The 71,084-nt window shown below is 45.4% G+C and overlaps 5 protein-coding genes across 6 annotated transcripts; 1 reads left to right on the top strand and 4 right to left on the bottom strand.

The window, feature by feature from the left end:
* The first annotated feature begins 416 nt into the window (after positions 1-416).
* LOC123076717 (subtilisin-like protease SBT3.9) lies at positions 417-3,777 on the top strand. Its single transcript, XM_044498831.1, has 9 exons — positions 417-545; positions 632-821; positions 901-1,059; positions 1,383-1,999; positions 2,113-2,186; positions 2,277-2,540; positions 2,644-2,761; positions 2,872-3,043; positions 3,148-3,777. The coding sequence occupies exons 1-9, from the start codon at positions 429-431 to the stop codon at positions 3,693-3,695; spliced, it is 2,259 nt and encodes a 752-aa protein (XP_044354766.1). The 5' UTR covers positions 417-428; the 3' UTR covers positions 3,696-3,777.
* A 14,614-nt stretch (positions 3,778-18,391) lies between these two features.
* Positions 18,392-20,982, bottom strand: LOC123073530 (uncharacterized). 2 transcript variants are annotated; one of them, XM_044496626.1, is made up of 5 exons: positions 20,749-20,982; positions 19,761-20,439; positions 19,501-19,677; positions 19,305-19,396; positions 18,392-19,219 (listed from the first exon to the last, which is right to left on the bottom strand). In XM_044496626.1, the coding sequence occupies exons 2-5, from the start codon at positions 20,412-20,414 to the stop codon at positions 18,496-18,498; spliced, it is 1,647 nt and encodes a 548-aa protein (XP_044352561.1). In that variant the 5' UTR covers positions 20,415-20,439; positions 20,749-20,982; the 3' UTR covers positions 18,392-18,495. The 2 variants fall into 2 exon arrangements, with proteins under 2 accessions (XP_044352561.1, XP_044352560.1); XM_044496625.1 differs by having other exon boundaries at positions 19,761-20,436.
* An 8,076-nt stretch (positions 20,983-29,058) lies between these two features.
* LOC123073529 (transcription factor bHLH168) lies at positions 29,059-31,121 on the bottom strand. Its single transcript, XM_044496624.1, has 2 exons — positions 30,780-31,121; positions 29,059-29,781 (listed from the first exon to the last, which is right to left on the bottom strand). Exons 1-2 carry the CDS (start codon positions 31,011-31,013, stop codon positions 29,338-29,340), a joined length of 678 nt encoding a protein of 225 aa, XP_044352559.1. The 5' UTR covers positions 31,014-31,121; the 3' UTR covers positions 29,059-29,337.
* Positions 31,122-31,479: 358 nt separating this feature from the next.
* On the bottom strand, positions 31,480-43,029 carry LOC123081076 (transcription factor bHLH168). Its single transcript, XM_044504046.1, has 4 exons — positions 42,865-43,029; positions 41,761-42,150; positions 41,053-41,112; positions 31,480-31,701 (listed from the first exon to the last, which is right to left on the bottom strand). The coding sequence occupies exons 1-4, from the start codon at positions 43,027-43,029 to the stop codon at positions 31,480-31,482; spliced, it is 837 nt and encodes a 278-aa protein (XP_044359981.1).
* A 17,670-nt stretch (positions 43,030-60,699) lies between these two features.
* Positions 60,700-63,856, bottom strand: LOC123081075 (transcription factor bHLH168-like). The gene is made up of 3 exons (XM_044504045.1): positions 63,716-63,856; positions 61,384-61,776; positions 60,700-60,765 (listed from the first exon to the last, which is right to left on the bottom strand). Exons 1-3 carry the CDS (start codon positions 63,854-63,856, stop codon positions 60,700-60,702), a joined length of 600 nt encoding a protein of 199 aa, XP_044359980.1.
* Between the last annotated feature and the right edge of the window lie 7,228 nt (positions 63,857-71,084).

The raw sequence follows: 71,084 nt of genomic DNA, 5'->3' as shown, positions 1-71,084 counted from the left end.
TATCAGTGAAAAACAATTGTAGAGGCAGTCGTTCAACAGGATTTTGTGCGTGTGTGTGTGAGAGAGAGAGAGAGAGAGATGACTTAATCAATGCTTTAGCGTTAACCACCACATGCCAATTAGTAAAAGAGATGACTTAATCAATGCTTACCTTACCTCTGGGTTATTGACTTGGCTACACATGTCTGGATCAATGGTAGGTCAGGGGTGCTTTCGCTTTGGTTTCAGAAAACTCATGTAAAAGATTAGGTGGCGGTTTATAATTCTTCAATGGAAATTGTTGAGAAGGCTCGTTTGCTTCGGAAAAGGGAATAAAAGAGGTGATGGTTGGAACAGAGGACTAGTTCTAACGCGCAGCATGTATCCACTATAAATTCGTACTCGAGTACCCATCACATTGCACATTACATCTCAGAACCAAGCGAGCAATGGCAAAGGGGTTCTTCTCTTCTTCCTCCTCGCGCGCTCATCGCCGTGTAGCTTGGGTGCTGCTTTGCCTTTGCATGCTCCTATGCACAGTGCACGGAGGATCATCATCTCGCAAGGTATGTAATTAATCAAGCAAGCAAGTTTCCGTGGTTCAATTAGTTAACCCACCTTTGCATGCACTCATGTGTCTATTCATGTTTAGGTCTACATAGTTTACCTAGGCGACGTGAAGCATGGGCACCCCGACCACGTTGTGGCTTCGCACCATGACATTCTCACCACTCTTCTCGGAAGCAAGGAAGAATCTTTGGCATCTGTGGTGTACAACTACAAGCATGGCTTCTCAGGCTTCGCCGCCATGCTTACACCGGAGCAAGCAGAGCAACTTGCAGGTTGGGACTCGTCGTCCAGTGAACATCTCGATCAGTTTTGCCTTGCATGACAATTTCTGATATGATGTGATGCGTGCAGAGTTTCCGGAGGTAATCAGCGTCGAACCAAGCAGAAGGCACAAGGCAAGCACCACGCGGAGCTGGGACTTTCTTGGGCTCAACTACCAGATGTCTGGCAGTGCGCTTCCCCACGGGACCAACTACGGAGAGGATGTGATCATCGGGGTGATTGACACCGGTTAGTATTTATCTATTTATCAGTTACCACTTAATTACCACCACCTGGTCTCATATCAATATATGCCATGCATATGTTTAATTTAATCTGGATAATTATTTACAGGCCGGCCGGGAGATAAGTATTTTTAATTAACATTGGAAAATTTTCTGATCATACATAAGAATTCACGTTCAGTGCAAAATTGTTAAGAATTTTTTTTTTTGATATGATGGCCATCGATTGGTAGTTGACTAAGAGCAAATTATTTTCATGTCAGACCGAGCCAATCACTCCCATCTTAATTTGGCACCTTGTTTTTCTTACACAAACCGACTAATCAGGGATCTGGCCGGAGTCGCGAAGCTTTAGCGATGAAGGGTACCCACCGATACCATCAAGGTGGAAAGGGATGTGCCAACTCGGGCCGGACTGGGACAAGAACAACTGCAGCCGCAAGATCATCGGCGCACGGTTCTACGACACTGGAGTTTCTGAGGAGGCCCTCAAGACGGACTCGCTCTCGCCTCGTGACTATAGCGGCCACGGCACGCATTGTGCATCCACCGCGGCGGGCTCGGCCGTGCAGGCGGCCAGCTTCAATGGCCTCGCCAAGGGGGTAGCACGGGGAGGCGCACCACACGCTCGCATAGCGGTCTACAAGACCTTATGGGGCGTTGACGGCTTCGGCGATACGTCGGCCTTTCTTGCTGCCATCGATGATGCAATCCACGATGGTGTGGACGTGTTATCGTTGTCCGTCGGATTCCCGGACGAGAACTCGTTCGGCGCCCTGCATGCGGTTCAGAAGGGGATCACCGTGGTGTACGCGGGCGGGAACGACGGACCTAGGCCTCAGACCCTTGAGAACACTTCGCCGTGGGTCATCACCGTGGCAGCGAGCAAGGTTGATCGGTCATTTCCGACGGCGATCACACTAGGAAACAACCAGCATATACTGGTAAGTATACGTGTATGACTGAGGAAATCTCCGAAAAATCACAAGCTCAAATGTTCCGGTGTGTCTATATTCCTATTCCTGAGCAAACTCTGCCTGGCTATTTCATTTTGTAGGGTCAGTCCCTCAACTACCACGTGGTGAACTCATCGTCCGGGAGCAGCCGTTTCACAGGCCTTGTGTCAGACGAGTAAGTAAACCAAGTTACCTGTTAGTTCTTTATTAATATCTACTTATAGGGCAATTCTGACGCAGATTTCATTTTTCTTTGTGTATGTAGATGTACCATAGCATCTCTTAATGCCACTGCCAAGGATGTGAAAGGGAAAATCCTTCTCTGTTCTCCCTTGCCAGATGATCCATTGGCGATCGCCCCAGGGATCGTTTTCAACAACGCGTTACAATATGTCCGGAATGGCGGGGGATCCGGACTTATTTTCGCTCAATATACAACAGACCTTTTAGGTGTTTGCCAAGGCATAGCCTGCGTCATCGTGGACCTTGACACTGGTAAGAAGATCAAAAAATACATCCTTGGCACAAGGTACGTACCGTAGGCGCACCCAATTTCATTACATTTAATTTGTTGCAGTTGCATTGAGTCTATCCCTTCTGATTAATAGACATTTTCATTTGTAACTAAGCAGCTCTCCCATGGCAAAGATCGAACTGGCACACACCGTTATCGGGAAAGAGATATCCGCACCAAAAGTGGCCTCGTTCTCCTCTAGAGGTCCATCACCTGATTACCCCGAAATTATCAAGGTACATACAGTACAAATGTGGCAAGAGTGGACTAGCGAGCCATTACCAAACCTATCATCAGCACATCCTTGTATCAGCTTTTGTCTCACACTGTCTTCCTTCTTCAATAGCCTGACATAGCTGCACCGGGAGCCAACATCTTGGCAGCAGTGGGAAATTCCTACGTATTTATGTCTGGAACGTCAATGGCAACCCCACACGTTGCTGGCATCGTCGCACTGTTGAAAGCTCAGCACCCAGATTGGTCTCCTGCGGCGATTAAATCAGCCATCATAACCTCCGGTAAGCGAACTGCAGCTAGCCATTGCCCTGAGATCATCTGATTCCTAGTTCACCAGTTCATGACTTTTTTACCTTTGTTTTGCTGTTTCTGCCTGGTGATGAAGCCCATGTAACCGACGAGCGTGGCATGCCGATACTGGCAGAAGGGGTGCCTCGAAAAATCGCTGACCCATTCGACTACGGCGGTGGGAACATCAATCCTGGCGGCGCGGCCGATCCCGGTCTGGTCTATGACATCGATCCCCGCGACTACAATAAATTCTTCGGGTGCACCATCATCAGGAGGGCAAACGTGAGTTGTGATGCGACAACGTTACCGGCATATCACCTGAACCTGCCCTCTATCGCGATCCCTGAGCTGAGGCATCCAATCACCGTGTGGAGGACAGTGACAAACGTCGGCGAGGTCAACTCCGTGTACCACGCACAAGTCCAGAGCCCAGCTGGAGTCAAGATGGAGATTGAGCCGCCGGTGCTCGTTTTCAACGCCATGAACAAAGTTCAGACGTTTAAGGTGAAGTTGTCGCCTATGTGGAAGCTGCAAGGGGACTACACCTTCGGCAGCATTACGTGGCATAAGGAACAGAAGGCTGTGAGGATTCCTGTTGCAACCCGAATTACAATTCAGGACTTCTATGCGGATGTTGCATAAATAACTCGAGGTGCAACATAAGTACAGGAAATTATGCTCTTGATTTGCACTATAATGAATAACAACAGTAAATGGATATAAATTCTTTATAATGGCTGTCCCGGGGCTACTTTTGATACTCACTTAGCCTAGAAAGACATTTATCTTGTCGGAAGGCATTACTTATGATACTTAGCCACCATCCGCACAGATGACTAAGGCCGGTCATAGTGGGAGTAACTTAGCTAGTAACATAGCGCAGCCCGAGATAAGTCTGCTTATGTGGCATGCAGTTAATGAGAAGAGAGGTGTTCTAAGTAATATAATACGTTACCGTCACATAGCACTTCCTAAGATAAAATTAGTGTACGAACTAATAAATACAACCACTTATTACACTATCTCTATGTTACTCCCAATTATGAAAGTAGTAACATAGACTAGTGTCATATGCATGAGCATGACACTTGTTAACCGGATAGAGTGTTGACAAGAACGATTAACCATGCATATGATTACTAGTCAGAAGATTATAACATTTAACTCTTTAATTATCCTTAATTTTCAAGGGTATCTGGTTTGTTTAATACTAGATTCGAGATCTTTTTCACAAAAACTCATTTTAAATTTTCTTGATCGAAAGACATCTGCTGGCTTGGCTTACTCCCAAACTAGCTTCTACTTGATGGAATGTGTTTGGATTAATTCCACGCATTTATATGATATGTATTACTTACATGTGCCTTATAATGTCACTCGATTCTCTCATGCGTCGAATTCTCTCACACTTTGTTGTGGTAGTACATGGCACAATCGGGGCCAACAATTCCTTGATATTGGAGGTAGATCTGATGTGTAGATCGCGTGTCTGAGACTATAGTCGATGTGGCCAATACTTTGAAACTTTCAACCATAGAATCAAAATATTCAGAGTTGGTCCCATTTGGTCAAACTGGTTTGATCCAATTGCGGTGGGAGAGTTATGTACATATGATCTAGTCACGTCCAAATGATTGCATTTCCTCGTTGTTGCTCGTAGCCGCCTGTTTCTTAGTTTAGTGTTAACCTCCACATGTGTACATTATTTGTGAAAGCAGCCGCTGTTTATTTAATAGAAGACTTAATGCATGCTCAATTATCCCTGTCTTATAAAACTGGCTCTGGAGTGGTCAGGAGTGGCCCTGGGGGGGGGGCAGACGGGCATGCATCTGTTATAAACTAGATGATACCCCGCGCGTTGCTGTGGAATCGGTTGTAATATATTTTAACGAGATTTTATTGGGTGGAATATAAATATTTAGATAAATAACACATGAACCACTATAAAAAATACATATAATTCATTGTATTTGATTATTTGTAGTTGTAAAATATATATTGAATATAATTAGAATAATAAAATAAAAATCTTTTCCCATGCATGGTTGCATGTGGTGGTGGTCTTTTCCCATGTATGGTTGCTTGTTGAGGTGGACATTATCTCATCCATAATTGTATGGTGATGTAGCATGCTTGCATGTTGAGATAAATAAGTTAGTGGGGATGAATCTCTTAAATATATAGGGTTCATGCTCCGTGCGCTAGCACCATCACATTACACATTACATCTCACATTCAAACAAGCAATGGCAATGGAGTTCCTCTCTTCTTCCTTCTCGTGCCCTCATCACCATGTAGCTTCAGTGCTGCTACTGTTGCTTTGCCTGTGCATGTTGTCATGCAGAGTACATGGAGGATCATCTCTCGGTTTTGCTTTGCACGACCATTTTTGATGCCATTGGCGATCATGTGCAAAGGTCATCAGTGTCCAGCGGAGCAAAAGGCACAGGGCGAACACCACACGGAGCTGGGACATTCTTGGGCTCAACTATCAGATGCCTGGAACTACTGGTAGTGGGTTAGAACCACTGTCTGGGATCGTACGTACGTAGGATGCTGTCATTGGAGTGGTTTTTTTTTTCGGGGGTCATTGGAGCAATTGAGTGAACTGCCTCGCATCTATATATGTCATGCAAAAATATGTCACACGTGTGTTTCAATTGAATTTTGCTACATTTTAGAGGACCGGGAGATAACTGTAATGTCGATACAATGACCCGGTAGGACTAAGTACTAATTATTTCCTAGTCAGACCGAGCCGATTACTCCCATTTAACTTGACACGAGTTGTTTCTTATACAATCCGACTAATCAGTTCACGGTGTATCTGAGCGGGAACAACGTGCCTAGGCTGCAGAGCCTTGAGAACAGTTCACGGTGGGTGAGCGCCCGTGGCAGAGAGCAAGATTGACCAGTCGTCCCTACGGCGATCACATTGGGAAACAAGCGACATATAATGGTATGTAACTATGGAGCTAGTTTTTTTCTAAAGGGTGTTCTTTATTGACTCATAATTTCGTATCGAGTGGATACAAACACAATTGAGTACACACTTTTTGCAATCCACGAAATAGAAATCCGGAGGTTCAAACTCGAGAAAAAAGGATGTTCGATGCAAAACATGTTTTCCAGAATAAAACCCCCTTTGGAGTTCACCGGGCACGAATAATTCATGGGGAAAACCAAAAGAAAGTTCAGAGTCTAAAAACAAGAAAGTTTATAAAAAAGAGCATGCAAAACATAGATAAAAAATTGTATCAGAAAAGTTCAAGTTTTTTTTTCCGGGAAAGTTCAAGTTAGAACACAGTTGATTTCTAATCTTCAGTACTGAAAAAGTTCCTATACGGAAAAGGGTGTCTGGCGAAAAAAGAATTATGGAAGGCATATGCTAAATCCGAGAAAGTTAGCAGATGAACAATAAATAATTATAATAAAATAAAAAGTTCACTTCAAAAAGATAAACACCGAAAGTTTAGATGCAATTACACCGTAAGTTCATATGTGTATTTTTATACCAGAATAAAACCTATAAAAGGTTTGATGTTAACAAATTAAAATGTTCATCCCATGATTGCTTGACTGGAAGTTCCAAAATTAAACAAAATGATGTTATTTTTTGCGTTTTTAAAACTGCTCTTAATCCATGATGAACACGAAAAAAGGTTCACCATGAAAAATTTACTCCTATTCAACAACTTTCCTATAGTATATTACATGCTTCTTTCTGACAAACTATTCAATAGTTCAATTTATGTCGTCCGATAGGAATTTCAATGTATTCAAATATGTTCACCATGATCTATTTTGTAAAACGTTCAACATGACAACAACTTACCAACGGTATATTATTTTCTCAATTCCGACAAAAGGCCACTGAAAAACAAGTGAAGTTCAAACCGTAAAACACCCTTAGTTCAAACCCGCACAGGGCTCAGTTCGAGTGCCCTGCAGATGGTTGCGAATTTGAGAAAACGTTGAACAGAAAAAGGTTTCATATTTTTTTATGCCTTCCAATGGTATATCATTTGGCTCATTCCAAGATAGTTCTTGAAAAATTTGTGCCCGGATTTATTTTTGTATCTGAATTTGATTTGAGTTGTGAGGTATTTAAGAAACTTCTTAAAAAAATTGTGCCCAAACGAATTTTCCAAAGGGTGCGCGAGCAACAACGACAACACATCCACACCATCGCGGATCGCATCGTCAGTGGCAGCGAGCACCGTGGCTGTGTTGCCTTCGATGGTGCCCCAGAGGGACTTGTACACCGCGATGCGAGCCCGTGGTGCACCTCCTCGTGCAACCCCCTTGGTGAGACCATGGAAACTGGCTGCCTCGACACCAAGCCCTCCGCGGTGGACGCACAGTGTGTGCCATGGCCGTTGTGGTCCCGGGGCGAGAGCGAGTCCAACTCCAGATTGATCAAAAATTCCTGCGCTCTAGAATCGTGCACCGATGATCTTGCGGCTGCAGTTGTTGATACCCCAGTCTAGCCCTTGGTATTCGGCCGCACCCTTGGTCTCTCAAGCTTCTTGACTCCGGCCATATCCCTGATGATTAGTAGGTCTATATAAGAAAAAGACCTTTAAAAACCGGAGTGATTGGCTCGATCAACTTGGAGATCATTATTTCTTCATGGATTGTTTGTTCATATTCGATCACTTGTTGTTCTACAGTGTACAAAATCAAAATCAAAATCAAGCAGCGGTGATTAACTAAATAAATACTAACCGGTGTCAACCACCCCGATGATCAAGTCCTCTCCATAGTTGCTTCCTCGGAGTAGACCACTGCCGGTGCCAGGCATCTGGTGGTTGAGGCTCCGCGTGGTGCTCGCAATGTGCCTTTTGCTTGGCTGCAAGCCCTTGGTCATGATATCTGCAAATTGCTGGGAAGTAGGAACGTGTAGAACACGAATATGCCAAGAGCCACCTGTTCCCGAACAAAATGAATATCTAACTCAATATGCTTGGTCTGACGATGATGAACCGGGTTGGCAGAGAGGTAGACCGCCGAGACATTGTCGCAGTAGACCACCGTACCATGGTCGACAGGACATGAGAGCTCCTGAAGCAGCTGGCGACGCCACGAACACTCGGCGACGACGTTGGCCACATCGCGATACTCAGCCTCAGCACTGGAGCGAGAGACCGTAGGCTGCCGGTTGGATGACCACGAGATGAGCGAGGGTCCAAGGAAGACACAGTAGCCCGAGGTGGAGCGATGAGTGTTGGGGCAGCCCGCCCAGTCGGCATCAGAGTAGGCGGTGAGAACGGTGTCGGTGGAGGCGTGAAGTGTGACGCCGAGGTCCATAGTGTCACAAACATAGCGGAGAATCCGCTTGACAGCGGCCCAATGAACGTCCCGAGGAGCATGAATGTGAAGACACACATACTGGATCTCCGGTCGAGTCAAAGTGAGGTACTGAAGAGCCCCAACAATAGACCGGTAAAAGGCAGCATCCGAAGCAGGGGAACCATCTGTGGCAGAGAGCTTGGTCTTCGTATCAACGGGCGTAGCAGCAGGCTTGCAGTTAAGCATGCCAGCGCGATCCAGGAGCTCATGAGCGTACTTCCGTTGGTGAAGGAAGAAGCCATCCGGACGGCGCACCACCTCAACACCGAGGAAGTAGTGCAGCGGACCCAAGTCCTTGATGGCAAACTCCGCGCGAAGACGGGCAGTGAGCTGACTGAGAAGACCAGCCGTACATGCCGTCAAGATGATGTCGTCGATATAAAGGAGCAAGTATGCCTTGTCGGAGCCCTGGTGATAGACGAACAACGATGCGTCTGAGTGGGTAGAGCGAAATCCGAGCTGGTGCAGAAACACCGCGATGCGCTGGTACCAAGCGCGAGGAGTCTGCTTGAGTTCGTACAAGGACCGCGAGAGCAGACACACGTGGTCGGCAAGCGCCGGATCAACAAACCCCGTGGGCTGCTGGCAGAAGACCTGCTCCTCGAGGTGACCATGAAGGAAGGCGTTGGAGACGTCCATCTGGTGCATCGGCCAGGCACGGGAGACCGCAAGGTGGAGAACCGTGCGAATCGTCCCGGGCTTAACGACTGGAGCGAAGGTGTCGGTGAAGTCGATGCCAGCGCATTGCCGGAAACCACGAACAACCCAGCGTGCTTTATAGCGGTCAAGGGTACCATCAGGACGGAGCTTGTGTTTTAAGACCCACTTCCCGATAATCACGTTAGCGTGCCGGGGATGGGGAACAAGCTGCCACGTCCGGTTGCGCAGCAAGGCATCAAACTCCTCTTGCATCGCAGCCATCCAGAGCGGGTCACGAGGAGCGGCTCGAATGAAGGACGGCAACGGCAACAGCGACGGCGTAGAGGTGGATGCCGCGTGGACGTACTCGTCCGAAGCATAGCGCGAGCTCGGGCGAAAAATGCCCGTACGGGCGCGAGTGACCGGACCGACCGCGGGTGGTGAGTTCGTAGCCACCAGGGGGCGTCGAGGCCGCAGCCGAGGACGAGGCTGCGGAAGCCCGGTCCGCGTGCGGGGCTGACCCGCTGGCCGTCGAAGCCGCGGTCGAAGGGGGCACCACAGGAGCCGGTCGCGATGGAGCGGCGGAGGGCGGCTCAGACATCGCGCCGGCAGAAGAGGCCGCGGGGGCCGCCGTGGCGAAGGACGGCGGCGAGGTGGACGCCGAGGCGGCCGCCGAGCCGGAAGACGACGTCAAGGCGGGGCCGACGCTGGACCCGGAGGCAGCCGGAGACGCGTGACGCGCCTCGAAGCCAGGGCGGGCCAAGGGCGGCGCGCGAGCGCCTCGGGCAAGACGCCAATGGTCCCACATCTTCAGCGGTGGGAGGGACAGCCGGAGGAACCCGCTGAAACGGAAACACAAGCTCATCAAAGTAAACATGTCGGGAGGTGAACACTCGATGGGAGACGGGATCGTAGCACCTATGGTCCTTGGAGTTGGAAGGATAGCCGATAAAGATGCATGCAACAGAACCTGGTGCAAGTTTGTGAGGAGAAGTGTCGGCAGTGCTATGATAACAAAGACACCCAAAAATACGCAAACCATCAGAAGAAGGTGGCGTACCAAAGAGAAGATGGTGAGGTGCGTAGTTCCACCGCGGGCGACAGGGCTGAAGATTAAGGAGCAGTGATGAAATAGCAAGTGCGTCTGGCCAGAAGAGAGGCGGCACATTAGCGTGAAACAGGAGCGTGCGAACACAGTCATTCAGAGTGCAAAGGACGCGTTCAGCTCGACCGTTCTGTTGTGAAGTATACGGGTAAGTGAGACGAAAAATTGTGCCATGGTGCGCAGAAAAGTGCAGAAAGCAAGGTTGTCGAACTCTTTTCCATTGTCAGTCTGAAGAGCAAGAATGGAACGTCAAAACTGCGTGCTGACATAGGAGTAAAAATCCGTCAGAATGGAAAGTGCATCCGACTTGCGCCGCAAAGCAAAAGTCCACACATAATGAGAATAATCATCAAGAATAACCAGATAATTCAAACAGCCCGAATTACTAGGAACTGGAGAGGTCCACATATCGCTATGAATCAACTGAAAGGGAAAAGAAGCAATGCTAGTGGAGTTATTAAACGGAAGACGAACGTGTTTGCCGACATGACAGGCATGACAAGTGTGATCCTCGATCTTATTACAACTGAAACTGAAACTCCTAAGAATATGACGAAGAGTGACGGGGTTGGGATAACCCAAACGAGCGTGCCAGAGATTAACGCCAGCGGAGAGAGCGACCGGTGCGGTGGTCGTGGAGGAAGGCGGATGCACCGGATAGAGCTCGTCGGGGCTGTCACATCGGTGAAGTGCCATCCTGGTTCGAGCGTCCTTGACACAAAACCAAGCTCGTCAAATTCAACAGTAACAGGATTTTGACGAGTGAAACAACGAACGGAAATAAGATTCTTACTAAGATGAGGTGACACAAGTATGTTAGACAGAGATAAAGACATGGAATTAGAAGGAAAAGAAGTGTGCCCGGCGTGTGTAATGGGAAGGGTGGAACCGTCGCTGACAATGATGCGGCGGTCGGTAGTGACGGGAGTGAAGGAGGTAGATTATCAGGATGAGCAAACATGTGAGCCGTGGCCCCGGTGTCCATGTACCAATCACCGCCTCCAATGTAGTTGTTCGGCATAGGGGCGGTGTGCAGCGCGGCGAGAAGCACCGGATCCCAAGGCGCCGGTGGCAGCGCCGGCGAAGGTGACAGGGACGCCATCGGGAAGCCGTAACCGCCACTCAGCTACGCGGTGGGTACCCTCCATAGGGCTGCGGAGCCGCGCAGTACGCCTGATGCGCTGGCGGACGCGGCACGGGAAAATTCGGTGCAGGAGCCCGTGGGACCGGCATGGTGTATGCATGTACGACACCGGTCCATAGGTTGTACCCGGCGGCCCACGGAGGAGGCACCTAGAGCTGCTGCTGCTGACGAGGCGCGCCCGCAGCCTGCTGCTGCTGGGCGCCGCGCCGGCCTCCGCGGCGCTTGTCGGCGGGTGGTGCGGGAGGGGCGGGGGCCCCGTACGGGGGCGGCGGGAGGGGCAGCGGCGGCTGCTGCTGCTGCGGTGACGGGTAGGGCGCCGGATGGCGCTGCTGTGGGGGCGCGGCCGGGGCAGCGGGTGGCGGCGGTGGCCCGCCGTGGGTGGTACCGGCGGCGAGGGCGGTGTGGATGGCCCGCGCCTTCACCTGCTTCATCCGCCTCTCCTCCAGCCGGAGGTAAGCAACGAACTTGGCGAAGACGAGCTCAGGGATGAGGGTGAGGTTCGCCGCGGCGTTGCCGAAGTCCTTGTTGAGGCCGGCGGTGAGCGTGCTGGGGAGGAGATCATCGTCAATCTTCGCGCCAATATCACGGAGCTCGTCAGCGAGAGTCTTGAGGCGGCGACAATAGTCGTCGACGAAGGAGTTGTCCTGGTGGCATCCAAAAAACTCTTGCTGCAAAAAAACACGACGTTGAAAACGATTGTCGGTGAAGAGCCCGTTCAGCTTGGTCCACACGGCGTGGGCGTCATCACCGTCTTTCGCGGCCGTTTGAAACAGGTCCGGCGAGATGATGAGGAAGAACCACCGGATGAGCGTGGCGTCGATGGTGGACCAGTCATGGAAGTCAGGGACGAGGCTGGAGTCGACGGAGCCGTCCACATAGTTGACGAGGTGGTACTACCGGAACACGAGGGAGAAGTATGTCTTCCATGCGTAGTAGGAGGCGTCCGTCTGGGAGAGACGAACCGGAGCCCGCTCATAGATGTTGAGGTTGCGGATGTCGTTGACGTCGGGAGGGTTGGCGTCGGCGAATGGGTTGGAGTTGATGGTGGAGCCGGATGAGGTGACAGACGACGGCATGGCGGGGAGGTGGTGGTGCGGCTCGGGCTAGGGTTAGGGTTTTTGGCGGCGGCGGCATGGGAGAGGTGTGGCGGCAGCGTGGGGTGGAGATGCAGCGGCGACTAAGGGAAGCGGCGGCGGCGAGGAGAGAAGACGGCGGCAGCGCTAGGGTGAGGTGGCTGCGGGGTGGCGCGTGACGGCAGAGAGCGGTGGCGGCGAGGGCAGCGGCAAGGAGAGCGTGGCGGCGAGGGAGGAGGTAGTGGTGGCGGCGGCGGCGCGGAGGAGGCGCGCGGCGGCGGCGGCGGCGACGGAGCAGAAACGAGGTTGTAAACCTAAAAAACTGATACCATGTATGTTATGAAAATTGCAGGATGTATTACTCAGGTGTGATCGTACGTATATATGATGTATAACGGTGAACCATGACCTCAATTATATAAAAAAATTAGAAGATGGCCCAATACACAACACATATACTCGCATGTCATGGTGGGAGGCGACGACGCCCGTCGGGGTGCCCATGCTTCACGTCGCCTAGGTAAACTATGTAGAGCTAAACACGCATGCAGCTGGAGGAGGGTTAGCTTGCCACCGTTAGGTAAATGAATCAGTGGAACGTGCATGCATACATTCTTGATTAATTACCTTGCGAGATGATCCTCTGTGTACTCTGCATGACAGCGTGCAGAATCAAAGCTGTAGTAGCACCAGAGCTCCACGGTGATGAGCGCGCGAGGAGGAAGAAGAAGAGAACCCAAGCTCCATTGCCTCTGCCTGCTTGTTTCTGAGAGGCGTGTATGTAATGTGATGGTGTGGGTCTCATCGGTGGTTGTCGGATATGAACATTTACCTAAATACTTAATAGTGCAGCTGCACTAATTGGATGTCGCGAGCGCACGCGGTACAGTATAAGAAACTCACATTACAAAAAGGGTAATTAACATTCTGTGTCATCATTACACTACAAAAAAGGAAAGTATATATTTCTCATCCCGTCGAGTCGATCGCTCCCTACTTTGCACAAATCACTCAAAAAAGAACAAGTATGTGCATTTATGTGGGCTTAATAAAAGTTTAAAAAGCCATAACTTTTGATTCAAGTATCGGAATTCAGATTCGTTTTCATCGTTGGGTTTCTCGCTACGAGTTCTTCAAAACTAGATCTATGTTTCGACAAACTTTCTATTTTGAGCAACTTTAGGTGCTAAAGAGATAACTTTAGTGCTATAGGAAAGCAACTTCTTCTTAGTTTGCCTACTATGATTGCCTATCAACGAGAAGTCATTATAAGGTGCCTCCCATGACTATCATGTTCACTAAATTCACATATCAGTTGTCCCCAAAAGCTTATTAGTGAAGCTGCACTATTTGGAGACGTCGAGCGCACCCTCCCAAGCCATTCAATTTGGCACGAATCGCACGCAGGTGCTTTCCTGTCTGGTGTGACAACCGAAGGTATGGTGAGGCCACTTCCAAACAAAACAAAAAAGAGATAACCACTGCAGTTCATGGAAGCACCGCCCCCATCCCCACCCCCACTCCCACCCCATTTTCTGTCGGTTATCTTCGAAGAGACGGAGGGGGAAAGGGGAGGGGATTCGCTCGTGCGCCACCATGATTCGCCGTGGAGGGAGGCAGCAGGCGACCTCGGTGGCCACACAAATCGCAGCTGGATTTCGGAAAAACTATCACACAACAAAAAACACACAGAAAAAGATACTTGGATCCTTTCTTTATGCACAATACATGAAAAATAAGATAGTTGCCCACAATTAACCATACAGTTGCCTAAAACCATGTATTTCATTGGCTAAACCTCATGAACAAAAACATTACCAAAACCCCGATTTGGCCAATATCTAAAGGTTTTAGAGGTTTTAGATACCTTTCAATTAAGTTTGTGTCATAGTGGCGTGTCAAGAATTTCTTCTCTCCGGGTGGGATCCAATGGTATGATCGTAAACACTTGGCGAATGATCATAGAGGGTGGCGGGGTAGAGCTGGTCATGGGGACATAACTAAAACCATGAATTTTTTTTTATAGTATTAAGTTTATCTGTGAACCCCTAAAAAACGAACATGTGTATGTTTGTTATCCATTTTGCTGGTGTCATAGTTGCCCACAATCAGCTATACAGTTGCTTAGAACCATGTCTCCAGTTGCCCAATCCTCATGAACAGAAACATTACCAAGTCCATAATTTGGCTAATATGTAAAGGTTTTGGATACCTTTCAATTAAGATTGTGTCATAGAGATGCATCAAGAATTTCATCTCCTTGGGGTGGGATACCTTGGTATGATCGTAAATACTTGGCGAATGATCATATAAGGGGAGCGGTGTGGAGCTGGTCATGCGGACATACCCAAAATCATGAAGTGTTTTTAGGGGATTAAGTTTATCTGTGACCCTACAAAAATGAACATGTGTATGTTCTTTATCCTTTTTTCAGGTGTCATAGTTGCCTACAATCAACGATAATGTTGTCTAAAACATGTATCCCCTTGCCCACAATTAAGCATACAGTTGTCTAAAATCATGTATCCAGTTGCCCACAATCAACCATATAGTTGTCTAAAATCATGTATCCAGTTCCCCACAATAAACCATATAGTTGTCTAAAACCATGTGTCCAGTTGTCCAATCATCATGATCAGAAATATTACCAAGACCATAATTTGGATGCAAAGGTTTTTTATACCTTTCAAAGTTTGTGTCTTAGAGATGCGTCAATAATTTATCTCCTCGGGATGGGATCCCTTGGTACGATCAAAAATACTTGGTGATCCGGCTTGATGTCGAAGGGAGCAATGGACGCTGAGGGGCCCTGAGAACGCCCCCTTGTCGTTCAGTTAGGAAGATTTCGGACGTACGGACTTGTTCAAACAAATTAGGTGACCATCATTGGATGGTTAAAGGTGTCTAGAGAGGTCGATCCTGACATTTGGGGTGATTGGATGTCCTTATGGTAGGCAACTTAGAGGTGAAGCTAGTCAATTGGTAGTCATGGTAACCAATTTAGAAGTATACTCTGCTGATAGGTAGTCATATTAGGAGAGAAAAATGAGTTGCTTTCCTATAGCACTGAAGTTGCCTATGTAGCACACAAAGTTGGTTGGGAAAAAAAGTTTGTCGAAATCTACTCATATGGGATCTAATTTTGAAGAACTCATCGCGAGAAACCCAATAGTGAAAACAGATCGAAATTCTGACATCCGAATCAAAAGTTATGACTTTAATTTTTTTGTTGAAACCCTACATAAATGCACGTGGTCTCTCGGCTGAGATAACCTGAGAATGAGAGACTACGTACTTTCCTTTTTTGATAGGCTAGGTTGACATGCCACATCAATTTTTTAATATAATGGGTGTGCTCGAGTAGTCCATCGAATGCCCATGCGCTGCCTAGCCATGGCCCTGTTTGGATACTCTAACACAATTAGAGTTAGAGTTATTTTCTAACCCACTCTAACTCAAATAACCACCTCTCCACCGGGATATGGGTTAGATGGAACTAACCCACTCTAACCCTACCTGTTTGGATACTTTTGGGTTATTTAAGCCCCCAACTAACCCAAACTAGCTCTAACCCCATGATCCAAACATGGCCCATGTCCAATTTTACAGTTGTTGCTATGTGCGTCTGCCTCACCCCTGACCTACCGTCGATGGAGACGTAAGTACGTAGCCAAGTCAATTAACACAGAGATAATCAACCTTTGACTAGGTCATCTCTTCATTAGCCTTCTCTTTCAAACATAACTTTTTTAGATCTCTCTTTCAAACGTAATGTGCACACATGTGGTGATTAACACTAAATTAACACATGTGGCAGCGAGGGTAAAGACGGTGAAAACAATGCAATCATTTGGACGTGCACGAATGGATCATACGTTCGTTCGCCCACCGCGATTGGATTATTAAACCAATTTGACCAAATCCAAATATTCATAATTTTCTCCCGTTCAAAGTTTCAAATTAAGTCACATCACGTCAAAGCACCTTTTATACATCTCTTATGTACATGCATCTATATCAACCGACTCTCACGCGTCTGTTGTTTCAATACCCCTTCGAGACTCGGGTCAACAAAGAGTGAGAACTCGGTGCGTGTGGGAATCCAGTGATATCTAATGAAACCAATGAAGTGTTCAACACATTGATATGTTAATTTAAAAACAGTATAACGCGGCTACCTACGAGCCTCCACATCGTTTTGAGCTTTTCAGCCTTCGGATCGCCCTAACGGAACTTGGGACCTGGTATAAATCTAGAATTTCACTTAACTTAAATCCGAGGGACCAGAAGCTGGTTCGTAGGCCGAGCCAGCCGATAATTGTGCATGAGAGGCGTGATGTTGTGTAGTGCATAGTTACACTGAACCAATGTATGTATATATATTGCAATTTGTCGATTAGAGATATTTATAATCAGTCAAGGAAATCAAAACTTGGTCATGCTCCATAAGCGCCGGATAATATATTAGTTAGTAGTTAGCGAAACAAAGTCAGTGTCCAGTGACGCCTAATGATAGATAGCAACATAAATTTCCTTTTTATAGTGTTTTTAGGTTCGGTTTTATGATGTTTGTTTACCTTTTTTGTTTATTTTCTATTTTTGTGTCTTTTTTACTTTTGGGGCTTTTATTTTATTCTTATTAATTCCCAGAAATTTTAAAAAATTATCACTTTTTTTGAAAAAAAATCATAAATTTTAAAAAAGAAAAATTTCACATTTTATAAAATCAAAGAGCCTATATAAATTATTCGTCATTTAAAAAATGTTAATGGTTTTTGGGAACATATTTGGAATTTCTAAAACATTCAACCATATTTTATAGAAAATAGAATTTTAAAATTATACTGATTTAAACTTTTCTACAACAGAAGGCTTTTTTTTACCACGCTTGAGACACTAAGTCGGTAGGGTCTATCTGCGCTCGCATTATGTGTCGCTCATACTGATTTGTATTACATCTCGCCTCAAGGTTTTAATTGTTTGGTCCGACTTTTAATTGTTTTTCATTCTCTATATTTAATGGTATCTTTGCAGTTTTTACCATTTTCCTCTTTTCTTGCTTTTCTGTGTGTATTCTTTACGGTTTTCGTCGGTTTCAATTTTCAATGGATTTGTCTTTTTTTTTCTTTTCTTTTATATGTGTTTTTGAATGTTTTCATTGGTTTCTCTGTTTTAATTTTTTTTCTCTTTCTACCTTTCTATGTGTCTTTCTATACGGTTCTCCTCTATTTTCCTTTTTTCTTTTATTTTTCTTATTTTTAACTTTTTCATTTTCTTATTTTTGTAGTACACGTCGCAAGTTTTTGTGTACATGTTTAAAACATTATTTTTGTATACATGTTTAAAACATGATACGTGTTTTTTTCGAATAAATGTTTTTTCCTATTTTCACATTACACATTTTTTGTACACATTGAAAACATTGTTTTTATACCAGGTTAAAAAAATTCAGATACATAATAAGATTTTTTTTTAAATATATATTTTTTATATGTACTTTTTTTCATACACGTTGTAAAAAAATTGTACGTCAGGAATTTTTTTTACGCATGGTTAATAGTTTTTAAAATACATGATTTACAGTTTTTTCATATAGATGTTTATGAACATTTTTCTGAATATGTGCTACACATTTGTAAAAAGTCACACATATGTTAAACATTTTTGAATGTCAAGAATATATTTTTAGTGCTATCAACATTTTTTATCGCACTAAACAAAATTACACTGTGTTAACATTTTTCAAATTGGGATTTTTTAGAAATATTTAAAAACATGTATTTAGAATATTTTGGAAATATAAACGAAAAAACGCATGACATCAACATGATCTTTGGAGTTAGTAAATGAGTGATGCTAATAATACTTTTGCTGAAAGAAGGAACGGAAACAAATCAATCAGCTGTTGGTTTCTGAATCCTCCTTTGTCCTTAGCAACACCAAACCGTTTTGATTTCGTCGAATTTTGACTCATTCATAAAACAACAAAACAATGCACAAAAGGAGCAGAGCATGTGTTGCTGTGGAAAGAATAACGAATTTTGATTTGATTGATTCATACTACATACGTACAAAAAACCGAATCAGTGTTCGTTCTTCGGTGCACATGGTGAGCAATTGGTGAGGGCCTCAGGGGTTCTTGGCCTTGATCCTCAGCTTCCTGGCGACGGCGGCCGCCCTCGGGTGCCCGGCCTTCCGGCTGTCGCCGCCGCTCTGCTCCATCTCCACCCAGTTGATCACCCGCAGCACCAGCGACTGCGGGCAGCTCTGCGCCCCCGGCTTGCCACTGCTGCTCGTTTGCTTCTTCTTCAGCCCGGCCTCCAGCGCGGCCTCCAGGAACTCCATGAACCAGCCCCCGGCCTCGGCCTGCATCTGCTTTGCCATCCTCAGCGACGACCCCAGAGGCGAGTGCGCCACAGACACCGCTGCAGGAGCGGACGACCTCTTGCTCTTGTCGTCGCCGTCGCCGACGGCCGTCTTGTCCAGGCACTTCCTGCTGGCGCTGGAGTTCCGGGCGGCGCCGCCGTCCGGCCGCGACGAAGGGTCCTGCAGCGTGCCCGGCGCGAAGGACACCGACTTGGACACGCCCCCGAACCCGAGCAGGCCCCGCCGCCTCGCCGGCGTGGTTGCCCTGTTCTGCGCGATCTCCTGCAGCACGTTCGGCGCCGGCGACGCCTCGGCCTCGGAGGCAAGCACGTCGCTGGTGGCCGCGGCGGCAGCCATGGAGGTGGCCGCCTGGATGGACTCGATGTCGGCCACGGCCTGCGCGGCCTCCTGGTGGAAGCAGAGGAAGCCGTCGAAGCACGCCGCGGGCGCGTCCGGCCTCGCCGCCTTGCTCACCTCGGCGAACATCCTGGCAACAAAACCATCAAACACATTCATTCTGGTGAGCAAAGATGGCAATGAGGAACGAAGAACACCATTTATGGAGGACATACTTGTAGATCCTGACGACGTTCTCGGTCGCCGACGCGTTGCGCAGCGCCTCCAGCGCCGCCTTCTGCGCCTGCTCCCGCTGCTCCATGGCCTCCTGAAATGACAAATTTCGCAGCATCGGTTCAGAGTTCAGTGTTCAGAGTTCAGATAGTACAACTGACAGAGACAAGGCTATCTGAATATCTGACGATCACACACCTTGCCGAGGGAGCTGAGCTTCACCGGCACCGGCACACGAGCGGCCGACGAGGGCCGCCGCTTGGAGGACGTGGCGGTGCTGCCGACGTCGTCGTCGGAGACCGGCGAGGAGGGCTCCTCCTCCCTGGGCCTCCTGCTCATGGTCCGGACGGCCGTGCAGCTCATCGAGCTCTTCTCCTGCACACACAAACAGCTCAGCTTCAGTTAAGTTCAGCTTCAGAAGCCATGGAAAAAATGTTCAGTTCAGAGTTCAGACGTACCGGTTGGAAGGGGTTCTTGGGGATCTTGTTGGGCGGCGGAGGGGGGTCGCCGCGGTCGGCGACGAAGCTCCGGCTGCGGGTGACCAGCCGGGGCATGACGCTGGTGCTCTTCCTGACGGAAGACACCGAGCTGCGCGCCGGCGAGGGGCGCTCCTTGACGGGCGTCCTCTCCTCGAAGCTGAGCGCGATGGGCCTGACGACCTTGGGCGACGACGCGAGGAGCACCCCACTGGCGCCGCCATGGTTCTCGGGGCCCCAGGAGCCCCTGCGCGGCGCGGCGGGCTTCCTGGCGGGCTCGGGGGTGCCGACGACGAGCGGGTGTCGCCCGGGAATCGGCCGGGCGCCGACGACGACGGGGACGGGGGAGCCCGGGTCAAGGCGGTCGACGTGGAGGAACTGGCCGAGGCTGAGCTTGTTGGCGAGGACGAGGTCGGCCTGCGCGGGGGGCAGCGTGGCGTAGATGGAGTGGGAGGAGTCGGAGACCTTGACGTAGAAGCGGCCGTGCTTGGGGAAGAGGTCCACCTCGTCCATCTCCGCCGGCACGATGTCCGTCACCTGCAGCACCGCCGTCCGGTGCTCGCCCACCGGCTTCGCCAAGCCCGTCTTCATCCCGTCCAGGAGCTTCAGCAGCACGCCCGCCGACAGCGTCGCCATGGCCGGCCGCCGACGATCTGATCTGCTGACATGGGAATCGAATCAGTGTACTGGGCGGCGATCGGGGAGCGCATCGCAAGAAAGAAAGAAACGCTCTGTTCTTCGCCTGAATCATGAAACCAACCAAGCTAAATTGGACAGCGGGGCATATGAATTCGAACGAAGCGGATCCGAGGAAACCCCGGCTGATTCGGGGAAAGAGAACCTTGGGCAGTTCAATTCTTGCCTTTTCAAGAAGAGGGCAGATCAGAAATCGATCAATCATGGCGGCATCGAGCGGGACAGACAGGGGATGATGAGGAACCACCAAACAGGGCGATGGTGTGGATAGTACCTGGGAGAGAAGACGGGGGGGATTCTTGATCTCCTCGCCGGTGAGCCGTCCGGCGACGAATTAACAGCCGGAGAGCCTCGGAGGGGAGCTTTGCGCCGACGGCGAGATCCCCGGCCGGCTGCGACGAGAGATGGAGGGGACGGAGAAGCTGGTCGCGGGGGGTGGGGGAGGGAGCTGGAGAGAAAGATTGCAGCTGGTCAGGGGAGGGAGCAACGAACGGTAAAGAAGGGGGGAGGGCGTGCGGCGGCGAGTGGAGAGGGGAGAAGAAGGAGAGGAAAACGAAATTGGAACGTTGCTCAACGGTCGGCTCTGAGCTGGGGGCGAAATGACGGCCCTGCCCCTGCCACCTGTCACGTGACCTGTGCTCTGTTTTTTTTCCTGTAAAAAATGCAACAATTTGCTACTACAGTGCAATTTGGTCCCTTGACTCCACAACAAAAATGCTCTTCTGGATCGTCCAACTTGTCTATATGCTCTTAAATGCGCCGGACATCCGGGTTCAGCTGCTCGACCACGTACAAGATGACGGCGCTGCCCCTCCGTCCCTCTACCCGTCCGCTCGTTCATTGTCAGCATCGGCCGTTACATGGCGTATGCTCATCTTTGTCCTGTTCTTGGTTCACCGTTGTGTGTCGCCTGGATCGTCGGGCTTGTCCATACGTGCTTCGTAAATGCAAGAGCTCTTCGTGTCCCGATGCTCGCCCACGGATGGGATGACGGTGCCGCCCTTCCCTCTCGTAGGCCACACGTTCATTGCTAGCATGACTCGCCACGTGCCGTCTACCCTTTCTTGTTTTGTCTCCCTTTTTACGCCTCCACATTGTGCTTTCTACTTATCTTTCTTTCAATATTGCTAGGCCGAAGAACCATAGTATAAATTATTTATAGATGGTGAATGTTAATTAACAAGTGGAAAAGTTGTTTCAATTATCGTGACGAACAGGTATGGCACATGTGTCGGCGATGCACCTTGCAGCACTCCGTCACTCGACACCTTGCAGCAACTCCTTTCGACCTTGGGGGCATTCCAGTATTTCCTTCTCCGTGATGGATAATTACTTTTGATTTTATTTATTATGGTGTTTTATTATCTACAACCATTCCTTTGCGTTGGTTTCCTTCTTCTTTTTTACATTTTCATTTTTTCTTTGTTTTCTTTTATTATTGAGGGTTTGCATCGAGTTTTTTCTTTCTCTTTTTGTATATAACAGGAACATATCTTTTACACAGTGAACAATTTTGAAATACATGAAACATTTCTAATATACATCTAAAACTTTTTTTGTGTACATGTCAAACATGTCCTACATATGTGATAAATTTTTATTTAAATATATGTTTAGATGCGTCTTTTTGATTTTTCATACACATTACCCATTTTTGTATACGTATATAACATTTTTATATATCCCCTTAAAATATCAAATACATGATACACATTTTTTTTCAAACATATATTTTGATTTAAACTTTTTCATACACATGTGCATTTTTCTTACATACCAGGAACATTTTTTTGTATACACAATACTATTTTTAAATGCATGGTCACCATTGTTTGAAATATTAATTTTATATCTACTTGTTTCCATACACCTTGTACTTTGTTTTATACACCAAGAACATTTGTTTTATACATGTTTAATATTTTTCTAAATCACAATTTTCAAATACAATGTGCACAAAGCGAGGCTGAGGCGCACCCGTGAAGTAGCAGGTATTCCACCCAGCCTATGGGCTTTCTTATTTTGATTTCTTTCCTTTTTTATGGGGATTTCAGGGTTTTTTTCTATGGCAGACTCGCCCTTAGGGCTCTAGAACTGAGTCGGCTAGTAGCGCTCGCTACATGGAAGGCTCCGTTGATTTTTTGGGGAGGAGGGGGGGGGGGGGGGGGGGTTGGGAGGTCCTAATTGGCGCTTCACAGCCACCTGGTCGTGGGCTGGCCCATGTGGCGAGTGCCCGATCGCTACACCGGTTGCCCCACCTGGTCGCCCACACAAGAGTTGTTTGATTGGTTGCTGTTGACCAATTGAGTGGTCAACCGTTGACTTTAGAGAAATGAAAAGAAATAGAAAAACGCAAAAAGAAAAGAAAATGAGAATTCAAAAAAAATTCATGAACTTTTGAAAACCACGCATTAAAGAAAAGAAAAAAGAAATATAAAAAAATAAGGGGAAAGAAAAAGAACAAACCGAACTGAAGAACAAAATAGAAGAAAATAAATGAAGTAGGTGTGCATAAGCAGAAGAGTGGGCTGGTCGGCTGCACTTCCCTTAGAATGGTAAGGTCGGCAGTTCGATCCAATCGCCACCTTTTTTGGAGTTTTAAACGAAAAAAATAACGGAAATGAGCCAGCGCAGAGCGGATCGCGCGGAAGGGGGGGGGGAGGGGGTGCGCCCGTTTGCACTCACTAAAAAAAGGTTCTAGGTCACTCGATTTCCTAGTTCAATTGCTTCGGTCGGTTCCAAGCTTGACCGATCGCTGCTGGTGTTGACTAGGCTCATGTAGACCATTGAGTTTTTAGAAACAAAGTTAAAAAATTCAGAAAAAAACTTAAAAAGAAAAACAATCATAAATTTTAAAATGGTTCATATTTTTGAACAAAAAATCACAAATCTGAAAAGGTTTCAAAAAAAAAAGATCGTCCTGAGCACAAAGCAAGGCATAGGCGCACCCGTGAAGTAATAGGTATTCGACCCAGCCTATGGGCTTTCTTATTTTGGTTTTCTTTCCCTTTTATGGGGATTTCAGGTTTTTTTTTCTATGGGCGAATCTCCCTGAGGGTCCTAGAACTGGGTCAGCTAGTAGCGTTCGCTTCGGGGAACGTCCCGTTGATTCTTCTTGGGGGCTGGGGGGAGAGCTAGGAGGTCCTAATTGGCGCTTCGCATCCATCTGCTTGTGGCCTGGCCCATGTTGCAAGTGCTTGATCACTTCAGCGGTCGCCCGCATGGTTGCTTCCTTGAGCGTTGTTTGACCAGTCGTTGTTAACCAGCCGTTGACTTTAGAAAACAAAGGTAAAATTAAAAAACAAAATAAGTTGCAAAAACTGAAAATTGTTCACGAATCTTTAAAAAAAGTTCATTGAATTGTAAAAAATCCCCTGATTTTGGAAAAAAAAGTTCATCGAATTTTAATAAAAGTCATCCAATTTGCGGAAACTTCATCAAATTTGAAAAAAAAAGGTTATATAATTAAAAAAAATCATCAAATTTGGAAAAAAGTCATCATTTTAGAAAACAAATGTTCAGGAACTTTAAAAAACCACATTAAAGAAAACAAGAAGTTAAATAAAAAAGGATAAGAAAAAAAGAAAAAGAACAAACCGAATTAAAGAACAAAAAAGAAGAGAAAAAGAAGTAGGTATGCATGAGAGGACGAGTGGCCTCATGGTTGCTGCACTTTCCTTCGAACGGTAAGGACTGCACATCGATCCCATCGCCAACCAAACACATTTTTTTGGCGATTTAAACGAAAATAAAGAAACAGACATGGGCCAGCCCAGAGCGAAGCGGGGGTGTGCGTCCGTTTGAAGTTTATACTGGGCGCCTGAAGCGCGGAATAGTAATTGGCGCCTTATGCACCAGTTGGGGCAACTCGAGCACTTGTCAAATACTCCCTCTATCCCATAAGACGTTTTTCTTTCCCTGGTTCACAGGGTTTGGTCCGCTCCTAGCTTGACCGCTCGCTGCTGATGTTTACTAGACTCATGTAGACCGTTGAATTTTCAGACAAAAAAGTTCAAAAGATTCAGAAAAAATCATAAAAACAAAAACAATCACAAATTTCTAAAAAGTTCATATTTTCAAAAAAAAAATCTCAAATCCGAAAAAGTTCCAAAATTTTGAAAAAACAAATCGTGAATTCATGAACAAGAAGTAAAAAAGTTCATGAAGCAAAAAAAATCATGAATATGAAAAGTTCCAAAATTTTGAAAAACAAAATTTGAATAAGTAAGAAAGTTCATGAAATTCTAAGAAAGTTGATGGATTTTGAAAAACAAAATTAAAAAAATTGGAAAAAATTCATAAAATAAAAACATCATGGATATGAAAAAGTTCACTAATTTGGAAATATTTAACAAAAACAACAAGAAAATTTCATGAAATTTGAAAATAGTTTATATATTTTTTAAAACAACGATCACAATTTTGAAAAAAAGTACATTGATTTTAGTAAAAAGTTCATACATTAAAAATATTCGTTGACTTGAACAAATGGTTCACATGTTTGAGGGAAAAAGTTCATAACTTGGAAAAAAGTTCATGAACTTAATGAAAACATTCACAAAATTTCAAAACAATTTCACGAATTTGAGAAAAAAACCACAAATTTGAAAAATGTTCATTAATTTGAAAAAGAAAAAAGTAAAGTAAAAGAAGGAAAATAAAAGTAAAAAAAATGAAAAAGTAAAAACCAAAGAAAACTGATCCAAAACAAACAAAAAAAGAAAAAAGGAAACCGGCTGGAGCTCCTCAAAACTGGCTTGGAAGATTCTGGAATCTTCCTAAAACCAGTGATTGAATCTATCGAGAACCTTTTAAATGGACCGGCCTACAAAAAATCGATTGGGAGGCTTGGTGTGCGCCAGGTTGTTTAAATGCCCGTAAACGGCGAATAGAAATTGGGGGTTCAAACTAAATTATTATTTTTGATTCGGGGCGTTGGTTTTTCCGGTACTTTGGTTTCCTTCTCCTTGTTTTTTTATAAAACATTAACATTTAATAAAAGGAGAGGAAACCAAATGAGAAAATAATAGTATTACTCTGTGCATAAAACGACGAAGAGGCGTAGAAATGAAGACATCTGCTAGAGCATGTGATAATTGATCTAGCGGATAAGATGGTTGCGGCCTAGTTTGTTTGGTCCATTTCAGCTCGACGCCTCCGTGTATAAACAAGTCTTCCTAGTTCTGTATCAGCACCAGAAGCATATGCTCCCTTATACAAAATAAAGGACAATGTCACTCATTTAGTTGGTGAAATTTTTCTGAAATTTTATCGATGCCTAAAATGTTATTATTATGCAGTGAATGGGTAGATAGCTCGTAAAAAATTGTATGCATAAGATAAGAAAGGTGGTTAACTCTTTCAAAAAGGTGAAACGTGGTGGGTCAGTAGCTACGGTGAGACTCCCTGCACCTGATCTCGGACAAGATCATCCATGGAAACGAGAAGCCCTAAATAATTGCTCGTGTGCAGTAAATCCAGCACGTGCTCGAAAGCGACGCGGCTTGGCTAGCTGCTCATGCACACATAGTAAAAAGATCGAAAAGGCCATCATCGTTGCGTTGATCAAACCGACGATCTCCTTTGCTTGTCTATCGCAGTCACTTGTGTCATACTCCCTGCGTTCCAAATTAAATGATTAGTACAAAGTTGAGTCAGCTATTTTGAAACGGAAGAAGATGCTGTGGAGCTTTGGTAAGCAACAAGATAACAAAGCATCGTACACACGACCGGACAAGATGCTGTGGAGCTTTGGTGGGATTCGTAGGGAATCGATCCCCTCCTCCAATGGCGGACACGGTCGGAAGAAGCAGGATGTAGGGTATTACTGTTTGAAGACCCAAACCTGGGTAAGCTATGTGTGCAGACTCTGTTCGATACTTTCCACCTGGTCATGAACCCTACCGAGGGATCTGACAGTATTTTACACCGTCATCCGCTATTGCTCTCTTTCACCGTCCTAACTTTAGAAGAGATCAACGCATTGACCTTGCGAGAGCGAACTCGCGAGACTACGCCACCATAATGCGCACTTTCATCAACACGCGTCCGGCACTAAGAGCTCCATGATGCCGCAGAGATTGGCCGACGTTGATGCGGTAGAAGCCATATGCCGCTCCACCCAGGCCATCGCGCGAGAATACGCGAAGACGAGCGCCATCCATCGAAGCTTTCCACTGGTCCCACCGGCCGATGTAGGGCTCCAAGGATGACGCCGGGGGGTGGGGGTGGGCGTGGGCGTGGGGGACGTAGGCACGCCACCATCATCCGATCCAAGAAATTTGAATCTGGGTTTTCCCCTGGAGCACACAGGGAGCAAAGATAGTCCCACGACGCCTCCAACGAGGTAACGACGCCCGCGGGTGCCGCCGTCGATGTTTTCGGCCAAGGCCGAAACAAGGTTTCGCTAGCTAAATTGCAGCAGGCACCAGCCGGACCACCGGATCCTCCTGCACCTTCTTTCACCACGCTCCACAGGAACAACCAATTCGCCGCCGGGAAGCCATAACTTTGCGCCTTCACCGCCAGAATCCTGCTGCACCGCCGGGGTGGGATGTTGACGGCAGGGGAGGCCATAACTTTGCGCCGACGACTCAAGGCCGCGCCAACGCCGAGCCAGGGCACCCACGCCCCAGAGCCGCAGCTGAGGAAACCCCGCCGCCGTCTTCATCCCCTGCTCGGGCTTTGCCCAGCGGCGATAGGGAGATCCAAGGCGGCGACGATGTCTGCATTTTCTTTTCTCGGGCTTTGCCCTCACGATTTCTTGAGTTTGTTCCCTGTTGACGCAAACGCATGCAAGCAGCTCAGACTCCCTGCATTATACATTATTATGCATCACAGACTCTCTGCACGTGGTGTGGAACAAGATCATCCATGGAGAAAAGAAAAGCCCTAATCAATTGCTCTTGAACAAGATCCAGCACGTGTCGTAAAGCGATGCGGCTTTGGCTAGCTAGCCAAACCATCCTTGTCACCCCGCACCAAACCAAGGATCTGCTTTGCTTGCTTATCACAGTCGTTTTCACATGCATGCATACCCTAGTTCTGTCATACATACATACCTACATACATACATACATGCAGTATGAAAGAAAGAAGAAGCAAAGAGATTACTTACCAAATTTGTTTGATAAGCATCAGGATAACAAAGCTTTCCTACACACGGCCTTCCGGACAGATGCTCCTGTGTGGCTGCCGCTCGGATTCGTTCAGGGAATCGATCCCCTCACTCACCTAGCTGGTTCTCTGATGCTGCTGGTCTCTCTCTGCCACGCCACAAGGTCAAAGGCAGAGTAAATTGCACAAAACCACCATTTTGAGGGCTAGGTTTTCAGAAAACACTAGGTTACAGTTTCTTGACAAATTGCATCATGTTTCTCGTAAACATTTTGCAAAAACCACTGATCAGCGAATAAGCCTCTTTTGAGCACGCTTATGACACGTGGGGCCCTTTTTTGCCTACATGGCGTGACATTTTGTGCCAGATCAATTTTAATTTGAATTTACAAACTAGTCCTTACATTTCACACAGACCCCCCTGAATCAAAAAGAAAAAATGCAATTAGCCCCTACTCCCTTCGATCCCTTCTCTCCCTTCGATCCCCATCTCTCTCTTCGCCGCCAGATCCTCCGCTCGGCGCCAATCCACAGGAGGTCGGGCACCCACTCCCTCGCCTGAGATGCCGCAGCCTCCTCTCTCCTTCTCCGTCCTCGGTAGCCGCGGAGCGCAGACTCCTCTCTCCTCCCTCCGCGGAGCGTGGCGGCGCCGAGCGAGCAAAGTGGCGATGGCGCCGGCGGAGCAGAGCGGCGGTCGCGTGGCGTGTCAGCCATTGCGCTGCCGCCGTCCTTGCTCGAGCAGCACAGCTGCACTGGCGGAGGAAGGTGAGGACGGCCTGGCGGCTGGTCGCCCGCTGGCTCTAGCATGCTCCCTCTGCACCAAGAAGACGCGCCGCTTTTACTCTCGACCACGAGAGAGGACGTGTCCTGCTCGAGCACCACATTGGAGGACGTGGCCGGACCGTCGCGGCCTCCTGTCCTCCGTCCCGACGACCACGACGGCGAGTGCGGCGTGCAGCTCGCGTGGTGCGCACGGCTCACGCTGGGAAGGGGCACCAACGGTGGGGTCAGGGTGGTCAGGCTCGCCGCTGCGTTCTTCGCGGCGTCCGAGGCCCTCGAGGCCAGCGAGCACGCCGAGGCATCCGCCGGGAGAAAGATAGAGAGAGAAGGAGAAGGGCATCCACCGGGCAGGCCGGCAGGGCATCCAAGGAGCTGGAAGGAGGACGAGGATAGTGTGCGGGAGAGACAGATCCCGATCTGAATCGGGAGGGTGTTTTCGCTTTTTGACAATAGTGTTACCCATATAATGCTGTCTTTGGTAAAACGCTATGCCACATCAGCGAAATAGGGGCCCCATCTGTCATAAACGCACTTAACCGAGCCAGATCCGCCAATCAGTGGTTTTTTCAAAAAGATTACACAAAACAAGGTGCAATTTACTCGTCAAAGGCACGATCAACATCATCACAGAACTAATCTTTGAAGAAACTATACTAGTCTCCGAAGGTGTTCTGGAAGCTCAACGACGTCCTGAACAACACAACGTCTCAGAACAAGTATACATAAGTAGCAACACGCTAGATTTCCTTCAGACAAACCTGAAGCTCACTCACAAGCAGAGTGAGGAGCCATTAGCCAACCAACCTACCAATAGAAAGCCAGGAAGAATACTAGTACAAGAGGGGGGAAAAGATCAACTACCCGCAGCACAGCTGCAAATTAATCAATCTACCAGCTCCATCCATCTCCTTGCAGGTCAGTCGATCGGGTCGCCATGGCAAAAAAAGAAAATGCTAGAGAGACAAAATCATGTCAGCAGCGCCGAGACGGTGGCTGCGGCGGCGAGGCCGCGGAGCCTCTGGGCGACGCGGCCGGCGTCGAGGCCGATGCGGGGGCAGAGCGCCTGGGAATGGAGCGTGTAGAAGATCTTGTCGCCGACGACGGAGAAGCTGGCGCTGACCACCTCGGCCCCCTCCTGCTCCAGCACCGCCATCACCTCGTGCAGCCGGAAGGGACGCCCGGCCTCGCTCGCCAGCGCCACGTCCAGCGTCCCGTCCTGGTGCCGCACCTCGATCACAGGCAGCGCTGCCGTCTGTGACTTGTAGTCGCCGGCGGAGACGGAGGATGAGCAGCCAACGGTGTTGCCGGAGAGGGCGGCCTGCTTGCGGCGCTTGAGGTCCTCGATCCTGGCCCGGAGCTGCTTGATGTACGCCGCCGCGCTGTCCAGCTGGTCCAGCTGCGTCGCCGCGTCCTGCATAGGCACAACCAACTCTTCGTCGTCAGATCGTGCTTGCGCGCGCGCACACACACAACCAATCTTGTGCTTTTTAGCAGTTTAGCTGCACATCAGTCAGCTGATGCGAATTCGGCGTCAATCGATTTCTAAATGAATGAAGAAAGGAGATGTGTCCAGAGGTTGAAGAAAACTGTGGGCCATTGATTTTGCATCAAACGGTGCACAAATCGATTGACCTCAAACCAAAAATTCAGCTGACTGATTTCTAGCCATTCCCGCTTTTTAGTGGCTATTACTAGTGGTAAAATAAATAATTGATGCACTGGTTGCCATCATATTGTACTAGTTTCAATCAAGATGGTCGATCTACTGATGTATAGAAAATGAAGATTTTGTGTGGAAGAGAGAGAAAGGCATGTGCCTCGATTCAGAGGAGTGATCTGCAATCTTTTGTAAGTAGGTCGGTGAGATGATTATTGTGAACACATCTTTTGAGGATTTTGTTGACCACGAAGTATACATAGTTTTGTTCAGACTTATCCGATTCGGCCGGGACGTGGAGCGAATGAGTGAGTGGTACTACTTGTACTAGCACACTGCTGTCTGATGAGCGAATCAATCTGCCACGTGTGGAAATAAAAAATCTTGGTGGAGCTATACTAGTAGCACGTGGCCACCAACCAATTTCAGGCAGACATACAGAGAGGAGAGCACAATAATTCATCTTCAGTGAACCAGGGAAGTAGGTGCTTCACATCACACACGTATTTTTTTGTTTTCAGAAAGAAAACAGTTGTAGTCTATCATGTGTACAGGCAGCCTTTTATTTCTTGTTTCTTTTGTAAATATACTGTATGTATTCTCTACTGTATAATGTGTTTTACTAGTGCTCGTGGGTGGTCAATTAGCTGTGTGTCCTGTCCTGACAGGCAGCGGCATGAGTTGGGCTAATCAATCAGCCTTTTTGGGCCAAGTTAAGAGAAGTCGACGAAGAAGACAAGACAAGAGTTTACCTTGTTGCTGGACGGCGGCGAGGAAGAGGAAGAAGAATAATGGCGGAGGTGGTGGGTTGAGGAGGCGGGCACGAGGGAGGAGAGCTTGAGGCAGAGTCCCTTCATGTGCAGCCGCCGGTTCTTCTCCACGTCCTTGCGCTCCATCTTGCCGCTGCTTGTGGTGTGGTGGCTCCCGTCCAGCGCCATGGCGCCGGCGGCGGCTCCTCCGCGGTCGCTCTGCCTCCTGCTCTTCATTGCAGTGGTGAGTCGAGTTGCGCTTGGTGTCCCTCAACCTCAAGGAGGAGGAAGGTGTGTAGAGACGGGGAGAGGGAGGTATTGGATTGGGTTGAAGCTGGGAGCTGAGGCGAGGTGTGGATGAAGATTGGAGCTGGGGAGCTTATTTATACAGCCGGAGCGGCTTGCCGTGTTGTGGATGGACGGACGGACGCACGGCGACCGATTATATTATAATTAATAAAATAAAATGGAGCAACCGGGCAGCTAAAAAGGGAAAAGGAGTGATAGAACGAATCAGTTGAGTGGTGGTGGTGGTCAGAGGTCAACCCCGCTCCTCTGCTCCGGGTCCATGGGAACGTGTATGTTTTCCGTGTGGGTCCCACAAACCGATGATCTCTCCACTGCGCAACCACGTTGTTGCTTTGCTCGGCCATGTGCAATGGAGTGTGGCGAGGGTAACGGTTCACCAAGTATCGGAGACCTATCATGCACGCTCTTCCTTGCTGTCTGCGACGCCCGCCGACGTGCTGGCTTCGTGGTCGTGGCGGTTGTGCGTGGCCTTGGCGGGGACGGCAATGTCCTCCTCATCGTCGGTCTTGCCCCACACCTCGTCCGCCGCCTCATCGAATTCCTTGTAAGGGGCCGGGCAGGCAAATTCCGGGGGCCTGTCTTTCACAATCATGCACACATGCCTTCCAAACTCATCCTCCAATATATGGATCATATGGACAAGTAACAATGCCCAGTTAATAATCACGTGATGATTTCGGCGTCTGTCTCCACATAAGACCAAACTAGTTACTCCATGGGAGTTGAGAAATAGACTGACAGGGTTATGCCACAGTGGATATGTTGATTTGCTTCGGATACTCATATATATGCATGCAATAATTGTGGGTTCAAGGCAGAGCAACGTATTCCGTGACGCACCCGGGTGATGCGACGCGGGCTGTGTATGTTGTCTGGAACCCTGTTTGTTTTGCTTGTTTTTATTTTTGTATTTTCAAACTCCTAAAAAACTTTATTTTATTGGAACAAAAATTTGTCACATCACTATTGGGCCAGTACCCCAAAACGGCATACTCTAACCACCGACGAAATGGCATGCATGTTTTGTCAAATTAAGCTTTTTATCAAGCGATTACTGTAAGGCTTTTTTTTTCCTGAAAAGTTGCTTCGCCAGGACAAAAAGAAAAGCTACTGTAGACTAGTTAGCCACTTGATAAGGCGCAAAGCGTGTATAGTACAGCTACGCGATCACGGCCGGTAAATAAATATTCATCCAATTCTTCTCGTGATTTATCTTATATTTTAATTAGAAGTTTGGTAAGTAAATTAAAGTAGAATTGGTTTACAAGGTAAGTAAATTAAGGTGATTTATTATTATACAGGGAAGGTTGAACGAAGGGGTGATGGGAAGAAAGGTGAAACGGGAACCTTATATTCTTTTTAAGTAGTAGAAATTTTCAAATTCCCACAAATCCTTATTTTATTGAAATCAGTTTCCATCGATATTTCTTTTTCTATTTAATTTCTTTTTGTCTCACTATGCTCATTTTAACACTTTCTGGTATTGGAGTTAAGAGACGGTAAAAAAAATGGCATGCATGTTCTGTCAAATTAAGCTTTTCTATCCACAGATTACTGTAAGGTTTGTGTAAGCTAGCCAGGACAAAAAGTAAAGCTAGAATAATTAGCTCTATACTTGATAAGGTGCAAAGCGCGTATAGTACAACTACGCGATCACGGCCGGCAAATATTTTAATCGCACCTTGATCCTTGAATCTCCATGGCTAAGCTGCCGATGCTGATATAGTTTCATAATGAGACAGAGCACACATGCTGGATCGATGTTAGCGCGAGTTGACAGATTATAAAATTATGGTTTTGACGTTTGGTCGCCACGAGCTATACAAAATTATACATATGAATACTTGTATTCACACTTTATGTAATGTACAGCTGACTGTGGCGTTTATAGGAGTTGTCAATTCTCCTAATTTAAGCACTTTAATTATTTGAAGATGCAGTTGTGTCAATTAGTTAACTGAAGATGTTATAATGTGTTTATGGTTTCTAAGATGATAAGTGACACAATAACAATTAAATTAAGCAATCACATGCGGAATTTTGGTGGAGTTTACACCACCTCGGCCCGGCAAATTATATTAACTAAAGACGTAGTAATTTAAAGTCGTAATCTCATGATCTTTTGATCAGGATATCATGTCTATGTGCATCACAATGATGCAGAGGCCGCGGGTTTAACCTCCTTTCCGGAAAAGATCATGTAAAATTCGACACTTGGTAAAAGTCAACATCGTTATCCAAGTGCAACATTGCTCCATTTAAATCTATATGTGGGCTGATCCACATGTTGTTTTACATAAAGTTGTATTTTACCTTTTACAGAGCTATTGTTGCGAGAAACAATCACAATCGAAAAGATCTAATCAAAGAATTACTGATGTGAAAAAATAATACGGCAGTCACTTCCACACGCCAAATAAAGTATGTACTAATGGACATGTAGATTGATTCCTTGCTGGTACCCTCTGGCGACGAGAAAGAAAGTGAAGTTTAGCATGGGGCCAAACGCCATCACATCTTCATTGGGCACGTTTACATGCATGTAACATCGGCCTAGCTCTCCCTTCCATACATCACTTCTCTTTTTCTTTTGGAACATAAACATCAACATATTGCTGAGTCAATGCGTAGTATATATATTCATTTATTAGGCACGAATCATACTTTCCTCAATCTTCTGTTTTGTACAAAGTTTCAGTAGTTTAGAAACTAGAATTTGCTTTTTGTCAAAGAACTATTAACGTAACTGTCAATGTCAGGCCAAAGTCTTGATGTTGAAGGTATTTGTTGCTTTCCCCAATTAATTTGTTCTCAACGTGAAAGTGCAAAATATATGTAGTCTGAAAAAGGCCTCATGCATCCACGAGGTCGAATTTCTTTAATCTGGCCGGAACCAATAGCTACGTAATGAATTAATATTTATGTGTCACTGGTGAATTGCGGCTGTTTAGTTATTTAATTAAAGTTAAATCACATGCTGTTTTGCTCACAACCGTGCAATCGATAACTCGCCATACATATTGCAGAACTCGCGAAGTTGTTCAGGCATCTCCAGAATGCAATTACACAACCAAATATTTATCATAATCTACGACATACTAACACAATAGCCACACCACCATACCAGATTGTTTCTTTTGAGTAAAAGTTTCCGATCTATTCATCTTCAAATATGGTAGTACATCAAACACCAGAAAAAATAAAAATTACATCTAGATCCATAGACCACCTACACACGACTACAAACACTAAACCAAGCTGAAGGATTGATTTGAGACGCCTATCATGCACTCTACAGTGTCGTGGCTCAATCAATATATACCACCGAAGATATTGGTGTGTAAAAAATAATGCAGTCACTTTCACATGTCGAATAAAATATGTACAAATATGAACAAATGGAATGTTCTGTTCGTCCCCACCCAATCAACCGCACGCTCTCGGTCCGCCTGTCATCGACCTACCGGTCGGGTTGCCCGGGTGCGTGTCCTTTGGGCAGATCAAAAGGCTTGCATCACCCCCAAAAGCCTGCCGCCGCAAGCCACCCAGCAACAGATGGCTGGGAGGCTCTGTTTGCCCTCGAGCTGCCCAGTAAGACGGGTACTCCACCATTCTTTATAGGAGTAATAGTTGATGAGATCAAACAGTGTTATACATGCCTCCGGTTATCTTCTCTCCTGTGTGAACTAAAACATCAATAATGTTAAGTAGCAGACGAATTGTGCAATCGTGTGTGCTGCATATATACGGTGCTGTGGTCAGCTATCTCAAAACGCAATAATAGCACTGTTAGCTTGGCTTTTACACACTTGTATATACAGACACTATATTCACAAAACCCCAATCATTATCATTAGCAAGCAAAAAACAAATACATTCACTATCAATGTACGTTTCATATCGACCATAAGCGCTCCAAGCAGCCTTTACGACTTTTATTAAAGGGGGCCTGCCTCTCACAATCATGCACCCCAACGCCTTGCACAAAATATATGGATGATAGAGAAGTCACAGTACTTAATTAATGATCACGTGATGATTTTGACATCTGTCTCCACATAAAACCAAACTAGTTACTCCATCGGAATTGAGTTATAGACTGACAGGGCAGTGAGATGGCTATGTATGCAACATTGGATATGTTGATTAGCTTCAGATAATAATATATGTATGCAACAATTGTGGGTTCAAGGCACAGCAACGTATTCCGTGACGCACCGGGGTGATGTGACACAGGCTGTGTCTGGACTTCCTGACGATTAGTATAACCCGGTTTGTTTTGCTTGCTTTTATTTTTGTATTTTCAAATTCCCACAAATCTTTATTTTATTGGAATCAGTCTCCATTGATATTTATTTTTTCTATTTAATTTATTTTTGTCTCACTATGCTCATTGTAACACTTTCTAGTATTGGAGTTAAGAGACCGAAAAAAGTTTGAGGGAACAAAATTTTGTCACATCACTATTGGGCAAGTACCCTAAACCGGCATACTCTAACCACCGACGAGATGGCTTAAAATGGCATGCATGTCCTGTCGAATTAAGCTTTTTCTCTCAAGAGATTACTTTAAGGTTTTTTCTATCAAGAGATTAGTGTAAGCTAGCCAGGACAAAAAAAGAGAAGCTAGATAGTTAGCCACTTGATAAGGCGCAAAGCGCGTATAGTACTGGTACACGATCATGGGCGGCAAATATTTTATCCTCGAATCTCCATAGCCAAGCTGCCGGTTTCATAATGAGACAGTGCACACATGCTCGATGTTAACGCGTTCAGCAGAGAGTTGACAGATTTTAAAATTATGGTCTTGACTTTTGGTCGCCACGGGCTATAAAAAACTATAAGTACATATTTCCATTCACACTCTGTATTCACGGGAATTGTCAGTTCACCTAATTTAAGCACTTTAGTATTGCTAGTGGCAATTAATTAATTCATTAATTATTTCAAGATTTAGTTGTGGCAATTAGTTAAATGAAGGTGTAGTAATTTGCTTATGGTCTCGTCTGATGTAATTAAGATGGCAAGAGTGACACAATAACAATTGAATTAAGCAATCACATGCAACATTTTGGTCGAGTTTATACTCATCCGCGCACCACCTCGGCCCAGAAAAGATCAACTAAACATGCCATAATTTAAATTCATAATCTCACGATCTTTTGTTTAGCAAATCATGTAGGTGCGCATCATAGTGATCCAGAGGCTGGGAACCTCCTATAAAAAAATCATTTCAAATTTGACACTTTGGAAAGGTTAACATTGTTATCCAAGTGCCATATTTCTTCATTTAAATCTATATGTCTGATCCATATTTTCTTTTGCATAAAGTTATTTTTCACCTTTTACAGAGCTATTGTTGTAAGAAACAATCACAATAGAAAAGAATCTAATAAAAGAATTACTGATTTGAAAAAACAATAGGGCAATCACTTCCACGCGCCAAATAAAATATGTACAAATGGACATGTAGATTAATTCCTTCACGGTGACTTTTCGGCCCCGCCCAATCACCCTCTGGCGACGAGAAAGAAAGATAAGTGGAGTGGGTCCAAACGCAATCACATCTTCATTCGGCACGTTTACAAGCATGTAACATCGGCCTAGCTCTCCCTTTCATGCATCACTTCTCCTTTTCTTTTGGAACGTAAACATCAGCATATTACAGAGTCAATGCGTAGTATATATTCATTTATTAGGCACGATTCATACTTCCCTCAGTCTTCTGTTTCGAACAAGGTTTCAGTAGTTTAGAAACTAGAATTTGCTTTTTGTCAAAGAATTATTAACCTAACTGTCCATGTCAGGCCAAAGTCTTGATGTTGAAGGTATTTGTTCCTTTCCCCAATTAATTTGTTCTCAACGTGCAAGTGCAAAATATATGTAGTCTGAAAAAGGCCTCATGCATCCATGAGGTCGGATTTCTTTAATCTGCCTAGAACCAATAGCTACCTAATGAACTAATATTTATGTGTCATAGGGAAATTGCGGCTGTTTAGTTATTTAATTAATGTTAAATCACACTGCTCTTTTGGTCACGACCGTGCAATCGATAACCTGTGATACATATTACACAACTCGTGAAGTTGTTCAAGCATCTCCAGAACGCAATTACACAACCAAACATTTATCATAATCTATGACATACTAACACAGCAGCCACACCACCATACCAGATTGTTTCTTTTTGCGGGGAAATTTCTGATCTATTCATCTTCAAATATGGTAGTACATCAAACACCAGAAATAACAAAATTTACATCTAGATCCGTAGACCACCTAGTCACGACTACAAACACTAAAGCAAGATGAAGGATTGGTTTGAGAGGCCACGCACTCTACAGTGTTGTGGTTCAATCAATATATACCACCAAAGATATTGGTGTGACAAAAAGTACCGCAATCACTTCCACTCGCCGAATAAAACATGTACAAATATTTACAAATGGAATGTTCTCTTCAGCCCCGCCCAATCACTCGCACGCCCTCGGTCCACCTGTCATCGACCTGCCAGTCGGATCGCCTGGGTGCGTGCCTTCCGGGCAGATCGAAAGGCTTGTATCACCCCCAAGAGCCTACCGCCGCAAGCCACCCGGCAACAGACGGCTGGGAGGCTCTGTTTGCCCTCGAGCTGCCCAGTAAGACATGTACTCTTTATGGGAGTAATAGTTGGAGATCAAATAGTGCTATACATGCCTTCGGTTATCTTCTCTCCTGTGTGAACAAAAACATCAATAATGTTAAGTAGCAAATGAATTGTGCAACTGTGGTCAGCTATCTCAAAACCCAACATTGTTAGCTTCGCTTTTACACACTTGTATATACGGACACTATGTACACAAAAACCCAATCATTATCATTAGGAAGTAAAAAAGAAATATAGTCACTATCAACGTGCGTGTCCTATCGACCATAAGTGCTCCAAGCAGCCTTCAGCAACTTTTATTAAAGGGGGCCTGCCTTTCACAATCATGCACCCCCATGCCTTGCACGATATATGGATCATAGAGAAGTCACAGTACTTAATTAATGATCACGTGATGATTTCGACGTCTGTCTCCACATAAAACCAAACTAGTTACTCCATCGGAATTGAGATGTAGACTGACAGGGCAGTGAGACGGCTATGTATGCACCAATTATGGGTTCAAGGCAGAGCAACGTATTTCGTGACGATGTGATACAGGCTGTGTCTGGACTTCATGTCGATTAGTATAAACCGGTTTGTTATAATTGTTTTTATCTTGGTATTTTAAAATTCCCACAAATCTTTATTTTATTGGAATAAGTTTTCAATGATACTTATTTTTCTATTTAATTTCTTTTTGTCTCACCATGCTCACTTTCTGTTATTGGAGTTAAGAGACCGAAAAAATAATCGAGGGAACAAAATTTCGTAACATCACTATTTGGGCCAGTACCCTAAAACGGCATATCTAACCACCAACGAAATAGCTTAAAATGGCATGCATGTCCTGTTGAACGAAGATATTAGTGTAAGTTTTTTTTGAAGTAGGTTCGTGTCAACTAGCCAGGACAAAAAGAATAGCTAGAATAATTAGTGACTCCCTCTGTAAAACTAACATAAGATCTTTTAGATCACTAGTGATTTAAAACTCTTATATTAATTTAAAGAGGGAGTACTTGATAAGGTGCAAAGTGCGTATAGTATTGGTACACGATCACGGCTGGGAAATATTTTAATCACGCTTTGATCCTTGAATCTCCATTGCTAAGCTGCTGATTTCATAATGAGACAGAGTACACATACTCTTTAGCGCGTTGAGCAGAGAGTTGACAGATTTTAAAATTGTGGTTTTTACTTTTGGTCGCCACGAGCTATACAAATCTATACATATTTGCATTCACACTCTATATGTAATGTAGACCTGAAGGTGACGTGTATAGGAGTTGTCAATTCACCTAATTTCAGCACTTTTGTATAGCTCATGGCAATTAATTAATAAAAGAAGATGTAGCTGTGGCAATTAGTTAACTGAAGATGAATTAATGTATTGCTGGTTTCATTTGATGTAATTAAGGCGGTGAGATGACACAATAACAATTAAAGTAAGCAATCACATGCGGCTTTTCGTTGGAGTTTATACTCATCCGTGCACCACCTTGCCCTGAAGATCAACTAAATATGTCATAATTTAAAGTCATAATCTCACCATCTTTTGATCAGGATATCATGTCTGTCTACATCACAGGGATGCAAAGACTATGGGTTTAACCTCCTTTAAAAAAATCATGTCAAATTCGACACTTTTTAAAAGTTAACATTGCAGCCCCGCCCAATCACCCTCTGGCAACGGGGAAGAAAGCGAAGTGGAGCATGGGTCCAAACGCAATCACATCTTCATTCGGCACATTTCCATGCATGTAACATCGGCCTAGCTCTCCCTATCATCCATCACTTTTCTTTTTCTTTTGGAACATAAACATCAACATATTGCTGAGTCACCCCGCAATTTTTTTGTTGAGTCAATGCATGGTATTTATTCATTTGTTAGGCACGATTCATACTTCACTCAATCTTTCTACCATATGCACCCTGACATCCACATATATTGCTTTTTGTCAAAGAATTACTAACCTGACTATCAATGTCAGGCCAAAGTCTTCATGCTGAAGGCATTTGTTCCTTTCCCCAATTAATTTGTTCTCAACGTGCAAGTGCAAAATATATGTAGTCTGAAAAAGGCATCATGCATCCACGAGGTCTAATTTCTTAAACCTGTCCGGAACCACTAGCTAACTAAGGAACTAATATTTATATGTCTTGGCGAAATTGCGGCTGTTTAGTTAAATAATTCTTGTTAAGTCACACTGCTCTTTCCAAAAAAAGAGAAAAAAAGAGTCACACTACTCTTTTGGTCCCAGCCGTGCGCCCGTTATCCGGGATACACATTGCACAACTCAAAGATTTGTTCATGTATCTCCACCATGCAATTACCCAGCCAAACATTTACCATACACACCTAGCTCTCCCTTCCATGCATCACTTCTATTTTTCTTTTGGAACATAAACATTAATATAGTTGCTGAGCCAGTGCGAGTATGCATTCATTTGTTATGCACGATTCATACTTTACTAAATCTTTCTACCTTACACACCCCAATATCCACATATATTTTCCTCTGTTTCGTACAATGTTTCATTAGTTCAGAAACTAGAATTTTCTTTTTGTCAAAGAATTATTAACTTAACTTTCAATGTCCGGCCATAGTCTTGATGTTCAAGGTATTTGTTCCTTTCCCAAATTAGTTTGTTCTCAACGTGCAAGTGCAAAATATATGTAGTCTGAAAAGGGTCTTGTGCATCCATGAGGGCTAATTTCTTTAATCTCGCCGGAACCAGTACCTAACTAAGGAAATAATATTTATATGTCATGGTGAAATTACGGCTGTTTAGTTAAATAATTATTGTTAAGTCACGCTGCTCTTTTGGTCCGGGATACATATTGCATAACTCGCGGATTTGTCCAGGCATCTCGACCATGCAATCACACAACCAAACATTTACCATAATCTAGATATCGAGCAATTAGTACATGAATGAATTCCAAAATTTTGTTTTCCAAAAAAGTTCTCCAGTGATGTACTGACACGGATGCTATTGTTTGGAGAGGGAGCATGCACTCCAGTTGTTGTTGTTGTTGTTGTTAGCCGAAGTATACGTACACCACATTTACAACTCTATATTTTAACATGTACAACAAGCTATTATAGCCCAAAACTTGTTAATACAAATTATAGAGGGTGATTGTAGATCGAAGATTGATCAACATATTTTTTCATACATTAATCATGTTGTGAGTTCAACACCTTTACTAGCTAGTTAATGTGTTTCCATCCCTAATCATAGTCAGTTAATGAATAGACATCATGTACCATTTGTGGGATGTTTTTTTATACAGTTAAGTGATTTTTCCCTTTTTACACAAATCGACTTACTATAATACCAATGCTCCCAGACGTTCGGAAACTCTTGAAACATCTATGCCAATTCTAGTGCTGAAGGCCTGCACAATAACAAGAGAGAAATTTATGAAATTAGTTAACTTAATTTGATGCAAATTAGAAAACTTTATAATTTGATATTTAGATTGAAACCAATCCTCCATCACAGAAGGCAATTTTTTGCAGACGTGTCTAACTAAATTTAGCACATACATTCTGGCTACAAGAGAAGGACAGAAAAAAAGGAAATCAATTAAGGTGTGGATGTCATGTTGTGTACGGTTGTTTTCAAACTTTTGGGCTAGCTTCCCCGCTTCTTTTGTTTCTCTCTATCGTTCTATAGACCCAAAAAAAATATGATTGGAGAGGAATTTATAGTTCTGCAGTTAAGTTTCACATTTGCACAGGGACACTCTTATATTTTCTTTTGTGCCTTTTACTTCTATATATGTCGTTAATTCAGTTTAATGTTATATTAGAAACTAACATTACCCGTCAGACAAATATGAACACATATTTTTGATAATGCTATCGCTCCAAGGTTCCAAAAAGGAAATAAAATAATATTTTGACACAAAAATCAGTTCGTTCAGAAAATAATGCTTTTAATGATACACTTTTCATTCCGCATAAACTATATTTTATTTGTATAATTAATTATTGGTCGAAGTCTTAATTCTAGGACTTACGTGCGCAATACGTTTACGTACCCGGGAGTGTATAGTGTAGAATATTCTGTGGGCAGCAACAAAGTGATTAGCATTGATGATGATGGCTCCTTCTTCCTCAAGAATGGTGATCACCTCATGGAGCTTGATAGGCCTCTCCGCGCTGCATATCAGTCTCACCTCCATGCTTGCATCGCCGGGTTGCCGCACCTCCACCATTAGTGGCCATGCCTCCAATTTTTCTCCTCCTTCTGACCCTGCGCCACCGCTCGTGGTAGCGGTGATACTGGGAGTCGAGATGCCACTAACTCCTAGTAAGGTAGCAATGGCTTGTATAGAGGTCTTCTTGTGTTGTTGCTCATCGACCCGCTCCTTGAGCTTCTTGATGTATGATGCCGCCACATCCAGGCTGCCTAGCTGGGTCATTGTATCCTATATATGCATTAAAGGAACAATAATATGAACACATTATGAAGTGAATTTAACTTTTTTTTGATGACATGATTTCCTTGGCTGATAGCCACCCTTTTTCTTGATATTACACGAGTTGTATTTTTCTTCCAATCTATTCATGGTGATGCATGTGATTACACATAACAAACCTTTTGGATTTGAAACTATATTATTCATAGCATCTCGTGTAAACCCATAGTTTCAAATAGCTCATTATCCCGGCGCTATAGCGTTTAGACGGGCATCATGCTAAATCAACCAGCACCAATTAGAGCACTACTATAGTGCAATTTAGGGTGCTAATGCTTCTGCCGGTATTTGCCATAACCCACTATTAAAACTTCGCGTATTTTTTCTGGGGATTTCCTTTAATCCACAATGTGTTTGTACTTTGCACTTGTTTTCGTATAGTAGTACCTAAAGTGAAAATAAATGCCCAACAAACACTCTTAATTACCATTCTCCACTGATATATTCACAATATATAAACTCATTACCACCTGGACAGGATGAGATCAAGATATAAACATGGAGAATTGGAGAGAAACAACAAACTAGCTATCAACTACTCGTATATATATAAAAAAGAACAAGGTAAATCCAACCTTTATTGGAAAAAAAAGCTATCACACTGTTCAGTTATATGTAATTAGAAAAAAAATAGCATGTGAAGAGAAGTGTGTTCTTAATTACAGTGTGGGGGAAGTGTTCTTTTGGGATGAGGGACGCGAGCTTCTCGCAGAGCGCCTTCATGCGCTGCCTCCTCTCCTTCTCCAACTCCTTCTTCACCGGTACCGCTGTGCCGCCGCTTGCCCTGGTCCTCTTTCCGCGCCTCGCCGGCTTAGCCTTCAGCTCCATCTAGCTCAGCAGGTAGAGATGGATCAGCAGCCGCGGTCTTAATACTCTAGATCGAAATTTAATTTAAACGTAATGGAGAGGAAGATACCGAAGTGCAGGCAGCTGCTAGCTTCATGGAGGCAGCTCTAGCTAGGCAGGATGAGATGGAGGAAGAAGAACGAGTGCCTGTGTGGCGTGGCCGGCCGGAAGGGGACCTGAGGATATATCCTAGGCCTATGAGAGTATGGGAAATATGCCAGGTATAAAATGTATTAAAAAAAGTGAGGTATATATGTGGCTACAGTAATGGATTTCAGTACGTGCACATGCTACAGTAGTGGTTGGAGAGGGATGGAGAAATTTCAACGGAGCTTTGCATTTGCAGCTGTGTGTTGTTGTTATGCTAGCAGCTAGCAGCGTACGAACGTATTGCAAAGCTCCGTGTGTTTGAGTGACAAAGGTGACAGCAGCGTGTGCATGCATGGATCCATTGGTTAAACTCACGTACGATCGAGCGTATATTTCTCGGCGTGGGCGATATATACAGCTAGCATGCATGCATGATTGAGTGGGAGTGGGCCTGCTGCCATTGGTACCAAGCTAGGCATTATTTGTCCCTCTTCACCACAATGAACTTACTGTAAGAAAAGAAAAAGAGCTCTTTTTTTTTCCTCTAACGCAGCGACGTCTAAGATCGGCGTTACAAGGATTGCCGGTTGAAGAGGGAGATATTCTCTTAGAGCAATGCTAAAAAAGTTCATGTTATTTCTCTTAGATCGTCATTGTCATTTCTTAAGACGTCATCGTACAGAGCTGTGTTGATCCACCGTCTCTGTGGTTGAGCTCACATGTTAGCTTTATATTTAGATTTTTAACGCACGATTTAAACCTGATTTAATGAGGTTAATAAAGCTACTCCGAAGGCCTTCTTGTAGAACAAAATTCCGCCAGATAAGATCTACTGTCTTTACTCTCCTGACCGCAGAATAGCTACTGTACAACATTTTTTTACGCTACTAGGAAAACAAAACTCACACACGTTTTTCGGGTGGCCGTACCTTGGCCAGGCCCCAGACCAAGTTGTGGACCCAGAGCAAGACAGATGCATGCCAAATAAGTGCATTTACCAGAGCCAAGTGATCACGTTTTACGCCACGCTCTGGACCATGGACCATGTACCAGAGCCAAGCGATCTATATTGCAGATCCTGTAAAATCTTCTGCAGCAAAAAGCGCTTGTGTTATACGTACCACAATATCTTTCTACGAGAGAGTGGTACCTCACGCAGAATTGGTTCCTTAATTTGGTACTGCAAATTTAAATGAAAACTTCGTGCTAGAACATGCTCATCACCATAGTGCATACATCACCAACAGAGATATATTCAAAGTCGGTGGAACGACGAGGTCGGTATGGCGGGGTTGCAATTGGATGAGATGGGTGTAGCGAGGCCCGAGTCGGTGGAGAGACGAAGTCGGCACGTGTAGCGGCGAGGTCATACGCCGAGTGATTATGTGATCTGTCTACACAAAATAGCACAAGCCAAAGTGATAATTTCTTGAAATAATTTAATACGTGCTAAAATAATTGGAGTTGGCAGCACCAATAGTGTATGATAAAAAAGTGAGGTATATATGTGGCTACAGTAGTGGAACCGGCGTTTTGGCGTGAGCATAGCATAGGTAGTCTTGTTTTGCCGAACCATAGTCAAGCCGGAGGGCGTGGGAAGAGCGGTGGACAAGGGAGAGAGGTGGTGGATGGGATCGGGTTGGCGGCTCAGAGAGGGAGGAGGTGGATGCGGCTAGGGTTGGGGGACACCGGCCGACTTAAATAGCCGGATTTGGTCTCGGGCGGCGAGCAGGAGCGGCGCCATTAGGCGTTCACACCCTCCACCGGAGGAGACGTCCATCGGACCATCGGGTTTCCGGGGGACTCCATGTGGGACCCCATCATCAGTCTGACATGGCGGACGTGCCAGGGCTCGCTCGGGCGCGCCCATATCGGCCCCATATTTGGCTGGATATGACGGGTGCCGATCAGTCCGGGCATTTGAGGCCCGTTTAAGGAGCCCGTCTGGGTCGTGTATTCATGATCGGTCAGTGACCGGGCCGTCAGCTCGGGCGTTTGAGGCGGGTTTTGGGCGCCCAGTTGTAGACGCTCTTAATGTAGAATAAATTTACCAAAACAGGACCTCAACTTTCCTTTGGTTTTGGGGAAGTTTCGCTCCCCGTAAACTTTTGACAGCAAGCTAACCACTTGAAAATTCACGCCGCGCCGCTGCACCGCCAAAAAGTCATTGTGTCGTCGCCAGAATGTCATCATGCGTGCCACTGACCGGAGGGCCCTATGCAATTATCTAGTTTTGTTTAATAAAAAGTAAAAGAAAAACAGATTTAGGGGAAGAAGTTTACAAGATCTGAAAAATGTAGCTCTCAGGAAATTTCCTCTAAAATTTACAGACATTGTGTAAATGCACTTTTACCATTGTGTAAAAGCAGTTTTACGGGATTTTTTTAGGGACCTGTTGGAGTTTCTCTAATAGCATAGCCAACAGATGATAGGAACATTTGGTTCCTGGGTCTATATACACCTTATATAGAAAAAATATTAGTAATTACATAAAAAATAAAAATATTTCTGAAATAAATTTGACCTTCCATTGTACTTTTAAAAAATCGACAAAAGAAAAAACCCTGTTGACTTGAGGGCTAAATACAAAAGTTTACGTCAAAATAGTGTAAATATTGTCTTCTATATACCATTAAATGCCGTTTTTTCCCGACATCAACTGTGGTTTTTTATTATATGCTAGTTAAAAAAGTCAAATTTATTTAAAAAACTTCTGTACATTTTTTACTTCTATCATAATTATTAAAAAAATCTTCATATCAGGTGTATATACACCCGGGGGTCAAAAGGGCATTTTCTAGCCAACAACTAGTTATATAAAGTTGGCACGTCAAATATAGCCAAACTAATAGTCCACTTGTACAATAGTTAATCATACTAGTATGTTATTAATATGTGACCCATCTTTTTTTCTCATAAAATGTGTGGGAGCACATGCTACAGCCGGTTGTAATTCTACAACCCGTTTATCATCTCTCTCTTTCAACTAGGCAAAAATCTAATGTGGCCTCACTTTAGGGCATCTCCAACGCTGACCCGCAAATTTGCTCCGGCATCCGTGCACGGACAGGTGGGGACTAGTCCGCCGCACGGATGCCATCAAAAGCTAGCCGCATATGTCATGTTACATTTCAAACCAAATTCAACAAAAATGACAAATTTTATGCAAAATCAAACAAACCGGATGATATTCATTTAAACCGGATGATATACTACCGCGGATCCGAGGGAGGATCGAGCAGATCCGCGCCACAACCACTTCCCCTGGCAAGCGACGACGACAAGGACCTCTGCATCGCCATCCGTCGCCGTAAAGATGCGAAGCGCTCTGCGTGGCGCTGGAGGAGTCGGAGCGGTCGGCGAGGCAGCAGGCGACAGCGTCGGAGAGCCACACGACTCCGGGAGGAGCAGTACCGTGAAGCTCGTCGCATTGGAGGGCATCATCATCTCCTCCTCCTCCTCCTCCTCCTCCGCTTCAGACAGCGACGACGATGATGACACGCCCAGAGCAGCTGATGCCTATGTCGAGAACCCAAGGGGAAGCGTCTGACATGGAGGTAGTGGTGAAATCCCCTCCCCTTCCACTTTTAGTTGATATTTAGTACTGTAAAGTGATGAACTCGGCCGACATCTTTTGTATCCGACTATCGGACTATGTTATCTATGCCGGATTGCTATGTTCTATTCTCAAGTACGTAGGAACACCGTTTGCATGGATTTAGGGTAAGACATACGAGGGATGCGGCTGTGGAACAGAAGAAATGAGGTTCGTCCGGTCACCTTCAGCGGACGCGCCCGGACGCGTCCGCGGGCATATAGGGGTCAAATTAGGTGACCGTGGCTGTAGAGGCTCTAAGCATGCTATTATACTTGCTCGTCTGTTTGCCATTGTGCTGTTGTGTCTTCATATTTGTTAGTATTAGTAAAATTGGTACAAAGTTGAGTCACTTATTTTTAGACAAGAGGGATAGAAGTGAGTAATGATGGGCTCGATCTCCATGCAGGCCGGCGCCGTGGCACCGCATTAGTTCAGTGAATGGATGGCATGCATGCGTCACGCCGGTGACGCGAGCAAGGCTGACGAACACCAAGATTGATCAGCTAGCTGCGGTGCCTTGGATTGCTTCTGGCTATGCCAGAATTGTGCCAGCCACGTCTCTCTCTCTCTCTTATACAGTATATCCCCGTGGAGAAGCCTCGTTGACACTGACACAATATTTGGGCATCTCCAACACGGACCCAAAATGGAACCTTCCTCGCTATCGGCGCCGGCCGTGGACGTGTCGCCCTTATCGTCGCGGCGAGGCATGAACGGCGGTGGCGGTCCGACCGACACGGACCTGGCGATATTGTCCTCAAATTCCTCCGCCGCCGCATCGGTATCATCGGTGGTGACCCAAGGTGACGGATCCACGATTGAGCTTTGAGCAATCGACTCTGGTTGGGTTTTTGGACTGGGCTTCCGTTAAAATTTAGAGCCACAGCCCAGCCCGGATGTCTTGTTTTCAGGTCAGCAGGCTGCCATTGCTCATGTCTATATCACGTGAAAGAGAATATCACATGGAAAACAACATTTAAAGAAAACTTGGTGAATATCTCATTTTAAGGTTTCTGAAGAATCTAAAAGAAAACATGAGATTTTAAGATGGTGATGTTTTATTGCCATAAGAAATTTTGAGTTGAAACACATTACGAGATGTGAGCAATGGTAAAGGCAAATTCAGCAAATAATAGTGACAATACTATTCAGCACTATTCAATGATGATTTTGCTACTTTTACAGCTCACAACCCGTAATGTGTTTGAATTTGAATTTATGTATGACAATAAGCACCACACACACATGTATAAAAACCAAGACTCTCTCTCACACACATGTATACAAACAAAGATTCTCTCTCTCCCTTTGTCTCTCTCCATCTCCCTCATACATGTATACGAACAAACAACTTATCTCTCCCTCCGCATACGTCGCGTCAAGCCCAGATTATTATTTCTGGCATATGCACATAATATCGATGTGCCTTTCACCAATATGAAGAATGTGCAAACAAATGAATGGCTTATCACATCCAAAAACCATCCATCCAAGAAATGCGTGGTCGACGCATGCATGCATGCATGGCTTATCACTAGTTACCCCTTCCAAATGTCACCGTTGCATTTGATCTTTGAAACTAGATTCCATATTAATTTGTTTGACAATTTTTTTTAAAAAAAAAGAAAAAGGAATAAAAAATAGAAACATGTTTCGTGCTTTTCACTTTCCGGGATGCATAGTTGTGCTTACCCGTGAAGCACAACTATGCTTTGATCCTTGAATCTCCATTGCTAAGAGCATCTACAGCTGCGATAGACAAATCTGGCCTCTCTAATGCCCGGACGCGTTCGCAGACACTGACCGGTCACGCCTTAAATAATGCAATTCAGATCCGGACACGTCAATTATTATATCTCAAATTCATACAAACTCATGCAACTACATTCATGCACACACATCGTCTGGCTACTCTGTCACTACTAACTAACATGCCATCAAACTACCAAAATTCGGCATGTTTGGCTATGGTGGAGATCATCCACGGCTGCCCTTGCCCTTCCCTGCGCCCTTGCCGTCCTTCTCGCGGAAGTATTGGTCGAAGACGCATTATGGATCGAGCCCGATCTGCTCATCGCCGGAGGTGTCCTCATCATCGTTTTTCTCCTTCTCCTCTTTCGATGGCAGTCCGGCCATGGCATAGACCGCCCGATTCTGCTCTTGGGTGAGGACGCGCATGTTGCTCCGTTGCTGTTTCTTCACAATGCAGGTGCAGATGGCTTCCTTCTCTCCAGCCACCCGCGCCGCCGCATCAACCTCATCCCCCACCGCCATTTTTCTCGTGATATACGGGCCTCAACGGCCCTTATCCTCTCCTTCCCACAACGGGCTGCCCGTTTCCAGTGGGACTTGTAGTCTGCCCGTTCGGTGATGGGGAAGGAGAGATTTTCAGGTAGTCGGAACCGCGATGATCCTGCCCGAGAGGACCCGAGCGCCCGTTGAGCCGACGCTATGGAGTCGCGCCGGACAGATCCGTCCGTCGGCCGGGCGCTGTCCTCCCTGGAGCGACGAAGTGCAATGCGGACCGCCATTGCCTCCTCCAACCCGCACATGATGACACCCCAGTCGACGGATCTGGACTGGTCAGAATCAGATCCGCTGCCCGCCATGCCAGAGGCGGCAGGATATCGCCGGAGGTGAGATCGGGTGGCAGAGGGGAAAGAAGTGTGAATTGGCTAGGGTTTGGTCCAACGAGCGAATGGGGACGAATATATGTGGGGTCGGGTGGGCTAGCGTGGTGTGACGCCCCCGCTTTGACCGTACACTAATCATGCACGCAAATGTGTACGACCAAGATCAGGGACTCACGGGAAGATATCACAACACAACTCTACAACATAAATAAGTCATACAAGCATCATAATACAAGCCAAGGGCCTCGAGGGCTCGAATACAAGTGCTCGATCTCAGACGAGTCAGCGGAAGCAACAATATTTGAGTACAGGCATAAGTTAAACAAGTTTGCCTTAAGAAGGCTAGCACAAACTCGGATACAGATCGAACGAGGCGCAGGCCTCCTGCCTGGGATCCTCCTAACTACTCCTGGTCGTCGTCAGCGGGCTGCACGTAGTAGTAGGCACCTCCAGTGTCATAGGTGTCGTTGTCGGCGGTGGCGTCTGGCTCCTGGACTCCAACATCTGGTTGCGACAACCAGATACAAAGGAAAGGGGGAAAAGAGGGAGAGAAGCAACCGTGAGTACTCATCCAAAGTACTCGGAAGCAAGGAGCTACACTACATATGCATGGGTATATGTGTAAAGGGGCATATCAGTGGACTGAACTGCAGAATGCCAGAATAAAAGGGGGATAGCTAGTCCTGTCGAAGACTACGTTTCTGGCCATCTCCATCTTGCAACATGTAGAAGAGAGTAGATTGAAGTCCTCCAAGTAGCATCGCATAGCATAATCCTATCCGGCGATCCCCTCCTCGTCGCTCTGTTAGAGAGCGATCACCGGGTTGTATCTGGCACTTGGAAGGGTGTATTTTATTCAGTATCCAGTTCTAGTTGTCATAAGGTCAAGGTACAACTCCGGGTCGTCCTTTTACCGAGGGACACGGCTATTCAAATAGATAAACTTCCCTGCAGGGGTGCACCACATAACCCAACACGCTCGATCCCATTTGGCCGGACACACTTTTCTGGGTCATGCCCGGCCTCGTAAGATCAACGCGTCGCAACCCTACCTAAGCACAACAGAGCGGTCAGCACGCCGGTCTAATCCTAAGCGCGCAGGGGTCTGGGCCCATCGCCCTATGCACACCTGCACGTTGCGAACGCGGCCGAGAGCAGACCTAGCAACCCACACGATCACGGCGGTTACGTCAACACGGTCCAACACGGCGCGCGCCACTCAGTCGCTGACGTCAAGAAGGCTTCGGCTGATACCACGACGCCGGGATACCCATAACTACTCCCGCGTAGATGGTTAGTGCGTATAGACCAAATGGCCAGACTCAGATCAAATACCAAGATCTCGTTAAGCGTGTTAAGTATCCGCGAACGCCGACTAGGGCCAGGCCCACCTCTCTCCTAGGTGGTCTCAACCTGCCCTGTCGCTCCGCCACAAAGTAACAGTCGGGGGGCCGTCAGGAACCCAGGCCCACCTCTACCGGGGTGGAGCCACCTGTCCTTTCAGCCCCCTCATCAGAATCACTTGCGGGTACTCCTCGAGCCGACCCGACTTTAGTCACCACATGTGTCATGTATATAATGTATATAGTATATACCCGTGATCACCTCCCGAAGTGATCACGGCCCAGTAGTATAGCATGGCAGACGGACAAGAGTGTAGGGCCACTGATGGAACACTAGCATCCTGTACTAAGCATTTAGGATTGCAGGTAAGAGTAACAACTGTAGCAACAATGGCAGGCTATGCATCAGAATAGGATTAACCGAAAGCAGTAACATGCTACACTACTCTAATGCAAGCAGTATAGAGAAGAATAGGCGATATCTGGTGATCAAGGGGGGGCTTGCCTGGTTGCTCTGGCAAGTAGGAGGGGTCGTCAACTCCGTAGTCGAACTGGGCAGCAGCAGTGTCGGTCTCGTAGTCTACCGGAGAGAAGAGGGGGAAGAAACAGTAAATACAATGCAAACATAAGCATGACGATGCGTGACATGACAATGAGCAGTGTTAGGTGTGCCCTAACGCGACAGTAGGTGGTACCGGCGAAGGGGGGGAACATCCGGGAAAGTATTCCCGATGTTTTGCGTTTTCGGACAGATGGACCGGAGGGGGAAAGTTGCGAGTTCGATAGGTTAGGGAGGTGTGGTGGACGAACAGACTGCGTATCCGGATTCGTCTCGTCGTTCTGAGCAACTTTCATGTTGAAAATATTTTAATCCGAGTTACGGATTGAAAGATATGATTTTCTAAAGATTTAATCATTTCTGGAATTACTTAATTAACAGAAAAGGAATATGACGTCAGCATGACGTATGAGTGACGTCAGCAGTCAACAGTCCTGTTGGCTGGTCAAAACTGACACGGGGGACCCACCTGTCATAGACAGTGGGTTAAACAGAGTTCAAACTAATCTAAATTTAGTTAGTAAAACTACTGGGCCCACCTGTTAGTGACTGATCAGGTTTTAACTAATTAAGTTTATTTTTAAAAACGTTTGACTAACCTAATTAGGTGGTGGGGCCTATATGTCAGTGGCTGGGGAATAGTACCCCGCGTTGACCGTGGTCAACGCAGTCAAACAAAGGCGCAGGGGCCCACTGTCAGCGGCACTGGGCGGGCCCCACGCCACGCCAGGTCAGGGCCGGCGCCGGAGGAGCTCCGGCGAGCGCGTCCGCGGCGGTTTCTCGCCGGAGTTCGTCGGGACTTTCGCTACAGCAAGCCAAAACACGCGCCGTGACTTGTGTTCGAACGAGTGGAGAGCGCCGCGTCCAACACGGGTGGTGACGCGAGCAGGGATGGCCGGAGTCGTCGCCGGTGACATGGACGGCGGAGACCCGAGGCACGGCGAGCTTGCAAACGGCGCAACGGCGAGCAAAACAAGCGGTGCTAAGCATGTACGACGTCTACGCGTGCGGGCGAGCATGATGGACACACTTGCGCGGTCGTTCGGTCACCGGAATGTGGCTGGCGACGAGCTCGGTGGAGGCGAGCTCGGACATGTGGGGAACGGCACCTACGGGCACGACAACGGCGGGAAGACGAAGGGGAGAGAGGCGAGGCTCACCGGGCGGCTACGTAAAGCCCCTAGAAGGTTAGTAGCAGCAGCAGGCGTCGCCGAAGTCGAAGGGGATCGCCGGAGCAGAGGCGGAAGGAGGGCGGCTCGATCCGCTGCCTGCGGTGCTCCCCGGCTTGCGCTCGTGGACGGGGACGAGGAAGTCGACGACGGCGGAGCTGCTGGACAGGTCGGCGAGGCGAGGCGAGGTCGGTAGCCGCGGCTGCGACGGCGAGCGGCGACGGAGGCGCTCGGGATGATGGGGGGAGCAAGGAGCGGCGCGAAGGAGAGGGGAACTGCGGGCGTTAGGGTTAGGGTTTAGGTCGGGGGCGACCTAGTTGGCGACAGGGGAGCGGTGGATGGCCGCCGCATGGCCATCCTTGGCCGCGGGCGGTCGAACGGCGGCCACCACGCCTCAGGTGAACAGAGGTAAGGGAAAGCCCCCAGATGGGCTGGGCCATGGCACTGTGCAACTAGAGCCTAGTTGCACAGTAGCTTCTGGCCTTTTTTTTACTTTCCTTTTTTTAACTGCTTTCCAATTTCTTCCTCTGTTTTGCATTTTCTTTTAGCACCAAATGAGTTTTGTTTTGAACAAAACTTGGCACGTGAATCTAGTACAACACCTTGAGATGGAACAAAAAGGTTGGGGTCAAAAGGAGTTGGCTAACCAATTTTAGAAATTGAAAAGGCAAATTTAAAAGCTGTTGGACCACTAAATTAATTCCCATGGGCATTTTGAGAACTCAAATGAGGTTGGTTTCAACATAACAATGGTCAGGGGAATTTATAGGACAATGTGAACATTTTTGTTTTACTGCTTGAAGAAATAAATATTTGACTTGCATTTTAAATTTGAATTTGAGTTTGGTTTGAAACAAAGGATTAGCAACTTCATTATGATGACATGGCATCATCAGGCATGAGATTACTGTAGCATGACACTGGGGGTGTTACAAATCTCCTCCACTACAAGAAATCTCGTCCCGAGATTTAAGTGGGGAAGTAAAGAGTAACTTCGGGAGAACTGATCCTTATAGGATTAATTATCTGGTGTACAATTCAGGGAATGAGGCAGAAGTATCTCTCGAGTTGAAATTCAAGAAAGTTATCGAGAGCAAGGTAAGGAGGGGCAACAAGAAGCTCCAAGCGGTTAGGCAACCGCCCGTTGCTTGAAAGAGAGGGTGAAAGGGGTTCAGAGCAATGGGAATAAGTGTTGTGTCTGATACCAAAATTGACGATCTCACGAAAGGTGGCACGTGAATTACATACGAAGCCAAGTGTGAGGAATAACTTTGGGAACAGGGGGTGTACAAGAGAGTCAGGTTTCGATCCTGTGGAACTGTGGGTTATGGGCCCACCATGTGGGTTAAAAGTAGAAAGGGCAGTAATGTCTTGCACGATCATGTAAGTAAGGCATGTAAGAGGATAGCCTGTCTTTTATGTCGGCAACAACATCGGTACCAAGGGTGAGGGACGAAGAGAACCATTTTCCTGCTCGTTGAAACGAGGCGGACCATTAGGCAAAGTTCTCGTCCATCGGTGGCTACCGGGATGTCATCAACAATAGTAACAGGGTCTTGCTGACAGAATTGTAAACCGAGGTGTTTACATAAGCAGGAGAATATTACTGCTTAGATCATATAGAACTCAAGAAGGGTTAAACAAAAGAATGGAAAGGAAAATATCGTTATCAGATTAAACAGAACAATGGAAAGGAAAATGTGTTTAAACACATATTTCAAGGGTATATTCTTCCCAAGGGTAAGCAGAGCATGATATCCATGTCGGGATATAACGTAGAAAACCCTTTAGGAAAGAGGAGAGAAATTTCATGCCATTACCCATACAACGGTGTTTGGATAATTGATAAAGAAAGTTTAGCATTGTGCTTCAAATGTTCTTACTAAAATTCGGAGTACCACAGACATGCTTCGAGATAGCATTGACATGGTCTTCAAGCAAAAGACAGACTTGGAATACACAAGGATTCATCAGGAACAACATATAGAATAAGTCTTTCAATTTCCTCATGGAAGAATGGTTAACCTTGCTAAAAAGGAAATTATAAAAAAAGGTCCTCTGGCTAGGGGTGCTAAGCAAAGACACCACCTTATCGAGTTATGTAGGGACCAATGTTATAACTCTTGGAAATATGTTCCAACCATCATATCTGACCGAGGTTCAGATCTGATTGGTGTCAGGATACCTCAGACTCAGGATGTCTGAGAAGAAAGGTGCAACACAAATTGATGGGATGACATTGTAAGATTCTCGGGAAATGAACTATGAAAGCAAGTTCCGAAACAAGGGTTCATCATTAAACCAAGGGGAGGATGAGGGGGTGGCTGATGGACTCAGCGACAATTCCTCGAGATTTCCAAAAGATGGATTTCCACCACTATGTGAACAAGGAGATAACATTAGCTAGATCGAATGACTTAATGATGTATGCTCGAGGAAAACATACACAGTTAAACATTGGTTGAAATGTGCACCCGAAATATGGGCTAGGTAGCACAATCAATGTTCGAATGATGATTCATTAAGCCATAGACGTAGAATGAAACTATAGACCAATAACTTCAAAGCAATAGGGTTGCTAGAAGTTTAGAATTTACACCTCACAGACCATTGGTTGGTATTCCTTTTAGAAACAACACGGGGATCAAGAAAGAATGGTGATGGGGAGAAGTATCACTATACCAAGATGTCATACGAGGTGGTGAAATTCTTACGACATTCTTGACATAAAAGATGGTAATACTCCAAGGTAGAACATATCATAAGCTAGATAGCAAGGAAATCAAGGTACAACACAAAACACGAACAAATTTGTGTTGAATGGAAGGCAATAAAATGGTCGATGATAAAACAAATCATCGAGGGCAAGGATGGTATTTCTCATCCAGAATTCGATAGATATCTTGGAAGAGCTCAGAATGTTGATGATGTTCACGTCACATTTGTAGCGAGAATTTATGAAGAGGTAATCGATCGGCGATGACATCAAGTCAAAGGAATGATGAAGCGAAAAGTTATTGGAACCAGGGGTACGACACAAACTCGAAATCAAGCTTGTTGTTCAAGGCGAAATGATATGACGAGGAAAATCGACGTAAGCTTAGCTCATCGTCGAAAGTGGTGCTCCGGGAATAAAGACCAGGTAGCACAGTTAAAATCATCAAGATAATGACATAGCCGAGCAGGCTAGGGATGACGTGATCGAGTACGAACTCGTAAACAAAGGAGATTACTAAGAGTTGTTTAATCGTGATGCGGACTCGATTAAGTTATCGATGTCCTTGAGTGTTTAATAACTCGGAGCCTGTGAAAATTTGGAATCAGTGAGAATGTAATACTTGATGGAGAACTCATAAGAAGTTATGCAGTTCCGTGATAATCTCGAGATACCAGGGGGTAATACTCGACGACAGATCAAAGTAGAGGTTGAAGTGGGGTATTGATCCGTAGAAGATAAGTACTTCATCTCGTCTGAGAAATGGAATCAAAGGAGATCAATCATGGTCAGAACCACGATTCCAAAGGATCAATTCACATATACCAGATGATATTATATCAAGGAAAAAGTTATTATTATAAGAAGCTTCCATGATAGGATCTACATCGTGTCCATGGGCATGAACACAAAGGTTCAAGGTCGACTCCCACTTCTTCATTGCATAACCTTCCATTCGCCTCTCGTATTTTAATAATGACATTAGTTGTCGAAAGTTTTACCTGGTGCAATACCAGATAAGTATGTCCCGCGAATTCTTTCGGGTTCACACAGATTAAGGAAGGCATAGGTTCAACCCATCGGGGCATCGTAGTAAGATATACTACAAACTTCAGGAGTAAATAACACAAGCTCAAAAGTAGAGCATGGTTCACAAAGCAGAGGATACAATTTACCAAAGGCATCAGGTATCCGAGGAAAATCTCACAAGCTTATTTAATATGAAGGACATTGTCGGATAAGATCCGACAAAAGGGTCTGGTGGTCCACAAGGGATCTGATGTGAGCATTAGTACTCAACCAGACGAAGAAAGTATGCCAGGAGATCAGATTATAGAAACAACTGACTAACTCAAAGCTCAATGCAAAGGAATTATAATTTCAAATTCAAGGGATCAGAAGCAAACGCTCTGATTAGGGATGGATAAGTTGAGTAGACTTAGGGGTACAATCGATGGCAAATTTGATTGGTCGAGATCCAGCTCACGTTTAAAATGACGTCTGAGTCGGAAGGATGAATACTAGGATCTGATTGAGGATTGCGAGCATCGCAACAAATTGAATCAACGGTCTCAAAATGATAATGACAAGAGATGCCAATAAGATTACGAGACTTATGGGATTAACCATAATGCAAGCAAACAAGAATTTCAAGAGCAATAGGTTGCTGAGGATTTTCGAAAGATCGAATGGTATTTCGAAGACTTTGTGTAATACATGAATCATTTGGGGATGAGCGGATACTCGATAAGTGCGAGAAATTATTCGTAGGGTATTCAGGTGGCAAAGAACTGCAAGGCAGTAGGCACAAAGTATTCTCGGGGTATTTTGTATTAAGAAGATCGACTGGGAATAAAAGTAAGAATGACAGGTGTAAGTATTTATCCATAGGGATATTTTGGTGGTAGGGAATTGCAAAGGCAACGGGCACAAGGTCTTTAGAGAATATCGGAGAGTATCTTCGAAATCTTCTGATGCAGTCGGCGATCATCTGGACTGAAGGGGCTCCCCGGGAGATAGTATTTTCGAGAACCTAAAGTTAGTTTTGTTTTTAGCAAAATCAATTTACCCGAATAGAAGAGAGCTCAGAGTCCCAGAGTATAGACGAGGAATAAAAGATCCTAATACCACCCAATGGCGACGTGGGCCCGTAAGCCACACAGCCATGTTAGTAAAAGTTTTTCAATGACTAGACTCGACTTCGGCCAAGGAGTTGGAAAGGGGGATTCCTACAGGCAGTTGGCTCTGATACCAACTTGTGACGCCCCCGCTTTGATCGTACACTAATCATGCACGCAAATGTGTACGACCAAGATCAGGCACTCACGGGAAGATATCACAACACAACTCTACAACATAAATAAGTCATACAAGCATCATAATACAAGCCAAGGGCCTCGAGGGCTCGAATACAAGTGCTCGATCTCAGACGAGTCAGCGGAAGCAACAATATCTGAGTACAGGCATAAGTTAAACAAGTTTGCCTTAAGAAGGCTAGCACAAACTCGGATACAGATCGAACGAGGCGCAGGCCTCCTGCCTGGGATCCTCCTAACTACTCCTGGTCGTCGTCAGCGGGCTGCACGTAGTAGTAGGCACCTCCAGTGTCATAGGTGTCGTTGTCGGCGGTGGCGTCTGGCTCCTGGACTCCAACATCTGGTTGCGACAACCAGATAGAAAGGAAAGGGGGAAAAGAGGGAGAGAAGCAACCGTAAGTACTCATCCAAAGTACTCGCAAGCAAGGAGCTACACTACATATGCATGGGTATATGTGTAAAGGGGCATATCAGTGGACTGAACTGCAGAATGCCAGAATAAAAGGGGGATAGCTAGTCCTGTCGAAGACTACGCTTCTGGCCATCTCCATCTTGCAACATGTAGAAGGAGAGGGGAACTGCGGGCGTTAGGGTTAGGGTTTAGGTCGGGGGCGACCTAGTAGGCGACGGGGGAGCGGCGGGTGGCCGCCACGTGGCCATCCTTGGCCGCGGGCGGTCGAACGGCGGCCACCACGCCTCAGGTGAACAGAGGTAAGGGAAAGCCCCCAGATGGGCTGGGCCGTGGCACTGTGCAACTAGAGCCTAGTTGCACAGTAGCTTCTGGCCTTTTTTTTACTTTCCTTTTTTTTAACTGCTTTCCAATTTCTTCCTCTGTTTTGCATTTTCTTTTAGCACCAAATGAGTTTTGTTTTGAACAAAACTTGGCACGTGAATCTAGTACAACACCTTGAGATGGAACAAAAAGGTTGGGGTCAAAAGGAGTTGGCTAACCAATTTTAGAAATTGAAAAGGCAAATTTAAAAGCTGTTGGACCACTAAATTAATTCCCATGGGCATTTTGAGAACTCAAATGAGGTTGGTTTCAACATAACAATGGTTAGGGGAATTTATAGGACAATGTGAACATTTTTGTTTTACTGCTTGAAGAAATAAATATTTGACTTGCATTTTAAATTTGAATTTGAGTTTGGTTTGAAACAAAGGATTAGCAACTTCATTATGATGACATGGCATCATCAGGCATGAGATTACTGTAGCATGACACTGGGGGTGTTACACGTGGGCCGGGTCCAACGTGGCGGGTGTGCCCGGGCGCCCCATATATATTCGGCCGACATTTGGGTTGGATATGAGGGGTGTCGGTTAGTCCGGGCGTTTGAGACCCGTTTGAGGTGTCAATGACCAGGTGGGCCGCCCGGGCGTTCGAGGATGGTTTGGGTCGCCCGACTGTAGATGCTCTAAGATGCCCATGCTGTTATAGTTTCATAATGAGACAGAGCGCACATGCTGGATCGATTTTAGGGCGTTCTGCAGACAGTTGACAGATTATAAAATTATGGTCCCCACGACTTATGCAAAATAATATGTATTTCTACTTGAATTCACACTCTACATGTTATGTTTACATGACTATGACGTGTATAGGAGTTGTCAATTCACCTAATTTAAGCACTTTCGTATTGCTAGTGACAATAAATTAATTCAAGATTTAGTTGTGGCAATTAGTTAACAGAAAATGCAGTATTGTGTTTATGGTTTCGTCTGACATATAAGATGGAAGAATGACACAATAACAATTAAATTAAGCAATCACATGCGGTATTTTGGTCGAATTTACACTCGTCCGCGCACCACCTCGCCCAGAAGAGATCAACTAAACATGCCATAATTTAAAGTCGTAATCTCATGATCTTTTGGTCAGGATATCATGTCTGTGTGCATCAAGGTGATGTACCCACTGGTGGTTTAACCTCCTTTTCCAAAAAAATCATGTGAAATTCGACACTTTGTAAAAGTTAACATTGTTATCCAGGTGCTATATTTCTCCATTTAAATCAATATGGGGGCTGATCCACATGTTATGTTGCATAATGTTATATTTCACCTTTTACAGAGCTACTGTTGTGAGAAACAATCACAATCAAAAAGAAATTCTGATGTGAGAAAAATACATCAGTCACTTCCACGCGCCAAATAAAGTATGTACAAATAGACATGTAGATTGATTCCTTGCTGGTGACTTTTGGGCGGTGCCCAATCACCCTCTTGTTACGAGGAAGAAAGCGAAGTGGAGCATGGGCCCAAAAGCCATCACATCTTCATTCGGCACGTTTACATGCATGCCATATCGGCCTAGCTCTACCTTTCATCCATCACTTCTCTTTTTCTTTTGGAACATCAGCATCAATATATTTGCTGATTCATTATATAGTATATTCAATTGTTAGGCACGATTCATACTTTACTAAATCTTTCTACCATACGCACGCTGACATCCACATATATTTCGTACAAAATTTAATTAGTTTGGAAACTAGAATTTACTTTCTGTCAAAGAATTATTAACTTGACAGTCAATGTCAGGCCAAAGTCTTGATGTTGAAGGTATTTGTTCCTTTCGCCAAAAAATTTGTTCTCGACGTGCAAGTGCAAAATATATGTAGTTTGAAAAAGGCCTCGTGTGTCCACGAGGTTGAATTTCTTTAATCTGGCCAGAACCACTAGCTAACTAAGGAATTAATATTTATATGTGGTGGTGAAATTGCAGCCATTTAGTTAAATAATTATTGTTAAGACACACTGCTCTTTTCGTCCCAGCTGCGCGGTCGATAATTGGGATACATATTGCACAACTCATGGCCATGGATTTGTTCATGCATCTCCACCATGCAATTAGACAACCAAACATTTACCATATTTTAGATATCGAGCAATTAGTACATGGAGTGCACTCCAAATATTAATTTTCCAAAAAAGTTCTCCAGCGATGTACTAACATAGATGCTATTGGTTGAGAGGCTGCATCCAACGATCGAGAAATATCAATGGACAAGGTATGATAGCCCAAAACGTGTTACTATAAATTATAGAGGGTGATAATAGATCGAAGGTTGATCAACTTTTCTTTCCATACATTGATCATGTTGTGAGTTCAACGCTAAGGTGTTTTCATCCCTAATCATCGTCGTTAATGAGCAGACATCATGTACCATTTGTGGGATGTTTATTTATACAGTTACATGTTTTTTTTACACAAATCGACTTACGATCACACCAATGCCCGCATTCGTTCGGAAATTCTTGAAACGTCTATGCCAATTCTGGTGCTGAAAGCCTGCACAATAACAAGAGAGAAATTTATGAAATTAGTTAACTTAATTTGATGCCATGTAGATAACTTTATAATATGATATTTAGATAGAAAATCCTCCATCACAATATGCAATTTTCTTGGAAGCGTCATCTAATTGAATTTAGCTCATACATTGTGGCCAAAAGAGAGAGGCAAACAAAGATGGAAATCAATACAAACTTCTAGGCCAGCTTTCCCCCTTCTTTCATTTCTTTCTATCGTTCTACAGCCTAAGAAAATGATTGGAGAGGGATCTATAGCCCCACAGTTTCACATACGCACAGGGACACTCTAATATTTTCTTTTGTGCCTTCTACTTGTGTATATGTTGCTATTTCAGTTTAATGTTACCTTAGAAACTAACATTACCCGTCAGATGAGTATGAACACATATTTTTTATAAGGCTATCGATCCAAGGTTCCAAAAAGGAAAAATAATATTTTGACACAAAAATCATTTCAATCAGCAAATAATGCTTTTAATGATACAATTTTCATGCCATATAAACTATATTTTATTAGTATAATTAATTATTGGTCGAAACCTTCATCCTAGGACTCGTGTGCGCATTACGTTTTGCAGTGGATGTATGTACGTACCCGGGAGTGTATAGTGTAGAATATTCTGTCGAATGCAACAAAGTAATTAGCGTTAATGATGACGGCCCCTTCTTCCTCAAGAATGGTGACCACCTCATGGAGCTTGATAGGCCTCTCCGTGCTGCATATCAGCCTCACCTCCATGCTTGCATCGTCATATTGCCGCACCTCCACTACCCGTGGTGCTGCCTCCAATTTTTTTCCTCCTTCTGGTGACCCCGCACCGCTGCTCTTGGTAGCAGTGATAGTGGGCGTCGAGATGCCACTAACTCCCAGTAAGGTAGCCATGGCTTGTGCAGAGGCCTTCTTGTGTTGTAGATCATCGACCCGTTCCTTGAGCTTCTTGATGTATGATGCCGCCGCATCCAGGCTGCCTAGCTGGCTCAATGTATCCTATATATGCATTAAAGGAACAATAATATAAACATATTATGAAGTGATTTTTTTATTTGATGACATGATTTCCTTGGCTGATAGTTTTGATAATGGACGAGTTGTATTTTTTCCCAGTTTATTTATGGTGATGCATGTGATTACACGGAACAAACCTTTTGGATTTGAAACTATATTATTCATCCTAAAGTCTGACTCGTGCAGCTGCGCTCGTTCGTTCGCGCGAGCGCACGCGCTCCAGCCGTCAGATGCGATGATAGCGACAGCTAAGGGGACCGCGTCCCATAATTACGGAAGAGATACTAACGCGCATGCATGTGCTAACACACTCTTTATTCCGTTTCATTTTAAAAAAAAGTAATAACTTTTCAACCGAGCGTCGAAACAAAGATCCGTTTTCACCGTTAGGTTTCTCGCGACGAGATCTTCAAAACTAGATCCCATATGAGCACGTTTTGATAATTTTTAAAAAAGAAGCAACTTTGATCCTAAACGAGGCAACTTTAGTTTTAAACATAAGCAACTTTTATTAAATTATATGTACTAATGAATTTATCAAGCAAGTATGTCATATACCACTTAGAAATCACGGCAAATTATATTTTTGACCGTATATGGGCAACTAAGCATCTTCGGCAGCCAACTTTGGTGATGACAACATATTTTTTGATAGGATTGTTGCATGGATTTGCCAGGACAGTTGCTTGGTTTTGTTATTGAAATTGTTTGTTTTTTGTTAAGATGGTTGCTTGGTTTTGTTAGGTTAGTTGCTTGGTTTGCTTAGACATTATGCATTGTGTGTTTTGATAATGTAGTTGCATGGATTTGCCAAGACAGTTGCTTGGTTTTGTTAGGATAGTTGCTTAGTTTTGTTAGGACAGTTGCTTGATTTATTAGGACAATCGATTGTTTTTGTTATGGCAGTTGCTTGGTTTACTAGGACAGTTGCTTGGTTTACTAGGACAGATGCTTGGTTTGTTAGGTCAGTTGCTTGGTTTTTACACAAACCAAGATGATAAGAAGTCATATTAGACAAACAAGAAGAGTTGCTTATTGATAACACTAAAGTTGCCTATATACCACACAGAGTTGCTAAAAAAAGTTCATTGAAACCTATCCATATGGGATCTAGTTTTGAAGAACTCGTCGCAAGAAACCCAATGGTGAAAACGGATCTGAATTTCGATACTCGAATCAAAAGTTATGGCTTTTTAAATTTTTCGAAACTCAAATTAATGCATGCGAACTGACGTGGCAGAGCATTTTCCTAATCACGCGGGGGACAGCAGAGTGTGATTGTTTTCGCGCGCGGGTGGCTGATTTTCCGTTTCTGGCTGTCTGATCGCGCGCGCGGGCGGCTCCTTCCTTTTCTGGGAGAGTGCTCGGGGCTACGATCGGGCGCCCGTGCGCCTGCGAGCCACGTCCATTATTCATAGCATCTTGTGTAAACCCATACTTTCAAACACCGCGCTATCTCGGCGCTATAGCGTTTAGAGGGGCATCATCATGCTAAGTCGATTACCACCAATTCACACGCTATAGCACTAGTTAGCGTGCTAACACTTCTTCCGCTATTTGCCATAATCCACTATTTATAATATGGCTATGGGATCAATTGATGCAGAGGTCGCGGCAATCCTCCTTTTCGAAAGAAAAAAATAATGTGGTTGTACTTTGCACTTGTTTTCCAACCGACCTCGACATGCCATGAACTCCAAAAAATAGTACCTAATGTGAAAATAAATGCCCAGCAAACACTCCTAGTTAACATTCTCCACTTAAATATTCACAATATAAACTCATTAGTTTTTGGAGAGGACGAGATCATCACATAATAAACATGGAGAATTGGAGAGAAACAACTAGCTAGCTATCAATCAACTGTATAAGAAAAAAGGGAACAAGCTAGCATGTGAAGAGAAGTGTGTTCTTTCATTACAGCGTGGGGGGAGTGTTCTTTTGGGATGAGGGACGCGAGCTTCTCGCAGAGCGCCTTCATGCGCTGCCTCCTCTCCCTCTCCGACCTCTTCTTCTCCATCGGTGACGCCGTGCCGCCGGTCACCCTGGCCTTCATCTCCATCTAGCTTAGCAGGGAGAGATCGATCAGCAGCCACGGTCTTAATGCTCTAGAACGAAATTTAAATGTAATGGAGAAGAAGATACCGAGGTGGAGGCAGATGCTAGGTTCATGGCGGCAGCTCTAGCTAGGTAGGTAGGATGCGATGGAGGAGGAAAAAGGAGTGCGTGGCAAGGGCTGGCCGGATCTGAGGATATATGCTAGGCCAATGGGTGTATAGAAAAAATGCCAGGTATATATTGTGTTCAAAATGTGTGTACAGATATACGAGGTATATGTGTGGCTACAGTAGTGGATTTCAGTACGTACACATGCTATTGGTTGGAGTGGGATGGAGAAATTTCAACGGAGCTTTGCAGCTGCGTGTTGCTGTTATATGCTAGCAGGAGCGTACGAACGTATTGCAAAGCTCCGTGTGTTCCGGTGACAAAGCTGACAGCAGCCTGTGCGTGGATCCATTGGTTAAACACGTAGGATCCAGCGTATAACTCCCGGCCGTGGGCGATATATACAACAAGCATAGCATGCATGCAGGATTGGATGCAAGTGGGAGTGGGCCTTCTGCCATATGTACCTAGGCACAATAAACCTTTTTTTTTTGCCAAAATGTCAGATTCATGAAAAAGATTCACCGAAAGTATAAATCACCTCAAACATAATAAAAATTACATCGTGGTTCATGGACCACCGAACGACCATTGCCTCCGCCAGAACGAGCCGTCGACGCGCCGTTGTCACTGCTCCCATACTGTAGCCGGCCTGACCTTGTCGATGACAACCGGAATGTCTTCGTGCACGTGCCCCTAAAGACCAACGCCAACAGCTAGTTATATGAAGTTTTTTACATGATGTTTTCTGGGACCTGTAGGGGTTGCTCTAATAGCATATTTCTGGGCCAGTAGCTAGTTATATGAAGTTGTCATGTCAAATATAGCCCAACTAATAGTTACTTGTACAATAGTTAGTCGTACTAGTATGTTATTAACATGTGGCCCATCTTTTTCTCTCACAAAATGTGTTGGAGCACATGCTACAGCCGGTTGTAATTCTGCAGACCGTTTATCATCTCTCTCTCCTTCAACTAGGGAAAAATGTAATGTGGCATCTCTTATAGCCCAGCTATGTCACTTTAGGGAATCTACAACGCTGACATGCAAATTTGCTCTGGTATCCATCCAAGGACAGGTGGGGACTAGTCCGCCGACACAGATGCAGGAGGTGGCCATCCAAAGCTAGCCACTATGTCCGGTTACATTTCAAGCGAAATTCACCCAAAATGACAAAATTTAATGCAAACTCAAACAAACCAGATGATATTCATTTACACTTAGATATTTTCTACATAAAACATATATTTGGTCCGGTGAACTAAAAACCTTAAAAAAAACCTAATCCTACACTACCCTATACTTCACGGTGACCTGGAAGGCATGCCGGGCTGACCGGCGGCTCCCATGTAATTGTCGCCGAAGCCATTGTCGTCATCGTCATCGGGCTTTGGGCGGCGGAAGGGCGTGACGTCACGGCAGGGCTTCCCGGCGGACGCCTGACGCTCGCAGATGATCCACTTGGCTTCATCCTACGTCATGTGTAGTACGGGCGTGGCCACCGACGATGTGGGGCGGAGCGGGTGGTGGCCTTGGAGGAGGTTGCATTGGCGGCCACGATCTCGCTGAGAGGTCGATCACTCTTCGCCGTACTTGGCTATCTCCTTGTCGAGGCATTGGAGACGACGCTTGCTCGGCTCCGCCGTCATCATGGAGCGGTCCAGGGCCTAGCTGTAACCCAGGTCCGGGACCGCCGTGATGTGTGGCGGAACGTCGAAGTCTGTGAAGCCCGTCCGGGGCGCCTTCAACGCGCCTGCCCCGCCGGCGTATTCCTGCGCCATTACGGCGCTCCGGGATGATGAGTTGCTGCCGCTACCGAGGTAGTGGTGAATGCGACCACGCACCTTCGCATCGATCATCACTCCTCCTTGACGCGGCGGGGCATCGGAGAGAGCCGCTCCTCTTCGACGCGCTAGTGCGGCGAGGGGGGCTCCTCCTTGACTCGACATCCAATTTAGACACCGCGGTTGCGCTGGGGACAGCACGAAGGGGAGGGGGCACTGGCTTCACATAGAGGAACTTCTCCGGTGGCGCCACCGGGCCATTGACGTGGAGGACGGAGCGTCACCTCCAGCCGCTGGCTCGTACTAATCGCCCGTGACGGTGAACAATGGCGCACGACTGCTACTGCGGAGGCTGGTCCTCCTTGTCACCTGAGGAGTTGATGATCTCTGCCTTCCGCGAGGAGGCGCCCGCCGATGAGGACGACGGCCCCGGAGGTCGAGGGCGGCAGCGCCAAGATCCTCTGAAGCCGCCGCCTGCCGGCACCGAGGCCCACGACTTGCAGTGGTCCAGACGCCCGCAAAGTCCACACCCCGAGTTTGTCTCTGGTTTACGGGAAAGTGTGTTTTGATGGCCGAGCGAATCGATACCGGACCGTGTTGGATGACAGAAGACGTCCGGACGTATACGGATGGCTTGACGGTCTGCATTGTACTCGCTCTCTTTTCGGTATAAGCAAAAATGCCACACAAACGGGCTATAAGCCTGCTTGCCGTCGTGCTGTTGTTATTTACTATTCCATCTGAGCCACTTATTTTGAGTGGGAGGAAATATAGTGAGTTATAATGTGTTTGATCGTGACGACCCGTCCGACATATGAGGCGGGTTTTAGGCGAGCGTAGATGCGCTTATGATGTGCTCGATCTCCATGCCGGCCGGCGCCGTGGCAGCGAACGTACTGCCGGAAAATGTTTTATCGAATCGCATGCATGCGTCACGCCGGTGACGCGAGCAAGGCTGACGTACGCATGCATGAAGCCCAAGATTGATGGGTCAGCTGCCTTGCCTTGGATTGCTTCTGGCGATGCCAGAATTGTGCCAGCCAGGTTTCTCTCTCATCCTGTGTACTCTCTCAGTTCCGAATTACGTGTCGCAGGTATGGATGTATCTAGATATATTTTAGTTCTAGATACATCCATTTCTGCTACGAGTAATTTGAAATCGGAGGGAGTAGATAGATCGATCGACCTGGATATCACGCATGACGTGTACGTGCATGACGCACGTGTATACCTACTTGAAGAAGCCTCGCTGACATTAACACTATTTGGGCATCTCCTACGCGGACCCAGAACGGAATCTTCCTCGCTATCGATCGGCTCCGGCTGTGGATATGCCGTCCTCATCTTCGCCGCGAGGCAAGAACGGCGGTGGCGGTCCGGCCGACAGGGATCTGATGACGTCGTCTTCAATTTCCTCCGACACGGATCTTCACTACTTCCTCGCCGGCACTTTGCTATTCCGGTCGCCGGCGCAGCTATAGGAATCCGCGCAAGAGGTGGGTCCACGGCGGAGCCGTCGGACCTGTCGGAGGAGGAGGACTCAGAGATGATGGTATAGCCTTGCAAGTGCCGGACGACGCGGTCTTGCTTGCGCTTGAGCTTGGCCATCCTCGCCGCCTCTCGCGCTGCCTTCGCCGCCTTCCGCTCGGATTTCTCAATGCCAAGCCGCAGCTGCTTGGCGTTGAGCTTCCGGAGCCGTCGGGCCTTCGTCTCCGCCTCAGTCAGTGACTGGCGGCACGCCCACTCGAAGAGATGGTCATCCTCGTTGGGCACCTGGCGGCGGCGGGCGGACTGCGCAAACCTGTCGGACCCGCCCGCCATCTCCCTTGCCCTCTACCTCTCGCGACGGATGGCACGTGCTTCCGACTCCGCAGTCTGTATCCGCGGCATCGGCGGAGCGGGCACTAGAACCCAGCGCTGCCCTCGCGGAGTAGCGGTCGGAGGTGGAGGAGGTCGTCGGGCGGGAGGAGCAGATCGGTCAGGCCTCGCAATTTGAGGCCCAATTGAGAGGTCCGGTTTGGTTGTTTTTCGTGCCCGGACGACCGCCCGGGCATTTGAGACGAATACAAGGACGCCCGGCTGTAGATGCTCACAGGCTGCCCTTGCTCATATATATATATAACAATATTCAAAAAAACTTCGTGGAAATCACATTTAATTTTTTTGAAAAATCTAGAAAAAACATGAGATTTTACGAGGGTGATGTCTTATTGCCATACGAAACTTTAAGTTGAAACACATTACAAGATGTGAGCTATAAAAAAGACAAATTCAACAAAAAATGGTGACATTACTGTTCGGTATTATTCAATGATTGATTTTGTTACTTTTACAGCTCACAACCCGTAATATGTTTAAATTTGAATTTTTGCGTGGCAATAAGCCACACACACACATGTATAGAAACAAAGACTATCTGTCACACACACACACACACACACACACACACACACACACATATATACAACCAAAGATTCTCTTTCCCTTTGTCTCTCTCCATCTCTCTCTCACACAAGTATACAAACAAACAACTTATCTCTCCCTGTGCATACGTCGCGTCAAGCCCTACCACTATGCGAGCATTATTATTTCTGGCATATGCATATAATGTGGATGTGCATTTCACCAATATGAAGAATGTGAAAACAAACTGAATGGCTTATCAGATCCATATACCACCCACCCAAGAAATGCGTGGCGCCAAATAAGAACAAAACCCGGATCTATCTCTTGTGGAAGCTAGCTAGTGGTCACATGCATGGCACAGACGGACGATGGACACATGCCATGCGGACATGTGTGCATGGACCAACACATCGCAAGCAACCAACGCCATATCCATCTACAGCGGCCCATGCTCCAAACCAAAAGCATGTCTACCTATCATAGTGTGGTCCGGTAGGCATTTGGATCCTACCCTGTTGGCTGCATTTTTTTTGTTTTTTTTTGTGTCCCTACTACCAATGATTCAGGGTTTTCAGCGACGGAAGATATATACATGGGACAATTTCAAGGAGTGTAAGCAATCATGGGAGTGGCAATTTGGCTTCCGGGTATCTTGGTCTGGTATTTAAATAAAAACAAAAAGGATAACTAAAAATTTAATTTAAAAAATACATATAGATTTAATATATTAAAGGCCGCTGTTGCATTTCTCGCGTCAAAATCTTCGAAATTAGATCCCATGTTAATTTGTTTGACAAACTTTTTTCAAAAAAATCAAAATCGATAAAAAGGAATAAAAATAGAAACACATTTCGTTCTTTTCACTTTTCGGGATGCAAACCGTGAAGCACAACTGTGCTTTATATTTTTTTATTTTTTTGAAAAGTAGCTTGGTGTAAGCTAGCCAAGACAAAAAGAAAAGGTAGAATATTTAGCTAGTTGATAAGGCGCAAGGCGCGTACACGACCATGGCCGGCAAATTTTTTAATCACACTCTGATCCTTGAATCTCCATTGCTAAGCTGTCGATGCTGATATAGTTTCATAATGAGACAGAGCGCACATACTGGATCGATGTTAGTGCGTTCAACAGAGAGTTGACAGATTATAAAATTATGGTCACCACGAGCCATGCAAAATACTTCCTCCATTTCTAAATATAAGTCTTTGTAGAGATTTCATTATGGACTACATATGAAGAAAAATGAGTGAATCTACACTCTAAAATGCGTCTATATACATCCGTATGTGATTCACATTGAAATCTCTAGAAGGACTGATATTTAGGAACGGAGGGAGTAATACATATGTCTACTCTTGCATTCACACTCTACATGTTATGTATACATGACTGTGACGTGAATAGGAGTTGTCAATTCACCTAATTTAAGCATGTTAGTATTGCTAGTGGCCACTAATTAATTAACTAAAGATTTAGTTGTGGTAATTAGTTAACTGAAATTGAATCTGCCATATAAGACGGCAAGAGTGACACAATAACAATCAAATCAAGCAATCACATGTGGCATTTCGGCCGAGTTTACACTCGCCCGGGCACCACCTCGCCTGCAAGAGATCAACTAAACACGGCATAATTTAAACTCGCAATCTAACGATCTTTTGGTCAGGATATCATGCATGTGCATCACAGTGATGTAGACGCTGGGGGTTTAACCTCCTTATCAAAAACAAAAAATCATGTCAAATTTGACACTTTGTAAATGATAACATATGGGGGCTGATCCACATGTTATGTTGTATAAATTTATATTTCACATTTTACAGAGCTATTGTTGTCAGAAACAATCACAATAAAAAAGAATTACTTCTTGCAAAAAATACAAAAAGAATTAACTGTCAATGTCAGGCCAAAGTCTTGATGTTGAATGTATTTGTTCCTTTCCCCAATAAATGTGTTCTCAATGTGCAAGTGCAAAATATATGTGGTCTGAAAAAGCCCTCATGCATCCATGTGGTCGAACTTGTTTAATCTAGCCAGAACCACTAGCTAACCAAGGAATTGGTATTTATATGTCATGCGAAATTGCGGCTGTTTAGTTAAATAATTATTGTTAAGTCATACTGCTCTTTTGCTCCCAGCCGTGCGGCCGATAACTGGGATACATATTGCACAATACGCGGATATGTTCTGGCATCTCCACCATGCAATTACACAGTCATACAAGAACCAACCTGTGATTAGATGGATATTGGTATTCCCTATCCAATAGGGTTCAAGTTTTGGTGCTCGTATTTATTTATAGATTTATTTTACGATTTCCGACGACGCGCGTTAAGAGGGATGAGACGTTACCATCGACTACAATGCGGCTTTGGTGACTTCATCAATATTTCAAGATGGTATGTGAGTCCAGTCTCTCGAAGCTGCTCATAGAAGTAGGGTTTGTGTGTGTGTTCATAACGATAAATGCATGCACGCATATATAAGCACCTACGTCTGTACTGTGTTAAAAAAAACAGACATACCTTATCCATTATCAAGATATCGAGCAAAACATGGAATGCGTTCCAAAATTTTATTTATTCTCCAAAAAGGTTCTCCAGCAATGTACTAACAGTAACACAGATGCTATTGGTTGGAGAGCGTGCATGCACAGATCGAGAAATATCAATGGAGGCTGCTCCTGCTGTTATACTAGCCACAATGTACGTCCACCACATTTCTATATTTTAACACGTACAAGAAGCTATGATAGCCCAAAACTTGTTACAGAGGGTGATTATAGATTGAAGATTGATCAACAATTTTTTCATACATTGATCTTGTTGTGTCCTCCGTGCTTTAACTTTGACCATAAATTTAACCAATGAGACCGATTGCGGCAGGAGCAAAAATTATACCGATGAATTCGTATTCAAAAGAAGTTTGCACTTA

This window comes from Triticum aestivum, chromosome 3D, assembly GCF_018294505.1.
Source record: "Triticum aestivum cultivar Chinese Spring chromosome 3D, IWGSC CS RefSeq v2.1, whole genome shotgun sequence".
Classification (NCBI taxonomy): Eukaryota; Viridiplantae; Streptophyta; class Magnoliopsida; order Poales; family Poaceae; genus Triticum; species Triticum aestivum.
The sequence above is the reverse complement of the archived record's forward strand: the minus strand, read 5'-3'. Positions and strand labels throughout refer to the sequence as shown.

Coding starts and splice junctions, on each gene's coding strand:
- LOC123076717 (XM_044498831.1), top strand. CDS start 429: ATGGCAAAGGGGTTCTTCTCTTCTTCCTCCTCGCGCGCTCATCGCCGT. Junction 2,541..2,643: donor AAATACATCCTTGGCACAAG/GTACGTACCGTA, acceptor GTAACTAAGCAG/CTCTCCCATGGCAAAGATCG. Junction 3,044..3,147: donor ATCAGCCATCATAACCTCCG/GTAAGCGAACTG, acceptor CTGGTGATGAAG/CCCATGTAACCGACGAGCGT.
- LOC123073530 (XM_044496626.1), bottom strand. CDS start 20,414: ATGGCGACGCTGTCGGCGGGCGTGCTGCTGAAGCTCCTGGACGGGATG. Junction 19,678..19,760: donor CCAAGAACCCCTTCCAACCG/GTACGTCTGAAC, acceptor TTGTGTGTGCAG/GAGAAGAGCTCGATGAGCTG. Junction 19,397..19,500: donor AGCTCAGCTCCCTCGGCAAG/GTGTGTGATCGT, acceptor TTGTCATTTCAG/GAGGCCATGGAGCAGCGGGA.
- LOC123073529 (XM_044496624.1), bottom strand. CDS start 31,013: ATGAAGAGCAGGAGGCAGAGCGACCGCGGAGGAGCCGCCGCCGGCGCC. Junction 29,782..30,779: donor CGCCGCCGTCCAGCAACAAG/GTAAACTCTTGT, acceptor GTGCCTATGCAG/GACGCGGCGACGCAGCTGGA.
- LOC123081076 (XM_044504046.1), bottom strand. CDS start 43,029: ATGGAGCTGAAGGCTAAGCCGGCGAGGCGCGGAAAGAGGACCAGGGCA. Junction 42,151..42,864: donor AAGAACACTTCCCCCACACT/GTAATTAAGAAC, acceptor ATGCATATATAG/GATACAATGACCCAGCTAGG. Junction 31,702..41,052: donor CCGAACGTCTGGGAGCATTG/GTATTATAGTAA, acceptor CATATATTGGAG/GATGAGTTTGGAAGGCATGT.
- LOC123081075 (XM_044504045.1), bottom strand. CDS start 63,856: ATGGAGATGAAGGCCAGGGTGACCGGCGGCACGGCGTCACCGATGGAG. Junction 61,777..63,715: donor AAGAACACTCCCCCCACGCT/GTAATGAAAGAA, acceptor ATGCATATATAG/GATACATTGAGCCAGCTAGG. Junction 60,766..61,383: donor TCTACACTATACACTCCCGG/GTACGTACATAC, acceptor GTTATTGTGCAG/GCTTTCAGCACCAGAATTGG.